This window comes from Hypanus sabinus, chromosome 14 (assembly GCF_030144855.1).
Source record: "Hypanus sabinus isolate sHypSab1 chromosome 14, sHypSab1.hap1, whole genome shotgun sequence".
NCBI lineage: Eukaryota > Metazoa > Chordata > Chondrichthyes > Myliobatiformes > Dasyatidae > Hypanus > Hypanus sabinus.
In genome coordinates this window covers 308333-380421 of record NC_082719.1, presented here as the reverse complement: position 1 = coordinate 380421, position 72089 = coordinate 308333, and the positions used below count along the sequence as shown (strand labels likewise).

Here is a 72089-nt window from a genome sequence, read left to right as displayed (position 1 = left end):
CTGCCACTTCTCAGCCCGGTTTTGTATCCTATTAATGTCCCATTGTAATCTCTGACAGCCCTCCACACTATCTACAACACCTCCAACCTTTGTGTCATCAGCAAATTTACCAACCCATCCCTCCACTTCCTCATCCAGGTCATTTATAAAAATCACAAAGAGTAAGGGTTCCAGAACAGATCCCTGAGGCACACCACTGGTCACCGGCCTCCATGCAGAATATGACCCATCTACAACCACTCTTTGCTTCTTTGAGCAAGCCAAAATGCCAAAGCAGTGTCCCCTTTGGATCCCATGCCTCCTTACTTTCTCAATCAGCCTTGCATGGGGTAACTTGCCAAAAGAAGTAGATTTTAGGAATTGTTACTTACATGTGCAAGACATTATTAAATTGTATAGAATACTTAAACATCTGAGGTCTCAATGAGTAAATTCACTATGTGAGTTACCCAATCTTGTGACTCAAATTTCCCACTGCAGTCCCTAAACTGCACTAAATTAACTGATAGTGTTTCAGGTCAATTTGAGCCTTGGTGTTGGAGAACATTGTAAACTATCAAAAGGTAACAGACTGGTGAGAGGAAGTTGTGTTTGTTGGAGTTTCTCAAGGGTTACTGAGTTCCATGAGAGTACCATAAGATAAAGGAACAGTATTGGGTCTTCTGGCTCATCGATCTTCTCTGCAAACAAACAAAAACAATAAGTATAATTATGTATGATATAACCTACATGTATATGAATGCATAATAATATGCTTCCTCTTGGAGTGGCTTCTCTGACAAAAAGTAGTATTGGCATCCTCTGCTGTTGTCTCACATTCCCAACAGCTCTGTCCAGTCGACCATACCACAGTCTTTACTTCAGAAGTTTGAAATAGCCCTGAGGGACTTATTGAGAAACACAACTGTGTTTCTTTTTAAAACCCCTGGAGATAACTTTTTCCATTGTAAACATGTCCAGAGTTAATACATTTACTAAAGGTTCTACTTTTGATATGGAGTTCTGATGCAAGATTTAACTTCCCTTCCACATGACCTACTCTCTCCTTTCCGTTCCCTGTAACAGATGAGGATTTAAGTTTCCCCATATTCAAATTTACTGATTTAAAACACACTGGCATAAGTCCCATTCCCAGCGCAGTTCACAGATTTAAATGTTGCTGTGCTCTTCACAGTCAGATAATGTGTGCGATCAAAGGATTAAGGATAGGCTACTGTCAAGTCATGAAGTTTATTGTCATTTAACTACATACATATATAACGTATATAACCATATAATGCATATGGAAACAAGGAAATGTTTCTTCAAACCAGGATGTAAAGCACATAACACATGAAAGCCCCTTTTACTGGGTGTCTCTGGGTATGCAGCTTGTTAGCCTTGCGCTAATAGCCACTGGATTCCATGGCAAGAACCCACCTTTCTCCAGCTTCATATGTCTAGGGAATATATGACTTTGGTCCTGCCAAATCCATGGGCTTGGGATGTCTTACCCACCCAAACCTCAGTCTGTGTGAGTACTGTGTGATTTACTTCCTCTGTGATAGGCCGTCAGCATTAAGTAACAGATCGTACACTGCATACAATTATGAAGAAGTATACTTATGAACATGACCTTATCCAAAGAGTTAGTAAAGAAAAGAAAGAAAAAGTAACAAAAGGGCCCATTATAGTTAGACAGTTAAATGTGCACAGGTTGGAGCTCAAACCTTCCAAAAGCCACAATCACCCATCCTTGGTAGATCTCTGCACCTCGCCCCCATCAACTTGCATTTCCCCACTGGATCAAATCCTATGATTATTTCCATCTAGCATCTTCTCTCTTCCTTCCCCCCTGAACAAAGGCAGACCCACACCGTATCACCCACAAAGCTGCTCCATCAGCCTTCTCTAGAACCTTCTTCCTGTTCCACTCTCCTGATTGGATGGCCCACACTCCTTAGCATCCCTTATCTCTAACAGTAACCCAAACACTGCTTGTACAGAAAGGCCATTCCATGAGACACCCTACAACATTAATGGCAAAACCTTTACCAGGGCATTACACATGTAACATATGATAATTTATGAAGCTTAAGGATAAAACCTACAAATGAATCACACATAAGTGACAAACCAGAGTACATTAATATTAAATATTGGAAGGTACGGAACAGATTAACCAGTGACACTTCGAATACAATGTGGCAGGGAGTTCAGAAGCTTAATGGCCTGGGAGAAGAAACTGTTTCTCTTCCTGACCGTTCCTGTTTTTATACAACATAGTCTCCTGCATGATGGTAGAACGTCAAAGCTTAAATTTTGAATGTATTTTACTGCTCATAATGGAGTCAGTTTTACGTTAATGTCCAGTAAAACATGGTTCTCATTTTCAGAAGATTGAACCATTTCCTATTTAAATTATAAGCTGACTAAAAGTAATTCAACTTCTTTTAGGGATCAAATAGTGTTGGTCTAGTTTATATGTTCTTCAATTTGTGAATAACTGCCCTCAAATTATTAATTTATATTCTTGGATTTACCTAACATTTTTCACACAAATTGGATTGGTGTTAGCAGTTGAATAGGAAAGTAGTTACATAGTTAATGTACAGGGTATATTTAATTCCTTTTCTCTTGCAGCAAGCCATTTTGTGTGATTTTCACAGTTAAGAAAAAAGGCAAGAATTCTTGGGCAACCAATTTGTGTGCAATCTGTTTAGACATGCAACTCTACTGTTAATTGGTAGATAAATGAGTATTAATGCATTTCCATTCAATCACTTACTCCAGCTGTAACCTGACCCAAACAGCAAGAACACCCATGGGAAGTAAGCTACCTGTCACAATGAGATTTAATGTCACTAGCATATGTTTTGACATTTGTTGTTTTGCAGCACATTTCAATACATAATAATAAAAACTATAAACATTAAACTACATTAGTGCAAAAAGGGAGGGTGATTAAAAGTACTGAGGTAGTGTCCATGGGCTCATTGCCCATTCAGTAATCTGATTTTGGAGGGGAAGAAGATGTTCCTGAATCATTGAGTCTGTGTCTCATCAAGCTCTTGTACCTCCTCCCTGATGGTAGCAATGAGAAGAGGAGATGTCCTGGATGATAGGGGTCCTTAATGATGCCTTTTTGAAGTATTGAAACATTGCTTTTTGAAGGCGTCCTGGATGCTGGCTAGTTTCCAAGGTAGAGCTAGCTGAGTTTCCAACTTTCTGCAGCTTTTTCTGATCCAGACCAGTGGCCCCTCTATACCAGATAGACATCCACTGATACCTACAAATATTAGTCTACACCCAGATATATCAATGTCTATTGAGGAAAAGCACTAGATGATGAAACATCAGCACATTGAACATTGATACTATGTCAACATGAGACATTTGGACTAAACAATGTGAAGCTGGTTATTACCTGTGGGCTGCAGAATCAATATTAAGGGTTGTATGGACATAATAGTATGCTAACAGATTGTTTATCAAATAATTTTATGCTTTCAGAAAGTAATGGATATCACATAGAATCATTTAACAAGATTTATTGCCTCGATCACAACAGAGATCAGGGAGGGATGAGCCCGTGTGCGGGTGTTGTAGAGAGTTGTCTGTCATCACCCTGCACATTTAGATTTGTGATTTCGATTTGATCCATCGGTAGTGTGTTTACAATCCTGTTTGTGGTTGCTAATTGAGCCACTGGAGTAGAAGGATGTGGCGGTGTTGGACAATCCACACTAGGGGTGTGTGAAAAGAGCTGTCTTTTTAATCAGGGCAGTGACTGAGATTTTGAAGGCAGAGTTTTGCGACAGTTTTTCTAATTGAGGAGCGACTAATCAGCAAGCAGAAGTGCATGAATAATTCTATCTTTCAGTCAGGTGCGCATTCAAGATTAAAAAAGCAAAGCTTTGAGCCAGTTTTTTTGAGATAGACGATCCACACCAGGGGAGCATGAAAAGAACGACTTTAATCAGGGTGGCGAATGAAATTTTGAACGCAGAGTTTTGCAGCAGCTTTTCTGATTTGAAGAGTAACCAGTCAGCAACAGGGATTCAATAGAAATTCAAGTGCAAACGAAGTAGCCAGTCTTGTGGGTTTGACAGTCTTTAGAGTGGCTTTGGCTCATCAGGCTTGGGTGCGGTAGATTCCCTTGTAAGTTCTTATTTGTTCACTCCTCATGTATTGGTGCATAGTATAGTGAGAATGGTTCTACGGGCAGTGTTTTGTACCGTGTATGGGATGTGGGAAGTCAGCAGAAGCTCCAGTCATCCATATAAACACATCTGCACCAATGCACCGAGATGCAGCTCCTGAGAGAACGTATTAAGGAACTGGAGCTGTAACTCAATAACCTTTAACTCATACTAGAGAATGTGGATGTAATAGACTGGAGCTACAGGAAGGTAGTTACCCCTAGCTAGCAAGAGACAGGTAACAGGATGACGGTCAGGAGAAGGAGGTGAAACGTACAGCCAGTGCAGATGGTATGTTGCCTCCTTGGTGCCAGGATCAGGGATGCCTCAGATAGTGCCTGAAGAGAGATTTTAGGGAGCTAGGTAGAAAGCTGAGAAACAGGACCTCCAGCGTAGAAACCTCTGGATTGCTGCCTGTGCCACATGCCAGTGAGGGTGAGAATAAGATGATTTGGCAGGTGAATGCGTGGCTGAGGAATTGGTATATTGTATCCACATACAGGCAATTATGGCTGATAACAACCCACAAAGTTACATAAATACTATTGATAACCTAAGGGTGAAATGGACTCTTAAAATATGGAAAACCATTATAAAAGAATATAAACTAGAGGGAGATATTGCAATTCTTAAATGGTGTGCATATAATTTGGATTTTAAGCCAAATAAACTGGTTGCTAGATTTAAGGACAGGACAACTAAAGGAATAACAGTTCCTTGCAATATAATGAAAGAAGGAACACTGTTCAGTTTTGAAATGCTTAAAGAGAAACACTTATTAGAAAAACAAGACTTGTATTTGTATTTGCAGATGTGACAGTATGTTAATAGGAGGGTTAAAAACGTAACTAAGGCAAGTACATGCTTGATAGAGCTATTTAGAAAAGCATATAATTCAGATAATGGTAGTAGAATCATTTCAAGTGTGTATAAGGGTTTGTCAAATCTTAAAACACATTCGACTTCATACATTTAAAAAAAATGGGGAAGGAAGGAGGGATAATTATATCTGAGGAACAATGGACAATAATACAGAGATATCAATGGAAGTGTACCAATTCACAGAAATGGAGGGAGTTTGGATGGAAAAACTTGATAAGATATTTTATTACACCCTCTCAGAAATCCCATTATGATAGTAATCTCTCTGTTTGCTGGAGAAATTGTGGAAATCAAAATGCAAACCATTACCATATTTTCTGGGATTGCCCCATTATCAAAGACTATTGGAGTGGGATGCACAATGCCCTACAAGACATTTTTAAATGTGAAATACCCTTGGAGAGTAAGACCATATATTTTGGGTATATACCTCAAGAATGGTTGAAAAGAGATAAATATTTAATGAATATACTGCCGGTGGCTGACAAAAAGACTATTCCCATGATCTATGGACTCATTTCAAGGACTCTTCATCTCATCTTCTCAAGATTTATTACTTATTTTGCTTTTTTCTTATTGTATTTTCACATGTTGTTGTCTTTTGCATGTTGGTTGTTTGTCCATCTTGTGCAGGGTCTTTCATTGATTCTATTGTGTTTCTATGTATTTACTGTGAATGCCCCAAGGAACTGAATCTCGGGCTGGTCTGTGATGACATGTGTATTTTGATAATAAATTTACTTTGAACTTTGAACTGACTCCCACCGACAGAGGGGCTCAAGAAGATGCAGGTTGAAGACCACTAACAAAAACACAAGAGCAGGGCGAAGAGGAGATCAGAAATGCAATATGTTGTATGTGAAGTGTGTGTTGAATTCGGCTTTTCAAATTCACGGTCTGCTTTTTGGAATGAAGCTCCTGAGTGGGTAAAGGGGAAGGGAACCAGCATGTAGTAATGGCAGTTTGGTTTATTATTGTCAAATGTATTGAGGTGGGGTGAAAAAGTTTATTTTGCATATCATCTGGTAGAATTTAGGTGGCACGGTAGCATTGCAGTTAGCGCAATCGGTGTTCGATTCCTACTGCAGTCTGTAAGAGCTTTACATACTCCTTATGACTGTGTGGGTTTCCTCTAGGTGCCCTAGTTTCCTTCCACATTCCCAAAGATGTATGGTTAGGAGTAGGGAATTGTGGGCATGTGATGCTGGCCCTAGAATCGCGGCAGCACTTGCGAGTTTCCCCCAGCACAATCCCCGGTCTATGTTTGTTGTGGATGCATTTCACTCTTTGCTACAATATATTGATATACATACTATAAATAAAGCTAATCTTTAATCCAGGTGTGGCGGCTGCAATTACCAGCCGCGCTACCAACTGGGCATATTAAAGTGTCCTGTAACGGACCATCCTCCTGATAATCTGGCAAAGGATTGAAATGTTGCATTACACCAGCCTAAGAAGGTGGGGCTGGATAATTGGATAATTGCCATTCTGCTACAGACAGAGGGGTGTTCCCTGGAGCTGCTTCATTTATGCCATACAAAAAAGCTGGATGAACTCAGCAGGTCGGGCAGCATCCGTTGAAAGGAGCAGTCAATGTTTCGGGCTGAGACCCTTCGTCAGGATTAAAGAAGGAGGGGGCAGGGGCCCTATAAAGAAGGTGGGGTGAGGGTGGAAAACCAATCAGAGGAAAGATCAAGGGGTGGGGAAGGGGAAGCAGGGAGGGGATAGGCAGGAGAGGTGAAGAAGGAATCTAAGGGGAAAGCACTATGGGTAGTAGAAGAAGGCAGAGTCATGAGAGAGGTGATAGGCAGCTAGAAGAGGAGACAGAGTGAAGGTGGGATGGGGGAAGGGAGAGAGAGGGAATTGCCAGAAGTTGGAGAATTCGATGTTCATACCAAGGGGCTGGAGACGACCCAGACGGTATATGAGATGTTGTTCCTCCAACCGAAGTTTGGCCTCATCATGGCAGTAGAGGAGGCCATGTATGGACATAGCCGAATGGGAATGTGAAGGAAAGTTGAAGTGAGTGGTCCCCCACCCCTTGATCTTTCCTCTGATTGGTTTTCCACCCCCCCACCTTCTTTATAGGGCCCTGCCTCCTCCTTCTTTAATCCTGATGAAGGGTCTCAACCCGAAACGTTGACTGCTCCTTTCAACGGATGCTGCCCGACCTGCTGAGTTCATCCAGCTTTTTTGTACGTCTTGATTTGACCATAGCACCTGCAGTGCACTTTGTGTTTATCATTTATGCCGTTATCTTTTTAAGGAGAGGAATGTTTTCTCTCCTCTGCAATTTACTATGGACTGACCAGCATCGAATATAAACCCATAGTCAGGAGATGAGTGGTGAATCTTGGTTTGAGGAGTATTTACTATGTTGTTGTAGTAACCCAGTTCTGTTCAGCTGATTCAAGTTTGGACTCTAGAACAGTTCTGTTGAGTTTGTAAACATTTTGGGTAAATAAAACCCCTATTTTTTTCACCTTTACCTGCTCTCTCCCAGTTTTATGCTTACCCTGGTCCTTCACACCAGGTGTTCTCAACCCTTTTATATGCCATGGACCGATACCATTAACCAAGGGGTCTGTAGATCACAGGTTGGGAACACCTGATTTAACCTTTAATCCATACAGATAATTTCATCACATCCTATATTGAACAAGGAAAACTAATAACAATGCAGAATAAAGTGTTCCAGTTACGGAGAAAGTGCAGGCAGACAACTAGGTGCAAGAGCATAACAAGGTAAATTGTGAGGTCAAAAGTCCATCTTATCATACTAGGGAACAATTTAATAGTCTCATGACAGTGTGCAGAAATTGGCCTCAGTCCTGTTTTCGGGCTTCTGTGTCTTCCTGATGGGAGGGAGGAGGACAGATAACCTGGGGTGTGTGGGGTCTTTGATTATGTTGTCTGCTTCACTGAGGCAGCAATTGTGGACAAAATCAGTGAAAGGGTGGTTGGTTTCCTAAATTTGCTAAGCTGTATTCACACTCTACAGTTTCTGGAGTTCATGGGTAGATCAGATGCCATACCAATTTGGGATACAACTTTATTCTTGTCATTAACTTTCATATCCTTTTAAGGAGAGAAGTCTTCTACATTTACAATGAATTTGTAATTTGATTACTGTTGTTCATGGACAAGTCCTGTAGTCGTAACAAACTAGAGTGCCTTATTCTATAATGAAATGACTTCATCTCATAATGAGAGATTATAGCAACCTTCATGTAAGAGCTGACACTAGGGTCCCTCTCTGACTCTACAGCATGGTGGCTCTTTCTATGATGTGCTAAACTGTGACCACAACTCTCTGCAGTTCCTTGCAGTCATGGGCAGGACAGTCACTTTATTAAACCACAAGGCATCCACAATGCTTTTTATGGTACATTGATAAAAATTAATAAGGGATAAATTTCTTTAGCTTCCTGGCGAAATAGGGTCGCTGGTGCACTTACTTGGCCAGACAGGAATAAAGGAATAAACATAAAGTAGCACCACATTAAATAGAAGCAGATTAAAAGGAATTACAAGCAACACAACAGCTTGTTTACACTACATGTCAGTAACCCATTAAGTGTAGTGATGGGGGTTGGTGAGCTGTAAGTATTAAAGATATTGTGGCATTAGAATTAGATAACTGAAGCACGCTTCAAAAGATGGCAGACTGCACACTGAATATTTCAGGGCACAATGTATTTAGAAAAGACAGAGGGGAAGAAACAGGTGACTGCTGTGGATGGAATCCAGAGCAAAAACAAACCGCTGGAAGAAAGCAGCAGGTCGAGCTGTGGAGAAAAAGGAGTGGCTGATGTTGTGGGTCCAGATCCTTCATCATGTCAACCATGCTTTTGCTTCCACTGAGACTGCTTGACATGCTGAGCTCTTCCAGCAGTTTTGTTTTCCACTCCAGAAAATAAGCAATATGGTGTGATGACTGAAAGGTTCACAAATAGCTACTTTTATTCAACCATTCAGTTCTTGAACCCACCAGTAAAACCTTAACCTCACACACAAAGTGCCGGAGAAACTCAGTGGGTCAGACAGCATCTGTGAATAGCAATCAATGGCTAACGTTTCGAGTCAAGACAGACACAAGCGAATTGCAGTCAGGAATGAAAGTGAGCATGAAAAGAATTGCAATGTCTAAAACAGAAACCTGCCTGGCCGAAAAAATTGTGTTACTGTTGTGGCAGGAGCTCACATACAACAGACCAATGCAGGTTTAAAGGCAAAACTGACAGAAAATGCAACAAAGTAGGTCACATACAAACAGCATGTTGGGAGACAAAAATAAAGGACTGCACAAGGAGGAGAAAAAATGAAAAGTTCGGTTGTAGTTTCATAAGGAACTCTAATAAGCATGCTGCAGATGAAAAATCTGATAATGATGAAAGTGACACGGATTGAGTAGCCTTAAGGCTTATAATGCAAAAACTTAAATGATACCAGCAATATGGCTTAACCAGAAGTGAACAGCAAATTAATTAAAATGGAATTCGATACTGGCTCGGCTGTTTCAGTTATTCAACAAAATGAGTTTGAGAGGCATTTCAACGATACTGCACTGAAGCCTGCAGATATCCAAATAAGAATTTATACTGGAGAAAAGATTACTCTTGTGGGAATGATATTTGCAGTAGTGAAATAGACCAACCAACAAGCCACATTGGGCTTGTATATGGTAAAAGCAAAAGGGCCAACATTGTGAACCCATGATTGGCTGAGACAACTATATTTTGGTTGGAGATCCATCCACTATTTGCATGCCATATCCCCTGCAATAGAGTCAACTGAAAGCAAATTAGGAAAGGTAGTGGATGACGCCGCAACAGTGTTCAAGGATGGCATTGGAAAACTCAAACATATCAAGGGTAATATAGTGTTAAATGCAATTGACACACCAAAGTTTTACAAAGCCCATCTGGTTCCTTATCGAATCTGTGATAAACTAGGCAGTGAGCTAGACTGCATGGAGGCTGAGAGAATTCTTTCCAAGGTTGAGGGGAGCCCATGGGCAACACCAGTTGCCCAAGACGAATAAGTCTGTCAGAATCTGTGGTAATTTTAAGGTCTCCATCAACCCAGTACTGAAAATAAATCAGTACTCTCTGCCCAGGATAGAGAAGGGAAACAGTTCAGCAAAGTGGAATTAGCTGAGGCTTACCTACAGATGTAGATACAAGAAGAGACAAAGGCGTTGCTCCCCAAAAACATTCACAAAGGGATTTTTGACTATAATAGGCTCTTTTTGGAGTAATATCTTCATCTTCACCCAGTCAGAAGTTATGCGCCAAATGCTGCAAGGCTGCCCTGGCACTCAGTGTTACCTGGGTGACATTCATTGTTACTGGTGAGAATGACAAGGACTATCTCCAAAATCTCAAAAAGTGCTAAAAGGGTTATAAGATTATGGACTCAGAGCACAATACAAGTGTGAACATCTTAAATTAAACATAAACATCACTTACTGTGTTTACACCATCAACGCATCAGAATTACTTAAGTGCGCAGAGAAAATTCAAGCAGTAGTGGAAGCCCCAAGATCAAAGAACGTGTCAGAGCCTTGGTCCTTTTAAGAATTCAATTTTTATAATAGGTTCTTCTCAAACAGACAGACATACTTTATTGATCCTGAGGGAAATTGGGTTTTGTTACAGCCTCACCGACCAAGAATAGTGAAGAAATACAGCAATATAAAACCATAAATAATTAAATAACAATAAGTTAATCTTGCCTAGTGGAAATAAGTCCAGAACCAGCCTATTGACTCAGGGTGTCTGACACTCCGAGGGAGGAGTTGTAAAGTTTGATGGCCATAGGTAGGAATGACTTCCTGTAACGCTCAGTGTTACATCTCGGTGGAATGAGTCTCTGGCTGAATGTACTCCTGTGTTTAACCAATACATTATGGAGTGGATGGGAGTCATTGTCCAAGATGGCATGCAACTTGGACAGCATCCTCTTTTCAGACACCACCATCAGAGAGTCCAGTTCCACCCCCACAACATCACTGGCCTTACGAATGAGTTTGTTGATTCTGTTGGTGTCTGCTACCCTCAGCCTGCTGCCCCATCACACAACAGCAAACATGATAGCACTGGCCACCACAGCCTCGTAGAACATCTTCAGCATCATCCGGCAGATGTTAAAGGACCTCAGTCTCCTCAGGAAATAGAGACGGCTCTGACCCTTCTTGTAGACAGCCTCAGTGTTCTTTGACCAGTCCAGTTTATTGTCCATTCGTATCCCCAGGTATTTGTAATCCTCCACCATGTCCACACTCACCCCTTGGATGGAAACAGGGGTCACCGGTGCCTTAGCCCTCCTCAGGTCCACCACCAACTCCTTAGTCTTTTTCTGCTCGCACCATGTGACAAAGTTTCCCACCGTAGCCCTGTACTCAGCCTCATCTCCCTTGCTGATGCATCCAACTATGACAGAGTCATCAGAAAACCTACTACTGTGTTCCACCCTTTGAACTCATTACTGCAGATCAGGAAGAAATGGCAACGATTAAAGCAATGTGAGGAGGCTTTCCAAAAGGGAAATGAACTGGTGACTTCAGACATTGTACTCACACATTATGATTCACATCGTCCAGTGAAACTTGCCTTACAGTAAGGTGCAGTCACATCACATGCTATGAGTGATGGAAGTGAACGCCCCACACGTTGCATCATGTCCCCATATCATTGCAGAGAAATATTTTGTTCAGATTGACAGAGGCCTTGGATCTGGTTTGGGGTGTAAAACATATAAACCATTACCTGTTTGGGAGAGAGTTTACTGTCATTATTGATCATCAGCCACTGGGGTCCATCTTCAATTCATGGAAGCGTGTTCCATTAACAAACAGCAGCATGAATGCAGAGATGGGGTCTGCTCCACTATAGTTTCACACACTGTTGATGTTTTGGGAAGCCTCTTCTCAAAGACACTTAGTGACAGTGGTTCATGGTTTGTTGCGGAAACAGTTCCAGCAATTCCCAAAGATGAGTGGAATGAGATATATTACACCTGCACTGTACCACTCAGCTACAAATGGGCTGGCAGGAAGTTAGTCTAAAGAAGGCACTGCGAGCAATGTCAGCAGAATACACCATACTCACACTGAATCAGAAAGTCATCAGTTTCCTCCTTGCATATCACAATGCACAACCAAAAATTCACCAGCTATATTGTTCATGTGTTGTCCCTTGCTCTCACACTTGGATCTCAAGCCCAATCTCAGAAGGAGTGCTTAGGACAAGCAGCTGAGACAAATATAGGTCTCCTCAAACAAGGAGGTTTAATGTTTCACACCTGGACTAGCAGTCCTGGTGAGGGACTAAATAATCAAAATTAGGTACTGGGAAAGATTAAGGGTAGAACTGGACCACTCTCCCACACAGTGGACATTACGTCCAGTGTCATCTGGAGATGACACATCGATCAATGTAAACAACCAGTGTATAACAGACAACAAAATGTGCAAGTACAAAAAAAGAAGTAATAATTAAAAGAAAGAAATAAACAATAAATAATAAGAACATGAGATGAAGAGCCCTTGAAAGTGAGTGCATAGGTTGCGGGACCATTTCTGTGATGGGGTAAGTGGAGTTGAGTGAAGTTGAGTGAAGTTACCCCTTTGTTTCAAGAGCCTGATGTCTGAGGGGTAATTACTGTTTCTGAACCTGGTGGTGTGAGTCCTCAGGCTCCTTTACCTTCCTCCTGATGGCAGCAGTGAGAAGAAAGCGTGACCTGGTTCTGGGATTCTGTGATGATGGATGTTACTTTCCTGGTACAGTGCTCCATGTAGATGTGCTCAGTGGCGGGGAGAGCTTTACCAGTGATGGACTGGGTTCTATCCATCACTTTTTACAGGTGTTTCTGTTCAAGGGCATTGGTGTTTTCATAGCAGGCTGTGATGTAGCCTGTAATATACTCTACATCATACGTCTTTCAAAGTTTGTCAAAGTTTTATATATCAGTCTGAAGCTTCTCTAAAGGAAGTAGAGGAGATGCCATGTTTTCTTCATAATGGCCCTTACATGCTGAGTTCAGGTCAAGTCCTCTGAAATATAATGGCGAGGAATTTAAAGTTGCTGACCTGCGCTACTTGTGATCCCGATGTGGACTGGCTCATGAACCTCTGGTTTTCTCCTCCTGAAATCAAGAATCAGTTCCTTGGTCTTGCTGACATTGGGTAAGCGGTTGATGTTGTGGCACCACTCAGCCAGATTTTCAATCTCCCTCCTATATGTTGACTCATCACCACATTTGATTTGGCCAACATCTGTGGAGTCTCAGCAAACTTGAAGATGGCTTTGGAGCTATACTTTACCACACAGTGATAAGTGTAAAGCAAGTAGAACAGGGGGCTAAGTACACAGCCCTGTGGTGCACCTGTGCCGATGGAGATTGTGGAGGAGATGCTGTTGCCAATCTGAACTGACTGGGGTCTGCAAGTGAGGAAATCAAGGATCCAATTGCACAAGGAGGCATTGAGGCAAACCAAAGTCTTGAAGCTTATTGATAAGTTTTGATGGGATCATAATGCCAAGCCATAGTTGATAAAAAAAAAAGCATCCTGATGTATGCATCTTTGCTGTGCAGATGCTCCAAGATTGAGTGAAGAGCCCATGAGATAATGGCATTTGCTGTGGACCTGTGTGCCGGGAGGCAAGTTGGAGTGGATCCAAGTCGCTACTCAGGCGGGTGTTGATATGTTTCATTACCAACTTCTCAAAACACTTCGTCACCTTTGAAGTGAATTGGAAACTGAAGCATGCTGAGGAGATCCACACAGCCACAGAGAGAACATTCGCTCTCCACTGAGATAGAAGCTGAGGTCAGGAGCAAACTCACATTGCTGCAGTGTGCAGCTGTTGCACCTTTGTTGGTAAAATATGTGCTTTTTAATGAAGAGCCATTTACCTGTAGTAGACAGGAGAGATAGGTAAAACTATTTCTAGAAGTTGCTCCACTCGTTAGAGAATACAGCACCTACACAGTATAGTTAAATGGTTTTGCTCAGTCTGTACAATATTCAATTAGATCCTCTGAACTTCGTGAGCATGATTGTAATTATTAAGCTTTTCAGAATGTCAGCAACTTGTGAAATGCATGGCAACACTGTAGCCTGTCCCTGTGTATCCTTGAATTGTAAACAAGCACGATGCATTTCACTGAATGTTAAGATGTACATGAATCTGAATTTGAACTTGTGGCAATAAAGTCAGAGGCTCTGGGTTGGGAATCATCAGCTGTGGAATGACTTGTGTCTGTGCACTGCCATTCTCCCCATTGACCCATGGTGAACATGAAGAAATTGCCTGCTGCATCTCCCTGAATGTTCACTCTACATTCAGTTATGCTAGACAGAGGAAGGCCATTCAATTCATGTGGTGTTTGTAAGTGCTTCGACCACCTCCTGGCATCACTCACACAAACTTTCTCACTGAACAGCCAGAAACAAGGTGGTAGAGATAAACATGAGGAATTCTGCAGATGGTGGAAATCTTGAGCAACAATCACAAAATACTGGAGGAACTCGGCAGACCAGGCAGTATCCATGGATGGGAAGAAACAATCGATGTTTTAGGCAGAGACCCTTCATCAGAACTTGTGAAGATAGTGCCACTGGAAATCCTCAGGGTACACTGCAGTGATGAGTTAGCCTACCAACCTGCATGTCTCTGTGATGTAGCATCAAATCAGAACACCTGGAACAGACCCACACAGCCACGTAGAGGTACTGAAATCACAACACAGAGAACACCAAAGGTCAGGATCAAACACTAGTCACTGAAGCTGTGCAGCAACAGTGCTAGCAGCTGCACAAGTGGGCCACCTTGGATAGTAAATAATGCTCATTTTTGCACCATTAATCCATGGTAGACAGGGAAGCAAGAAGGCAGAAGTACTTAGTGAGCCCCATCCTCTGTGCATATGTTTACAACCAATTGATATTGGAATGAAATCTTACTGATGTACAGAGAGTAAAACAGAAATTAATACCTTTTCAATGTATGTGTGTAATGTCTTCTCCCAGAGGATCATAAATCTTTGGAATTCTCTCTCCCAGAGATCTGTGCTGCAGGATCTCTGACTATATTTGAACTATAAGGGAGTCAAAGAGACTGGGGAGAGGAGTATTGTGTTTCTGAGGTTGAGACTGTACCAGCTGTGAATTTACAGAATAACAGAACTGGTTTCGTGAGCTCCATGGCTTTCAGTTCCTGTTTCTTATGTAATTTTGGAGTCATCAAATAAACTGAACACATACACTCCCAGCTCTGGTCTAGTTGTAAAACATCTCATTCCCCTACCTTCCAGGGTGTTTGTATACCGTGCAGATCTAAATGGGCCAAGGAAGCCTGTCGAGGGGAATTTACCAGAGAGGGAGCTCGTTAGCAGAGTGCACTCTGGCGATGATCTGCTGGGGTAACACATGAAAAAGTTGCAAAGTTCTTGCTCCGGGGTGATGGTTCAGTTATTTCTGAGTTTATCAGGAGGAGGCTGGACTTCCTGTTGTGGGCACTGAGTAGCTGTTCCCTATTTAAGTTTCCACCGCTCTTCTTCGCTCCAACGACTGCATGCGAGATGCATGTGTCCGTGCAGTTGCTGTTACTACTGTTGGGCTTGTTGGCTGCAGCGAGGGGCAATTCGCCAGCCCCGCGTTTTAACGTGAGCCTGGACGTGACGCCCAGCCAGCGCTGGGAACCGGTGCTCCGGAAATACGACGCTGCCCAGCTGAGGAATTACACGCAACAAATCGTCAGGTGGGTAAGCCTAGCACGACCACTGGCAAAGGCAGGGCCCGTTTTCTTTCCCTCCCCCTTGCCCCTCTTTGCAACGGCTGGTAAAATATGTTGAGAAATGATGAGGTGATGCACTTTGGAGGGAAATTAGGGCAGTGGCAATGAATGACAGCAACTTAAATGTTAAGTAGTAAGGGACGAAGTCCAAGGATCTCTGGAAGGCAGCAGCATCGGTGGTTAGAAAGATAATCCCGATACCTCGTTTCTGGAGCAGAGAGGGTATGTTTAACATTGTTAAAACTCCATTAACCCAGCATTCTGTGGGCTAATGTGCATGTTCTTGTTAAACACCCCAACATAATTTTAACGCTGCACTTTAAGATATTACAGAGCAGAATTTAAATTTTCCTCAAGTTTAAAGGGAGTGTGGGAAATAGTTTCACTGGAGCCTGAGGACTGGGTCCCTGGAGTTTACCAGAAGTATGAGGGTGGATTCCAGCACATTTAACAGGTGCAATCTTAGCATTCATTTCAGGAGGGCTAGAATATAAGACCATAAGACATAGGAGCAAAAGTAGGCCATTCAGCCCATCGAGTCTGCTCCACCATTCAATTAAGGGCTGATCCAATTCTTCCAGTCGTCCCCACTCCCCTGCCTTCTCCTCATACCCTTTGATGCCCTGGCTAATCAAGAACCTATCTATCTCTGCCTTAAATACACCTAGTGACTTGGCCTCCACAGCCACTCATGACAACAAATTCCACAGATTTACCACCCTCTGACTAAAGTAATTTCTCTGCATCTCAGTTCTAAATGGACGTCCTTCAATCCTGAAGTCATCCCCTCTTGTCCTAGAATTCCCTAACACATTTCAATAAGTAAATGGGAAATAACTTTGCCATATCTAATCTGTTCAGGCCTTTATAAAAGCAAGGATGTGATGCTGAGGCTTTTTAAAACAATAGTCAGACCATAGTGAGTATTGTGAGCAGTTTTTACCCTCTTATCTAAGAAGAGATGTGCCTGCATTGGAGACAGTCCAAAGGAGATTCAGCAGAATGATTCTCGGAATGAAACATGGGAGTCTTTGGTGGCTCAGGGCCTGTACTCGCTAGAGTTTAGAAAAATGATGGAGGAGTCTGTGGAATTCATTGCTACAGACAACTGTGGAGGCTGTCATTGAATATATTTGAAGTGGAGTTTGATAGGTCCTTTAGTTAGGGCATCAAAGGCTACAGAGAGAAGGCAGAAGAATGGTGTTGAGAGGGATAATAATTCAACCATGATCGAATGCTGAAGAGGACTGGATGGGCTGAATGGCTTAATTTGCTTCCATGCCTTATGGTCTTACACAGTGGATGGTCAGAAAGTGTTCCCCATAGCAGAGGTGTATAAAACAAGAGGGCTCGAGTTTAAGATGAGGGGTTATAGATTTAGAGAAGATTGGAAAAAGAATTTTTTTCACGCAGAAGGTGCTTGGAATCTGGTACACTCTGCTCAAGGGGACAATGAAGGCAGAGTACATGGCAGTGCTCTTTTAAGCCTCAAGAATTCAGGTGACCTCCTCGATCCCAGATGACTATTGAATTGTCAAGGCTCATATGGCTACAGGTGAGGTGCTGGAAAATTGGACTAGTATAAATGGTTGGCATGAAAACATCTGTTTCTGTGCTGTATGAAGTAATAAGGGAAACAGAACAAAAAGAAGGGACCAGCCTGTACCAGCAAGTACAGGGGCAGAACAGGAACACAGGGTGCTTGTGTGGGGAGCTACCTTTCTGCTGAATGTGCTACAGGTCACAGCCCGATAGTATTGGCCAGTGGAGCATTGTGAGAGTTTATCAGAAGCATGCACCTTTCTTTTGCTGAAACAGGCGACTGCAGAGATGCTGGAATCTAGAGCGTATCAAATTGCTGCAGAAGGTGATGAAGGATCTCATCCACAAATGCTTACTATCCATTTCCTCCACAAACGTTGCCTGACCCTGCCTCCAGTAGATTTTTGCAGTCTAATGATTGCTGAAGCAATGATAATTGTAATTAAAATTATGAAAAAGTGAGAAGGTAAACAGTGAACTCTTATTTGCATTAATTAGTGAATTGATTGTATGGGAGCATAAGTTTAGGATTAGAAATGGAATAATTTATCTACATTGAATTGAATTCTTCTGTAAGATAGTTGATTCAAGGTCAGCCTCAGTTTTACTCGTTTGATTTTATGTTGGAAAGAAGATATAAAGGTACAATATTGCTGTTTCAGTTAACCTGTTCTTATTTAAATTTGGTGTTATTTTGCCTTGAAAAATGCTAATTTGTCTTAATTAGCTCTAATCATCACTTGTGACTGCACTAGAGGAACTCAGTGGGTCAGATAGCATCAACATTGGGAAATGGACAGTTGAAATTTCAAGTGAGTTCCTTCCAAATTCCAGCACCATCACCCCCTTGTGTCTCATGCTGAATTATCAATTTGCCAGCCAGGAGAAATAACCATTCACTATTTGCACTCAGTTATTTTAGTCACATTGAACACACCCAGGGCTTACTAAAGAATCTAGCTATTCTTGTGATTATAGCGACAGTTTTCAAGTCTCTCACTATAATACTTTTGAATTTTTGGATATGATTAGTAAATCTATAAAACTGGATTTCATTGTCTTTGCCATTATATAATGTCTAAAATTGCACAATGTCTCAAGAGTGTCTTCAACCTTTACACAGATTCATTATCATCCACTTGCTTTTATATTCAGTGCCCGTATTTAAATTTCATAATTGCATTTTCACTTTTTATTGGCTGTCACCACTAATCTACTTTTGAAGACCAGTTTATTCATACTTTTTTAAAATCTCTTGCTTCACTCTAGGACACTTATGCTAACATGTACTTTACATTTGTCTTTATTAGACAATTAGCACATAGATATTACTTTAGTCCATATTTTATGTTGTTTTGAGGAGAATTTGGGAGAACATAGACAAATTAAATATGTTAAACACTTAACACCGCAAGTAGAATCATCACCATTAATGCTGTGAATCTTTCCTAATGTTAGACCAGAGCAAAGAGAAAACTTTACTATGAACATGGGCAACATTTCATTGTGATTACTATTGGCAGCCTAGAGAACGCTGAAACATGAGAAAGCTGTTCTGTTTCATTCATGTGATTATTCATTTGTTACACTTATTTCTTAGCTGTTTTAGTAAAAATAATGAAAATATGCTCAAATCAAATGTACTTTTAACTTACAGCTCTGTTGTTCCAAAATGGGTAATTAATGTTATTAACCGGCTAGCACCCATACTGAAGTATTTATTGCCACAGCCCTATCGAGGAGAAATCGAAGGAATCTGTAAATTCCTTGGTGTAAAACTTGGAGAAGGACTTCTTATCAATCTTGCCTATGAAGCTTCTGGGTATGTGCTCCTTGAGGTATTAGCTGCTTAATTTTATTTTATGAGGATGGTCATATAGTTAAATACTGCAATCCAAGCAGATCACCATTTGTACCAATATTCATTGAGACACAAGTTATTTCAGGTCACTGTTTGTTTTTGTTGACATCATATAAAAAGGTAAACTATAACATGTAAGGTAAAAATAATGGCCTGTGAGAATATACACAACAATGTAATATTTAAGAACGGTGTATTATGAGTTCTAGGCTGACATAATCTCCAAATGGTATTATGTTAACACCAGCATTAACCTATTTCATATACAGTAAATGGATTAATAGCAGTGATACTGAATCAAATAATAAGCAACTATTACTTACTTTCCTCATCCTTTTATTGGCAAGCTTACAGAAATGTAGTTCTGAGCTCCCAAAGCAAAATGGGATCTGAGACAGTGAGTAAAATAGACACTCTATTGGACTCCTGGTGTGCAATATTCTCTCCAACCCCAGCATTAGTTGCATATTCTACCCAGACATTTCAGCGTCCTCACCTCCTTTAAGATCTTTTTATTAAACCGGCCTCTTTGGACTGGCTTCTGACTAGTCATCCTAATATCTCCTTCAGTTCATGCCTCCCAGTGGAGGGGTTAAGGTATAACCTTGGTGACTGAGGCGAATCTTGCTGGCTCTGACCAGAGTTCCAAAATGAACCACCAGACTACGGCCATTCACAGTGAAGTAAATCCTGAAACTACCCTGGGCTTACTGAGCAACAGATATTGCCACATCAGTCACTAAGCTCCGTCAATTGCTTCCACCTGGAGTCCAGTGGTGAACCCTAATTTTAGTTGGATTCCCTGGAGATACATCCTTCTCCAAGCTTATACCTGGCTTTGTGTCTCTGGCTTGGAGTCTCATCTACTGAGTAACAGTATACTGCCCTCACCTCCTAGCCTGTCTTGAGCTTGGCCTGCAAAGTAAGGAAGTTCTGTTTGCAATGACTTGTGGATTTCTTTTGTGTTTTTAGTGCACTGTTTTGCTGTTATTAATTAATAGTTTGGTAGATTTTGAATGTCTCTGACTATCAGAAACAAAAGCAACTTAAATTCTTCAATAGCTCTGACAGGTTACGAGGTAATTCTCATCCTTGTCTTCTGTCAAAGCATGTCAAAGTTCAGAGTTCTGGGGGAGCAGCTTCAATTGCATGTCAGCCGTGACCTGATGTGATGAACTGATGTCTTGTAATCACTCTCCAGGATTCCACCAATATACAGGGGGGGATCCAGACAATAAGTGAAGCTGCAAACCCAATTTTTGGACAATACCAGCAGATGTGTCTTTGAACTGATGTGTAACTCATGTCATTGATCACAGATATTGCACCAGTATTGTCGCACAAGACTCAAGAGGAAAGATTTACCATGGTAGAAATATGGACTACACATTTACTGATATTTTAAGGTCTGTCACAGTTGACGTGCAATTTGTAAGCAATGGTCAGGTAGGTGTATACATTAATTACAACAATAAATAGAAAAGAAATGTAACCTTTTAAATTGCTGGAATATCCAGATTTGACATAGTGGGATAAAATCTGTTTCCAATTTTCTAATATTTTGAATATTTCTGTGCTTATCTGTAGAAAAGCTAGTTCTGTTTCCAGTGATAAGACATTGAAAAAATAAGAATTTATTTTGTGATGTTAAACCAAGTAATAAAATATAAACAAGAGAAAATCTGCAGATGCTAGAAATCCAAACACAAAATGCTGGAGGAACTCAGCAGGCCAGGCAGCATCTAGGAAAAGAGTAGGGTTGACGTTTCGGCCCGAAATGTCGACTGTACTCTTTTGTAGTCCCACCCTCAGTGCACTTGCCCTATCTATACCCCTCATTATTTTGTATACCTCCATCAAATTTCCTCTGTCTTCTACACTCCAAAGGAATAAAGTCCTAACCTAGTCAATCGTTCCTTATAACTCGGGTCCTCCAGACCCAGCAAGATCTTTGTAAGTTTTCCCTGTACTCTTTCAAATTTATTTACATCGTTCCTGTAGGTAAGTGACCAAAACTACACACAATACTCTAAGTTAGGCCTCACCAGTGTCTTATACAACTTCAACACAACATCCCATCTCCTGTACTCAGTACTTTGATTTATGAAGGCCAATGTGTCAAAAACTTTCTTTATGAACGTATTTACTGTGCCATCATTTTCAATGAATTTTTGACCTGTATTTCTAGATCTCCTTGTGTTACCACATTCCTCAGTGCCCTACTATTCACTGTGTAAGATCTACCCTAACCGGTCCTACCGAAGAGCAAAACCTCGCACTTGTCTGCATTAAATTCCATCTACCATTTTTCCAGCTGGTTCAGATCTCACTGCAAGCTCTGGTAATCTTCCTCGGTGTCCACTACACCCCCAATACTGGTGTCATCTGCAAATTTCTGATCCTATTAGCCACATTATCATCCAGGTTGTTGATAACAACAACAGACCCAGCACCAATCCCTGCGGCACTCCACTAGTCACAGGCCTCCAGTCCGAGGCAACCATCTACGACCACTCTCTGGCTTCTGCCGAAAGCCAATTTACGACCTCATCCTGAATGCCAAGTGACTGAACCTTCCTGATCAACCTCCCATACAGAACCTTGTCAAATGCCTTGTTAAAGTCCATGTAAGCAACATCCACTGCCTTGCCTTCATCTACTTTCCAGGTAACTTCCTCGAAAAGCTCTAAAAGATTGTTTAGACAGGATCTACCATGCAAAGCCATGCAGACTATCCTTAGTCAGTCCGTCTATCCAAATACTCATATATCCAGTCCCTTAGGATACCTTCCAATAATTTTCCCATACTGATATAGGGCTTATTGGTCTATAACTTCCTGGTTAATTTTTAGAGCCTTTCTTAAACAGCGGAGTAACATTAACTATCCTTGAATCTTCCGGCACCGCGCCTGTCACTAAGGATGATTTAAATATCTCTGCTAGGGTCCCTGCAATTCCTGCACTTGCCTCCCACAGGGTCCGAGTGAATATCTTGTCAGGCCCTGGAGATCTCCTCCTCTGTAATCAGTATCGCACCCATCCTGAAGACTCTGTATCCATACCTCAAGCAAATACAGATGCAAAAAATCCACTTAAGATCTCCCCATCCCTTTTGCCTCCACATATAAGTTACCATTCTGACCATTTTTGTCCCTTGCAATCCTGGTCTTGACATATCTGTAGAATACTTCCTTGCAAATCTCAATTTAATCTCAGGTTTATTTGTTTAGTATGGTTTACACCATCATATATAGAATTAAGATAATCTTTTTGTTGTTAAAATGCTTTTTAACAAATCTTTGATTTGCTCTTAAAGTACAGATGTTGGCTAATAACGTATTTCACTGTATGATAAGGGTTTTTTTTCCTTTTTTCTTTCTTTACCAAACAGCTTTGGTCGTGCTAGTGGGAGTAGATTTTTTTTGTATAATAAAATTACCGCATTTCAATATTACGATTTAATTTAACTTACATGAATACAGGCTAATGCGATTCCAAATGTGATCCAAATATAATGTGTTTGATAATATTTAATCATTTTTGTTTACTTATGTTATTGTACTCTGTATTCTTCTATGTAGAAAATTAATTAATTAGAAAATAAAAATATTGAAAGAGAAAATGTTTATATGCATGAATTTGTTTAGCTGGAAATTGTTGCATTTACAGCTTCATAGTTGCAGAGATGGAAATAGATATATACCAACATATTACAAAACTTAACGTTAATATGATATTGTAGAGGCTCCTTAATTTCATCAGGCAGAATTTACCCAGACTCTTAAGAGTTAAGTTTGCTGTGTATGTTACATGTTATGTTGTACATTATTATGTTTTTTGGGGGTGGGTTTTTCTTATCACATTGGTGACCCCGATGCTCCTCCGGATGATTCCGGAGTGATTTTACTCATTTTACAATCACGATCGCAAATGCTGTTGCTCTCAAGGTTCCTGAATTCTGGCAGGAACATGCTGTCATCGGGTTCGCTCAGGCAAAGACCCAGTTTACAGTGCAGGGAGTCTCTCAAGACGACACAAAACATTACGACGACGTTGCAGCGTTAGGTAACTCTCCGATGACCAGAGTGATGAGTGTCCTGCAGCATTCACCAGACGTCAGCAGGTACGAGACTCTTAAGCAACTCCTTCTGGAGACCTTTAAACTTCCTGAGTCTGAGTGCGCCTGTCGGCTCCTCTCACTGCCCGGCTTAGGTGATTCCAAGCTGTTGAAGTTTATGGACCACATGTTGTCCCTCCTTGGACATCGGCTGTGTTTCATCTTCAGAGAGCTTTTCCTGCAACAACTAACAGGCGAGGTCCAACGGGCTCTGGGTGGCTCTCCCCTCAAAAACCTCTGGGCTCTCGTGAGAGAGACTAACGAGGTGTTTTCTGACACCAAGAGGGCCTGTGCGACTATGGAGCCAGACGTATTCACGGTCTTGCTACCACCTGAACATGAGACATTCGCAATGGCTCAACAATAGTCTCCTATCCTGTTTCTAAAACATGTGGTTTCGGACAAGAGCTAAGGAATGCCACGCACCCTGCAAGTTCAGGGAGTTGGGAAACAGAACAGCCAGTGCCCATTAACTGCTATGGGTGTCGGCAGATAGACTCTGTTTCTGAGCTCCATTTCCTCAGCGACACAGACGCTCAGGTAAGCATCCTGCTCACGTCGAAATTGGACATATGAACTGGGGAATATGGACCGTCTCTCGAGGCTATTTGCAGCCTGTTGGTAAGTGTGAGATGGCATTGTGCTTTAGAGGGTAGAAGTCACAAGATCACAAGACAAAGGATCAGAAGTAGGCCATTCAGCCCATCGAGTCTGCTCCACCACTTCACCATGAAATAAATTATTCTCCCATCTAGTTCCAATTTCTGGCTTTTTCCCCCATATCCCTTCATACCCTGACTAATTAGATACCTGTCAATCTCCTCCTTAAAAATCCTCAGTGATTGGGCCACAGTTGTTTGTGGCAATGAATTCCATAAATCTATGACCCTCTGGCTAAAAAAATTTCTCCTCATCTCTGTTTTAAATGGATACCCTCTAATTCTAAGACTGTGACCTCTTGTCCTGGACTCATCCACCAAGGGCAACAGCCTTTCCAAGTCTACTCTGTCCAACCCTTTCAACATTTGAAATGTTTCTATGAGATCCCCTCTCATTCTTCTATACTCTAATGTAGTGGTCGCCAACCCATCGATCGCAATCGACTGGTTGATCTTTGAGACTTTCCCAGTAGATCCTGAAAAAAAAACGAAAAAAAACACAAATACTGTTGAGGGATTGTTTCCGGGTTGTGGGGTTTTAGTTCCGTTCTTTCTGCCCAGTGCGCATGCGTGTAGCTCTCCCACACTACACAGTGTAATTCAGTGGTCCCCATCCACCGGGCTGCGAGGAAACAATATGAGTCAGCTGCACTTTTCCATACTCCCTGTCATGCCCACTGTTGAACTTGAACCCATGCGAAGTCATCAGTCGCCTAAACGCAGTGATACCCTCGCGCCAGTACTCGGCCGGCCGGTGGGCAGTGTCTTTGCTACGGGCCCAGAGCACGGACAGATGGGCACCACCTCTAAACCTGTTTAGCACACCGAATGTTCGTGGGGAACCCGGTGCTAAAATATTCGCAGACGACCTAATTCAGTCTCAAGGTTTCGTAAGTAGCAGAGCAGCTACCGCGCTGCGATCTACTGAAACAAACTTTTGTCGGCCGATAGATCCTACGGGGTGGGGGGGTGGCGGGTCTGTCACACAGCTCAGTCACTCGGTCGCTCTGTCCGGACTGCGACCGCCGCAGCCCTGGCCCGGGGACCCCTCCGGCCCTGACCTTGTCCTCTCTCCCCAGCCACACCTGGCCAAGGCGTCTGGCGGCAGGCGGGCGGAGGCTGCAGTTCGGGCCGGGAGGTTGTCCGAGGCAATGAAGCCCTCAAAATGGCTTCGGTACCCTGAGTCCAAGCACCTCGCACTTAAAGACAAACTTGTTGAGATTTTTCAGCAGAAAATACATGAGCAAGCGGGACAGAAACTAAGTGCCAAGAGCCACAATAAAATTGTGGAATAGACTGGACATAAGGAACCTGTATCGGTGTATTCCGGTCGTGTTTAACACCCCCCCCCCCCCCCCCCACCCGTCAGCCGGTCCGCAAGAATATAGTCAATATTAAACAGGTCTGTGGTGCAAAAAAAGGACGGGTATCCCTGGTGTTTATACATTATTTCTACTTCCGGGTTGTGGGGTTTTACTTCTGGTCTTTTCTGTCCCGGTGCGCATGCATGTAACTAGTCGATCTCACCTTTCACTAAGACCAAGATAGGGAATTTTGGGCTTAAAAAGATTGGTGACCACTACTCTGATGAACACAATCCAAGTGCCGACAAACACTCCTCATGTGTTAGTCCCTGGATTCCAGGAATCATCCTTGTGAATCTTCTCTGAACTCTCTCCAACATCCTTTCTAAGATAGGGGGCCCAAAACTGCACACAGTATTCCAAATGGGGTCTCACCAGTGTCCCATGGAGCCTCATCAACACCTCCTTACTCTTATACACTATTCCTCTTGAAATGAATGCCAACATAGCATTTGCTTTCCTACTGCCGAATTTTGTGTTATGCTGGAATTTTGTGTTAGCAGCGATGTCTACACCCCAGCTGGGTGCCAACTTCCTCTGTGCCAACAACCTCCTCATTTTCATCCAGAACCAGTGCCTCATCAATGCAGAGACTTTCTACTCCCTCTCCAACACACTCAGCCCCACCGACACTTCGAAGTTGCCCAGCATCCTTTTCACCTCTGATGATTTCCTCCACCTCCTTGCTGAGTTCCCGGACCTGACTGAGTACACGTTCTCCTCCTCCACTGCTAAATACAGGGTAGTGCACCACATCCTCACCACTGGCACCTAGGCACCACAATCCAGAGAGGGTAGCTGTCGCCAAAGCTGAGTTTGACGGCATGGAGCACCTGGGCATCGTCATGCGGTCCAGCAGTCCATGGGCTTCCCCTCTCCATGTCATGTGAAAGCCATGTCCATGTGGCAATTACTGCCACCTCAACAACGTCACAACCCCTGACCAATACCCAATCCCGCACATCCAGGACTGGATTGGACTGCCCGACTGGAAGGGAAAGTTTTCTTCTCAAAGGTGGACCTCGTTCATGGTTATAACCAGGTCCACCTGAGTGACATTCCTGCAACCAGCATTATTACACCATTTGATTTGTTTGAGTACCTTTGAATGCCATTTGGGCTGAAGAGTGCGGCCCAGACCTTTCAGCATCTCATGGACAATGTTCTCAGGGATTTGCCATTCCTATTTGTTAACCGAGATGGCATTTTGGTAGCCAGCTCTTCTGGGGGTGAACATCTCTAACACTTGAGAACTCTTTTTGAACGCCTTAGTCAGCATGGTCTTATCGTCAACCCGGCAAAGTACCAGTTTGGACTGTCCGTGGTCAATTTCCTCAGACACCATATCAATGCAGCAGGGGCAGTACTCCTGTCTGCTAAAGTTGAGGCCATAAAGCAAGTGCTTCCCTTGGCCAGACACCATTAAGGCCCTGAAGGAGTTTTTGGGTATGGTGAACTTTAATCCCCGAAGCGGCTCAGCTCTTGCGAGGCTCTTAAGGGCAGAGCGGCCGAGCGTTTCATGGACTGGACATTGGAAAGGTCCAAGGTGCTCTCAGATCCTAAGCAGACATTGTGCAATGCAACACTGCTGGCGTAACCCCTCCCAGACACGCCGGTCGCTCTCACCGTGGATGTGTCGGATTGCATGGTGCATGAGCAGTTGGCCAACGCTGTTTGGGAGCCTATTTTAGCCGTCAGCTTTGTCCCTACGAGCACAAGTACAGCACTGAAGCTTTTTAATTAGTGCTGAGGGGATTATGGTGTTGAATGCTGAGCTGTAATCAATAGTTCAAAGCTGGTTGAGAAGCCTTAACAAAAGAACTGTTCACTGTGGACTTTTAATGATTTCCAATTAATTTGCTTGTTTATAGTAACAGAGCAATACAATGCTTTGTTAAAAATAGACATACATACACACACACATATATAAAGGTACGCTTTTCCCTTCAATGTTTTTGCAACCAGTGTATTGCATGACCCTGCTTCTTTGGTTGGTGAGGAAGAAAACGTGTTTATTTCTCAGTATGTTGACAGCTACCCACATACTTTCTGAAGCTTTTTAGGGCAGGGACTTGCTCCAGTCTGACATCAGATCTGATGCATCACTCTGTGAGAAATATGGCATTTGTGAGCTGAAAATGAATAGTGAGCACTTTCGACCGTGAGCTTCTCGACCTGTACTTGGCAGAGCAGCATTTTTGTTTTCTCCTAGAGGGCTGTCCATTTACGACTTTTGTGGATCAAAAGCCCCTAACATTTGCCATGACTAAGGTCTCTGACCCTTGGTCTGGTCGATAGCAGCGCCATCTTTCTTTTATTTCAGAGTTCACCATGGTGATCCAGTAGGTCGCGGGGAAGTGCAGCCTCGTGGCTGACTGTCTGCCTTTCCCGGCCCTTCACTGGTGCTGTCCATTTGGGCGAGGACTACGCTCCGATGGCGACAGATCAGATTCCAGACCCGAGCGTGCGGGTTCCACAGACGCAGGCTTGAAAATGGTGGGGCTTGCTTTCGGTAACAGCAGCGTTTGACTACGGTGTGGTGTGTCAACAGGGCGACCCAGGCGGTGCGTTTTCAATGTGATCCACGGGCTTTCTCACCCGGGCCGCAGGGCATCGCAGAAACTGGTGACAGAAAAGTTTGTGTGGTGCAGGCTAAAGAAGGGTGGCAGGGACTGTTTGGCCGTGTCAGCGCGCCGAGGCTCCTTTCGCAGTCCCTGCGCGGCGTTTCGACCAGGTGAATGTGGGTTTGGTTGGACAGACTGCCGTGGGTCAAGTTGGGCGGCCCTTCAGCCCTCTTATGCGGAGCTCGATCTCAAGCAACCCCTGCGGTTCTCCCAACATCCACGGTACGCTTCGCAGCGGCGGGCGGCTTCTCTGGACAGCGCCAGAACTTTCGCTCCGGTGCCCACGACGCCACATGGCCGGCCGCGGTCGCGCCTCTTGCCGGGTCTGTAGGAGGCGAAATATGTGTTTGTGAGTTATGGGTTCTCTGCGGCCCGCTCCACGTGTGGAAACGGGGGTTAAGTTTTTTTACGCTGGACTCTGGAGGTATCCCGGATAGTTTTTCTGTGGATCGTCTCAAGCCTGCCCATTTTACCTGGCCTCCCACGACCAGACTTTCTGACATGGTTGTTCTTCCTTGGCATTTGTCCGGGAGGTTATATATAAGAGCAGGGATATAGTGCTGAGGCTTTATTAGGCACTAGTGAGGTCTCACTTTGAGTATTGTGTACAGTTTTGGACTCATCCTAGAAGAGATGTACTGGCTTTGGAGAGGGTCCAGAGGAGATTCACAACAATGATTCCAGGAATGAGAGGGTTATCAGACAAGGATAGCTCTGGGTTTGTACTCACTGGAAATTAGAAGTATGAGGGAGGATCTCAATGAAACCTTTTGAATGTTGAAAGGTCTAGACAGAGTAGATGTGGAAAGGATATTTCCCATGGTGGGAGAGTCCAATGACAAGAGGGCATAGTCTCAGGATAGAGGGGCGTTCATTCAAAATAGAGATGCAGAGAAATTGCTTTAGCAAGAGGGTGGTGAATTTGTTGCCATGTGCCACCGTAGTGGCCAGGTTGTTGGGTGTATTTAAGGCAGAGATTGACAGGTTCTTGATTGGACACGGCATCAACGGTTACGGGGAGAAGGCAGGGAAATGGGGTTGAGGAGGAGAAAAAAAGGATCAGTTGTATTGAATAGCAGAGCGGACTCAATGGGCCAAATGGCCTAATTCTGCTCTTATGTCTTAATGGTCTTATAAACAATGTCACCATTTGTTTGCTAGAGGAATAAAGTGTACTTAGATGTAATTCAACTCGTGTCCATTTTTGCCAACCCTCCTTTTAACTGAGACCATCTCTTGTGTTAATTATTTTAATCTACAGGTGGTCCCCTCCCCACCTTTACAGAGGCAGAGCTCTCCTATGAAACCTTTCTTAAGCCAAAATGGTGTAAAGCAAAGAACCATTAATTTATATCGGAACATTTTTCGTAAAAGCGAAAATCCTCTTTGTAATACGAAAGCAGGTTACTAATTGTAGGTCTTTTGTAAAAGCGAAGTGGCGTAAAGCGAACGTTGGTAAAGCAGGGGACACCTGTATACTGGAACATTTTCCGACATGCTGATGAGCTGGTTTTGAGTATATTTTCTGATTGTTTGTATCCTACAATTTAATGCTGTTTTCCTTGCTGCCAAAGTCTTAACTCTGTGTCCCTTTTTAAAATTCAGATTGTTTACTCAGGGACAACATTCCTTGGTTTTGTTGGTTTATGGACTGGGCAAAAACCAAATAAGTTTTCCATTACTGCAAATGAAAGAGGTTTGTTGAACTTTGTTACTCTTGTCTAACATAGAACATAGACTATTACAGCACATTACAGACCCTTCGGCCCACAATGTTGTGCCGACCCTCAAACCCTGCCTCCCATATAACCCTCCACCTTAAATTCCTCCATATACCTGTCTAGTAGTCTCTTAAACTTCACTGGTGTATCTGCCTCCACCACTGACTCAGGCAGTGCATTCCACACACCAACCACTCTCTGAGTAAAAAACCTTCCTCTAATATCCCCCTTGAACTTCCCTCCCCTTACCTTAAAGCCATGTCCTCTTGTACTGAGCAGTGGTGCCCTGGGGAAGAGGCGCTGGCTGTCCACTCTGTCTATTCCTCTTAATGTCTTGTACACCTCTATCATGTCTCCTCTCATCCTCCTTCTCTCCAAAGAGTAAAGCCCTAGCTCCCTTAATCTCTGTTCATAATCCATACTCTCTAAACCAGGCAGCATCCTGGTAAATCTCCTCTGTACCCTTTCCAATGCTTCCACATCCTTCCTATAGTGAGGCGACCGGAACTGGACACAGTACTCCAAGTGTGGCCTAACCAGAGTTTTATAGAGCTGCATCATTACATCGCGTCTCTTAAACTCTATCCCATGACTTATGAAAGCTAACACCCCATAAGCTTTCTTAACTACCCTACCTACCTGTGAGGCAACTTTCAGGGATCTGTGGACATGTACCCCCAGATCCCTCTACTCCTCCATATTAACAAGTATCCTGCCATTTACTTTGTACTCTGCTTTGGAATTTGTCCTTCCAAAGTGTACCACCTCACACTTCTCCGGGTTGAACTTCATTTGCCTCTTCTCAGCCCACTTCTGCATCCTATCAATGTCTCTCTGCAATCTTTAACAATTCTCTACACTATCTACAACACCACCAACCTTTGTGTCGTCTGCAAACTTGCCAACCCACCCTTCTACCCCCACATCCAGGTCATTAATAAAAGTCACGAAAAGTAGAGGTCCAAGAACAGATCCTTGTGGGACACCACTAGTCACAACCCTCCAATCTGAATGTATTCCCTCCACCACAACCCTCTGCCTTCTGCAGGCAAGCCAATTCTGAATCCACCTGGCCAAACTTCCCTGGATCCCATGCCTTCTGACCTTCTGAATAAGCCTACCGTGTGGATCCTTGTCAAATACCTTACTAAAATCTATGTAGATCACATCCACTGCACTACCCTCATCTATATGCCTGGTCACCTCCTCAAAGTACTCTATCAGGCTTGTTAGGCACGATCTGCCCTTCTCAAAGCCATGCTGACTGTCCCTGATCAGACCATGATTCTCTAAGAATCTTTTCCAACAGCTTTTCCACCACAGACATAGGGCTCACTGGTCTATAATTACCTGGGCTATCCCTGGTCTTTTACCAGGTCTATAATTACCTGGTCTTGATAAACCTACTCATTAGAATTAGTGTTATGTAAACCCAATACCATAAGCTTAAAGTTGTTTAGAGTTATATGAATTAGCCTCAATTGCCAAGTAGATTTCATTCCATTATGCTCTAAAAGGATTTCCACTCCTCTCAGTGTGGGAGGATTTTCATTAGTTGTAACTAATAGAATTGGTCAAAATATAAAGATGGCATTATTTCCAGTTGCTACTAACAGTGCTAGGTCTGCACATTTCAACTCGGGTCACAGTTGTCTTTTAAATGTAGTCATCCCAAAAACATCAAAACAATTAAATGTGTATAGTAGATATTCTTCCAACCAACTACACTTATTTGTAGCAGGCAACTGCCCAATTCTCTCTTGGTGGATATGTCCTGATTTACCACAGTTCCAATAGATTTTGTTAGATGTTAAGTGAATTCTGCTTTGTGTGTCTTGAGAACTTTGAGATCAAAATAGACCAGCAAGTAGTATTGTGCAGGAACAAGCTTGTTGGCCTACAATGCCAATCATAATCCTAGCTAATCAAGTCCCATTGCCTTCACTGTCTTATAGCCCTCTTTTCCCAGTCTATTTATGTGTTTAAATGCCTCTTAAACATTACCATCATATCAGTTTCTGCCATATCCCCACCATTCTCTGTATAAAATAAAAAGCCTTGCACATCTCTTTGAAACTTTCCCCCTTCACCTATAAACTATGATCTCCAATATTGAACATTTCTCCCTGGAAAAATGACTATCTATTTCATCTATGCTTACCTTAAATTTATTTGCTTCTATTAGGTCACCCCTCAGTTTCTAATGCTCCATCAAAAACAACACAAGTTTGTCCCATCTCTCCTTATAGCCAACACACTCCAATCCAGGCAATATCCTATGTACATCTTCAATACCTAATCCTTCACATCCTTCCTATAATGTGTTGATTAGAACTATATATGATACTTCAAAGCAACACACGGAAACTCCAGAAGGAACTCAGTAGATCAGGCAGCATCTTTGGAAACAAATTTACAGTCCACATTTTGGTCTGACACCCTTCTTCAGGACTGAAAGGAAGGGGGCCGACGCCAGAATGAAACGGTGGGGGGAAGGGAAGGAGAACCAGCTAGAAATTGATAGGTGAAGCCGGGGTGGGTGGGAAAGATAAAGGGCTGGACTGGAAGGAATCTGGTAGGAGAAGAGAGTGGACCATTGGAGAAATGAAAGGAGGAAATGATCCAGGGGAAATGATAGGCAGGTGAGAAGAGATAAGAGGCCAGAGTGGAAAACAGAAGAAGAGGGGAGGGGGAGGGAATTTTTTTTTAACTGGATGCAAAAATCAATATTTATACCATTAAGTTGGAGGCTACACAGATGGAATATAAGGTGTTGCTACTCCACCCTGAGGGTGGCCTCATCTTGGCACAAGAGAGGCCATGGAATGACGTGTCAGAACAAGAATGGGAATCAAATTAAAATGTTTGCCCACCAGGTAGTTCTGCTTTAGATAGATGGAGAGGGTGTGCTCGAAGAAGCGGTCCCCCAATTTATAATGTAGGAGAGGCAGCTTGCAGGGATAAGTGACAGGAGGGAGATTAGCATGGAAGGATGAGTGGACAAGGGAATCGTGGGAGCGATCGATCCCTGTGGAAAGCAGGGTGGGTGAGGAGACAGAGATAAGTTTAGTAATAGAATCCCTTTAGAGATAGCAGAAGTTGCGAGGATGATGTGTTGGATGTGGATGCTCATGTTTATGATACCTCAAATGTGGCCTGACTGAACTTTTGCACAGATGCAACAACTTTCAGATTTTTACACTTAGTGTCTTTATTAACGAAGGCAAACATGCTGAATGCCTTCTTCACTAACCTATCAAATATGTTGCCACTTCTATGGTGTTATGGACTTGCACTCCAAGATCCCTCTGTACATCAGTGCTTCCATAGGTCCTGCCATTTATTGTATGATATCTGCTTTTGCCATCTATTTGAAGTATATTTCAGTTCTTGGCTATGAGTAAGTACAATATTTTACAGAAGCAAGGAACAGTAATGTAGTACTTCAGTGGTTCTGCTGTTATGTTTTTGCTGTTTGTATTTTAATATGTAATGTCAGGTTGAATAGTCAAACAAACCTCCTTTATATGACATTGGAGTCAGTTCTATGGAATTATTATTTCAGCTAAAGGTGCGCGGTGGAAAACTGCAATTGCCGCTTTTCTGAAGAGAAATCGTTCTCCCAGCTGGGTGATTAGAGATGTAAGTAATTTTCATTGACCTTATTAACAAAAAAGCCCTCATGAACAACATCATATATTTACAATAAGGCAAGTTCTTTCCTGATGTTGGTTGACAGATACTCTTCTGTGAATAACACTGACATATTGTTTGAAACTAATTTGAGGGTCTTGGCTTACCATTTCATTAGAACGATGGTACCATTGACAGTTCAGCAGTCCCTAGGTGATACACTCCCTTAGTAATACTCTGAAGCTTTAGCCAGGATTACACACTCAAGGCACTTGAACCTACAGCCTGCTAAGAACATCGATACTGAAGATCTGATAGCTGATCTGAGAAGATTAAAATTTATTGAATTGTATCATTAAATGGCAGTAAAATACAATGAGTAAGATAAATAGGGGAAATAGCTTGTATTTTATTATTCCAGCATTTTACTGTCCTTTTTTTAAAGATTTTTCTTATTCTTTACTGAGAATCTGGCCATGATACCAAGAGTATTTGTAACCATTGGACGTGTTCTTAATGAAGTCACCCACAGTCAGCAAGGTGGAGTGAAGGGAGGGAATTGACCTGACAATGAGTGAAAATGACAAACTCTAAACTAATAATAAAAGATGTCTGTGTTTCTTGTTTCTTCAGGCTCTTAGAGAAGCTGTGGACTTTCAAGTTGCATTAAAGAAGTTGTCCTATTCTCCCATCACTGCAAATGTGTACTTCATATTAGGTGGAGTCAAGCCAAATGAAGGTGTCATTATAACAAGGGAACCTGAAAGGCCTATTGACGTCTGGCCTTTGAAGTCTACTAAAGGGCAGTAAGTGGATAAAAAAGCAAAAATGCTAAGGTTCAGGCAATGTGTGGGGAGATTCTCCTTTAAGATGGTTTATTCAGCTGAACCGCCAGCAAGGTGCAATATTTACTAGAAGTAGCTATTGGTGATTCTTCCCTAGAAATTCTTTCACAGAAGTTCAAAAGAAATAGGGCCTGTGCAATTGAAAACTGGCAAAGCTTAGAGGAATTTTACACATTTCCAGATAAAATCTAATTCCTGACCCTTTGGCGAGAATTTTATTTACCTTAACACCTTCTATCCACTGTAAAACTCTCCACAGCAACCACTAGTATAAGATACAAAATTAGCATGCAGTTAGATTTTGCAAGTTCACTGGTCAGAAAAAAAGTATTATTTCTCACAGATCTACCAAATATATTTGTCCTCATCTCCCCTGACAGCTTGCTATTTAAAATATCACCAACCAAACTGCATTCTTTGTCCTCCTTGAGACCTCTGACCTCATACTTAAGATAGAGTCCCACGTGTGCATTTTCACTGTTCTAACATTATGCTGATGATGGGATTTCAGCTTGGGCTCACACCAATCTGCTGTTGATCTTTGCCATATCTCCTAGAATGCTGCTCAGGCTACAGTTAGGAGTCTATCAAGGCAGTACACACAATTATTCCATAAGCATTGTGTTAATGGTTCATGTTTAGAGAATTTAATACTCAGGTTCTGTTTCCCAGCAGATTAGAGAATAAGTTGTTTTTATTTAGATTCATCTAACTCTGAAAGCATCTCATGAAGTTATGTTTTTCTCTCATTTACATAGATGGTACAGGGTAGAGACGAATTATGATCATTGGAGACCTCCACCTGCATGGGATGACAGAAGGTGAACATTCCCAAGCTTTCAAACCTTTGAATCATTGCACACCCGTCTTATACAGCTTTTGCATTTACATATTTGTTTTGTTTTCTCAAGGACACCAGCCATTCGTGCTCTAAATGCTACCACGCAAAAGAACATCAATCTAAATACAATGTTCAAGGTGAGTCCCAGTGATTCCAACTCTATTTATTATTGGAGTCCAAGATGAGGTATGAATGTTAATTGTGAAAGTACATGTCAATCAAAGGTGAAAGAAAATTAAAGCATAGGCTGGGGTGGTAACTACCAAAAGGAGGACTTGTATAAATTGTACTATTTAGATCATTTTCTTTCTGTGAACTTTTTATTACTTTTACCTTTTGGTTTTTGACCCCCAGGTACAGAATGTTCTCTGATTCCTTCCTCTGGCATTATTATTTATGATGCTGTTCAAGACAGGGACCAATGTTACTTGTATTTGATATGTGGATGCCACTGTCAAGGCCAGCAATTATTGTCCATTTTTGGTTGCTCTGAGAAAGCGTTGTTAAGTTTCCCCCTTGAGGCAATATTTGTTGTCTTTTTTTTGGCCATTTTTGAAGGCAGTGATGGAGTTGGCCAGAGCAGATAAGGACAGTGGATTAGCTGCCCTAACCTGATTTGGTGAACCAGTTTGGGTTTGAAAGTTCCATTGTCATTTTTGCTGCTTCCTGCTTTTTACTTTCTTAATTTCTTTTAAACTGAACTCAAATTCTCAAACTGCCACACCTCTGGATCATTGTCTCATATTCTTCGATGGACTAGGATTCATCATCATCATTATGTGGCCTGTTGTATGATGTAGGCAATCATGGTGACCGTGATTGTTCTTGGCAAATGTTTCTACAGAAGTGGCATGCCATTGCCTTCTTCTGGGCAGTGTCTCTACAAGACAGGTGACCCAGCCATGATCGATAGATTCGGAGATCATCTGCCTGGTGTTAGTGATCACATAACCAGCACCTGTGATATGAACCAGCTGCTCATACAGCCATCAACCACTGCTCCCATGAAATCTTGTGACCCTGATCAAGCAACTAATCAGGTGCTTCACTTTGCCCAAGGGTGACCTGTAAGTTAGTGGAGGGTAGGAGCACCTTACTACTTTGGTAGAGACTTATATCCACCCCACTACCCATGTCCAGGATTGGGAGTATCTTATTCCTATTTGTACACGTGGCCTTTTAGTAAAGGAAGTGCAATAAATATGATGGATTGGATTGTCTCAGTATCGTAAATCACATAAATAGGCCTTGCAGCACATGGAATCTGTGCTAACCATCAGGGATCTATTTATATCAATCCTACATTAATCCAATTTTATTCCCCTCAAATTCCTATCAGATCCCTCCCAGGTTTTGACACTTACCTATATACGAGGGACAATCTAAAGTGGCAATTGAAAACAGTGTTTTTGATGTGGAAGGAAAGCCGAGCATCTGGAGGAAACCCATAGAATGATGGGAACAGAACTGTGTTGGGTTTCTCCAGTGTGGAGCAGACCATGTAGTGAGCACCAGATGCAGTGCGTTGGATTGGAAGAAATGTAATTCAAACACTGCTTCACTTTCAAGGACTGTTGGGTCCCAGGATGGTAGGAAGCAGGTGCTGTATCTTCTAAGGTTGCATGGGAAGAACCATGAGTGGCAGTTCAAGATAGAGGAATGGAGTAGGGAGCCAGAAAGTGAGCAATCCCTTCAGAGATCTGAAAGGAGCAGAGAGGGAAGGCATGTCTGGTGGTGGAATTTTGATGAAAGTTTTTACTATTTCTTGGTTGTTGAATAGGAAGTCAAGGGGGTGGAATTGTTACAGTATGTATTAGCTTGAGGTTAAGTTTTTCTTCTCCTTCCCTTCTTTATATCTGCGCAATTAGGAAAGAAGAGATACCAGGCAGGATAGAGGACTGCTCTTCTCGTGGACAGGGAGACATCCAGAATCCCTGACGACTATCCAGCTGCAGCTTCTAACAATCTGCATTCACGAGTTGCATCTGGAACTGGATGAACTCTAGATCATTCAAGATGCTGAAGGGGTGATATATAAGACATATAAGAGAGGTAGTTATACCCACTGTGTAAAAGACAGAAGACTGTGTGACAGTCAGAAAAAGGGGAAGAATGGTTAAGGAGCCAGTACAAAGTAACACTGACAATCCCCATCAACAACAGGTTTATCGCTTTGGAGGGGGGTGTTGTTGGCCTAGCAGAGGAAAATCACAATGTTTGGGTCTCAGGCACTGAGTCTGCCTCTGTGTCTCAGAAGGGAAGGGGTGGGGGAGAAGAGGTATGCTGTGGTGATAGGGGATTCATTGGGGGAACAGACAGGAGGTTCTGTGGTGAGAAGAGGATTCCTGGATGGTATGTTGCCTCCCGGGTTTGAGGGTCTGAGATATCTCAGATCGAGTCCTCAGGATTCTTAAGTGGGAAAGTGTACAGCCAGATGTCATGGTCCATGTAGGTACCAATGACATAGGTAGGATGAGTAACGAGGTGCTGTATAGGGAGTTCAGGGAGCTACAGAGCCCTCAAACTGTATTCACCCTTTCCTTGGAAGTTTTTATGTTTTATTATTTTACAACATTAAATCACAATGGATTTAATTTGTTCTTTGTTGACACTGATCAACAGATAAAGACTCTTCTTTGACAAAATGAAAACAGATCTCTACAAAGTGATCTAAATTAATTTAAAAATATAAAATGCAAAGTAATTGATTGCAGAAGTATTTGCCCCCCCCCCCTTAATATGACACACCAATCGTCACTGCTACAGCCAATTTGGTTTTAGAATTCATGTAATTAGTTAAATGGAGATCTGTTTTTTGAGACCTGTGGGCAGTCAAGATGTTTCAATTGATTGTAGTAAACATACACCTGTATCTGGAAGATCCAACTGCTAGTGAGTTAGTATCCTGGCAAAGACTACACCATGAAGACAAAAAAACATACCAGGCAACTCTGGGGAAAAGTTTATTGAAAAGCACCAGTCAGGAAATGGATACAAGAACATTTCCAGGTCACTGAATATGCCTTGGAGTACTGTTAAGTCAGTCATCAAAAAAATGGAAAGAATATGGCACAGCTGTAAGTCTGTCCAGAGCAGGCTGTCCTGGAAAACTGAGCGACCATGCAAGGAGGGGACTAGTGAGAGAGGCCACCAAGAGACCTGTGACAACTCTGGAGGAGTTACAGGCTTCAGTGGCTGAGATGGGAGAGACTGCGCATACAACAACTGGTGCTTCACCAGTCACGGCTTTATGGGAGAGTGGCAAAGAAAAAGCCATTGTTGGAAAAAAGAAAACAAAAACAGAGGTACAAAAGGATTTGAGAGTCTTATTGGTGAGGCCTCATGGAGTGTTGTGAGCAGGCCTGGGCCCTTTATCTTAGAAAGGATGTGCTGAATCTGGAGAGGGTTCAAATGATTCCAGGATTGAACGACTTGGCATATGAAGAGCATTTGATGCTCTGGGCCTATATTCACTAGAATTCTGAAGAATGAGGGGTGACCTAATTGAAACCTATCGAATGGTGAAAGGCCTTGAAAGAATGGATGTGGAAAGGATGTTTCCCAAGACCAGGCGCCACAAGCTCAAAATAGAGTGGTGTCATTTTAGAATGGAGATGAAGAGGAATTTTTTTTTAACTCAGCGAGTAGTGAATCTGTGGAATTCTTTACCATAGGCAGCTATGGAGGCCAAGTCTTTATTGTATTTAAGGTGGAGGGTGACAGATTCTTGATTGGTCAGAAGATGAAGGGATACGGGGAAGTAGAAGGCAGGTGATTGGGGCTGAGAGGAAAATTGGATCAGCCATGATGAAATGGTGGAACAGACTCAGTGGGCCAAATGGCCTAATTCTGTTCTTATATCTTTTGATCTTATATACTTATGGTAGTTCATGTTTTTTGTTTGTTATGTATTGCATTGTACTGCTACCGCAGAGATAACAAATTTCACGACGTATGCCACTGATATTAAACCTGATTCTGATTCTGAAAAGGTGTGGAAAGTTTCATGTTCAGAGAAGATCCAATGGAGACTGAGGAACTGTGAGAATTAAGTGGATCTTCACAAGAGGCAGGCAGGGAGGAACCTTGTTTGAGATAACTGAGGGAGTCTGTCAGATATTAGTCACTTGCTTATTGTTTGAGAAGGAGTCATAGATATCTAGAGAGTGAGGGGAAAAGCCAGAAGTGGTCATGTAAAAGTGAGAGCGGTGTGTGGAAACTGCGAGGAAAATTTATGACATTTTTGATTTCAGGAGTAGTGCAGGAAACAACACCTACAGTAAGTATGTGATCAAGGTTGAACAGAAAAAGTAAGTCGACATTCATTGAATGTTTTACAAGCCTGAGCTTCCAGTGGTTTTTCCTGGAATCAAGAACAACCAAACCATTGGCAAGCAATTTCACTACTAATTTCCACATCCTTTGTTTCTTTGCTGTCATGATTCAGTCAATTGCTGGACTCAGATAATTTGATATGCAATCTCTTTCATTGTTTTTCTGTCTGAAATAAAAAAAAACTAGGAAGACTTAACAGATCAGAAAGGATCTGTGAAATGAGAAACAGAGTTAACATTTCAGATATATGACCTTTCTTCAGGGAAGCCATTCATGATGGCTCTTTGACCTGAAATGCAAAATGCTTTTTTCTCTGTGGATGCTGCCTGAACTGCTGAGTATTTCCCCCATTTTGGTTCATTTATAGATGAAATATACCACCAGCTTTATACTTTATATCAAGCTTACAGCATCTGTAACATTAATTTCATAAGCATCAGAAATTCTGCAGCTAATGTAAATCCGAACTTTAGTGGGGAGAAACGAATGGACAAGGGAATCACAGACAGAGCGATCCCTGTGGAAAGCAGAGAGAGAGGCGCAGGTAAAGGTATGTTTGGTGGTAGGATCCATTTGAAGTTGCGGTGGAAGGTGTGTTTGTTGTGGAGGCTCATGGGGTGGTAGGTAAGGACAAGAGGAACTCTATCACTTAAGTCAGTTGGAAGATGGGGTGAGCGTGGATGTTCGGGAATTGGAGGAGATGCGCATGAGGGCAGTATCAATGGTGGAGGAAGGGAAACCCTGTCCTTTGAAGAGGGAGGACATCTCTGAAGTCCTGGAATGGAAAGCCACATCCTGGGAACATGTGGCAGAGAAACGGGAATAGCATTTTTACAGGAGATAGGGTTGGAAGAGGTATAGTCAAAATAAGTGTGGGAATCGGTAGATTTATAGAAGATGCGGGTTGATGTGTCAGTCCAAACCTCCTCTTGTGGCACAATGAGGTCTTCAGGGTGGAGAAGCAACACCTTATATTCCGTTTGGTAGCAGCCAACCTGATGGCATGAATATCGATTTTTTTCAATCCAGCTAAAAGAAATTCCTTCTTTCCCTCTTCTTGCATTCTCCATTCTGGCCTCTCATTCCTTTTAACCTACCTATCACCACCCCTTGGGTTCCCTCCTCCTTCCCTTTCTACCATGGTCCACTCTCCTCTCCTATCAGATTTCTTATCCAGCCCTTTACCTTCCCTATCCACCTGGCTTCACCTGTCACCTTCTAGCTATCCTCCTCCTCCTTCCCCCTTCCTTCCCAGTCCTCCAGAAGGGTCTCAGCCCGGAACCTTGACTGTTTGTTCATTCCTATAGATGCTACCTGACCTGTTGAGTTCCTCCAGCATTTTGTATGTATTATGTTTATTTCATGTTCTATAGTAGTGTATATTTTTATTGCAGGTTCTCTCAAGCCATCCAGTTTTAAATAAGTGAGTTTTGTTCTTTGACTACACTTGAATTGGAAAATGTTGAAAGAGATGTTGCTGAATGACATTTACAACTTTGTGACAGACTTGTGCTATCCACATTGCTGAAAAATGTCACAGAAAATGTAATAAGCTCTCAAAATTGGTCACGGTGAGTCCTCTCAAGTTATTTATTTATTGGTATACTGCATGGAATAGACCCTTCCAGCCCTTCGAGCTGTGCCACCCAGCAATCCTCTGATTTAGTCCTAGCCTAATCATGGGACAACTTACAGTGACCAATTAACCTACCAACTGGTACGTCTTCGGACTGTGGGAGGAAACCAGAGTGTCTTGAGGAAGCCCAAGTGATCACAGGAAGAACGTAGAAACCCCTTACAGGCAACAGTGGGAATTGAATCTGGATCACCCATACTGTAGAGCGTTGTGCTAACCACTACGCTACTGTACCACCCTGCCTCTCCCTCTCTCTCTCTGCCAGAATCTGTTCTTACAACACATTCATTTTCTCAGTTACACCGCTTCTGCTTCTCATTCCATCTTCTTTCCTTCTACTCCTGTCCCTGGCCACCTGCTGCTGCTCCTTTCTCCTTTATCCCCTGCCGCTCCTGCTGTCACTGCTGTTGTCCTTCCCCCAAGCTCTCTGCCTTTGTGCTGTGCATTGGGAGGCACGATAGCGTAGTGGTTAGCACACTGCTTTACAGTATGAGGAACCCGGGTTCTATTCCTGTTACCGCTTGCTGGTGCGGTCACATTCACCCCGTGGCCGTGGGTGCTCCGGTTTCCTCCCACAGTCCAAAGACATTCCGGTTGGTAGGTTAATAGGTCATTGTAAATTGTCCCGCGCGTGGTAGGCTAGGATTAAATCTGGGGACTGCTTGCCGGTGTGGTTCAAATGGCAGGAATGGCCATCTCTGTGCTGTATCTCAATAAGTAACAACGTGTTGTGATGAGTTACTGCCTGACTGCTTAATAGCGCATAGGCAACAATATCCCATTCTGACCATCTGTCCACCAAGCTGCCTGCAGTGAGCTGACAGTGATTTCAAGGTTGCCTGTCTTGAGTACTTGGATTTACTGCCAGAGCAACCCATCAGGAGAAAGGTCTTGTCCTCGAACAAGGAACATACTGTAAGATATTCAGTTGGAGTAAAGATAAAGTAGAGGTACTTAAGTCTGCATCTAACCTGGGACCCAACGGAAGAGGTCGTAAGTTGCATTTATTGTCATACATACAAGTGCATGTGTACACAGGTGCAATGTAAAACAGACACACAGCATCGGATACACAATATTCAGAAAAATTAAACAAAATTATACAAAAAAAGTATGCAAATAAAACAAAAACATTCAATCTTAGTGTTAAGTTTGTCATAGCCAGTTTGTCAACACTATGATCACTTTACATTACAATAGGATATTTTTGTTTTATTTGTATACTTCTTTGTATAATTCTAATTCATCCTACTTACACAATATCCACATCCCCTCTTCTACCTCATATTCATGTACCTATAGAAACACAGAAAACCAACAGCACAATACAGGCCCTTCGGCCCACAAAGCTAAGCCTAACGTTTCCTTACCTTAGAATTACCTAGGCTTACCCATAGCCCCCTATTGTTCTAAGCTCCATAATGTTTATCTATCTAAACGTTTCTCAGAAGCCCCTAATGTGTTTGCCTCTACAGCCATACCAGACATCCACCAATTTGAGTAAAAAACTTAACCCCTCACATCCTTTCAAAGGTTCAAAATCAAGTTTAATGTCAGAGAAATGTGTACAATATACATCCTGAAATGCTTTTTCTTTGCAAAACATCCACGAAAACAGTGCTGCCCCAAAGAATAAACATGAGAACCCCATAAGTCCCCCCCCCAGCTCCTCCCCTGTGTGTAAGTGGCAGCGAGCAACAATGCCCCCTCCCCCCACCAGCAAAAATAAATGTGCATTGGTACAATCACCGAACCCAACTTTGTGCTAAGCAATAGCAAGGGCACAGACCAAAGTTACCCCAAAAGCTTTGCATTTCATCTGAAATTCGATAACCCACAGGTTCTCTCTCTCTCCCTGGCAAGGGAGAGGGAGGTGCCCCCCATTTTCAGAGCGAGTGGGAGACAACAACAACCTACTGGTTTACTAAGTTAAAAGTCTGTTTCATCGCTTTTTTCGAGCTCTTTGTCCAAAGATCACAAAGACCTCGGGTCTTCAGGCCCACAGTGAAAGATTTTCTGGCCTCCCCGACAACACACGAATCTCCAGCCATGACACCAACCCTCTATCCCCCTGTCTCTAGAGCCCTGAGATCTTAGGCTTCTGAACACGATCGAGACTCTCAGGCCAAGTGCTTGGCATGTCGAATAATGGCCAGTCGTGGAACCCCGAGAGCAGGTCCCATTCAGGCAAAGGACTGAAGCCCGCATGTAACTCCAGATCAGGGTCTTCAAAAGAACCCTGAAAGGAAAGAATAAAAGATATCGAAGGTAGAAATAGAGCTGTTTCCGAAGATACAAGCAAAGGAGTCGCCGTTAGGTACCATCATCCCTCCTAAGCTCCACATCTACCCTCTCTCACCTCCAATGCATGCCCTCTGGTCTTAGATACTTTTACCCTGGGAAAATCAATTACTTCCTTGCATTGTGGTACAGCGTCTTCAAACCTCCAAAAAAAAAAGTATTTCAATTATGTACAAACTTGCTGTCATGCAATCATTAGAATAATTTCTTAGATGAAGAGTAACACACAAAATGCTGGAGGAACTCAGCAGGCCAGGGAGCATCTTTGGACAAAAAGTACAGTTGACTTTTCGGGCCAAGACCCTTCGGCAGGACAGGAGGGAAAACAGACAAATAGATTTAAAGGGAGGTTGGGGGGGGGGGGGGGGAGGACTGAGGGGAGAGAGGAACACATAGGTGAAACCGGGTGGGGAAGGGCTGAAGTAAAGAGTTGGGAGGTTGATGAGGAAGGGGGGGGGGGGGAGTCTGATAGGTGAGGACAGAGGTCATGGTAGTAAGAAAAGGGGGGAGAAACACTAGGGGCAGGTGATGGGCAATCCAGAGATAAGGCAAGAGAGGGAACTGGAGGAAGGGAGGCATTACTGAAAGTTTGAGAAATTGATGTTTATGCCATCAGGTTGGAGGCTACTCAGATGGAATATAAGGCGTTGTTCCTCCAACCTGAGTGTGGCCTCATCACGGCAGTAGGGGAGACATGGATTGACATGGAATTAAAATGGATAGCCACTGGGAGATCCCGCTGCTTCTGGCAGATGGATTGTAGGTGCTCGGCGAAGTTGTCTCCCAATCTATGTCACCGATCTACAGGAGGCCACAGCGGCAGCACCAGACGCAGTATATGATTCTATTAGACTCACAGATGCCTCACCTGGAAGGACTGTTTGGGGTCCTGAATGGTAGTGAGGAAAGAAGAACAGGGCCAGGTGTAGCACTTGTTCTGCTTGCAAGTATAAGTGCCAGGAGGGAGATCAGTGGGGAGGGACAAATGGACAAGTTGCGTAGGGAGTGATCCCTGTGGGAAGCAGCATGTGGGGGAAGGGAAAGATGTGCTTGATGGTGGGATCCTGTTGGAGATGGCACAAAATGTGGATTGTACTTTTTTCCCCCGTAGATGCTGTCTGACTGCTGAGTTGCTCCAGCATTTTGTGTGTGATGCTTTGATAACCAGCATCTGCAGCTTTTCTCTTGGTTGTTCTTAGATGAAGTATTCAACTAGTGTTTTAAAATAAACTGATTATTGTATCTATGAAATCTAGGTTGTAATTACTTAGTGAGTTCAAATAATGATGATATTACTGGTAATCTTTTTAAAAATGACACAAATTCCAGGCGTACAATCTATACAACTTTAATATGTGCTGCACAGCCCAAGGCCTACAAGACAGTGATTTGGAAACAACCCAAGCAGAATAATTGGAATTTTGTAAGTAAAATTGAGGTGTAATTGTAATTTGCATATTCTTTTGTATATGTTTTTCATATTAATATTCATATTGTGATTGATAGGCTGCAATCAATGAACTAAAAGAAGATTACATTGCTGTCCCGAATTAGAACAAAAGATAGCCGAGGAATATCAAGATGCTCTTTGTCAAAAAGTCTGCTTAATGTGATTTTCCTTGAATAATGTTGCTTTTGCATTCCATATCCGTGCCTTTGGGATTACCCTGCTCAGTACCAAATGTTTAACCAGGCTTATCAGTTGGAAATCAGCTCATCTGCTTATTAATTTTAAGAGATTTCTGCTCACTTTAATTATGTAAGCAAAGTATTCTAAAATGTCATTTTTTCTCTGATTAACAGATGTTTACAGGCAGATTTGGAATTAAAATATTAATACTGCCAGATTACAGGTATTGACAGTAATTCACAGAATTACCAAAGCCAGGTCAGCTGGAAGATAGGTTGTTTCTATGAACAATTTTATTAAATATGAGCATCTAAAGAGTGTTTAGTAAACTATGGAAAGAATTCAGTTTCTGCAACGTCCACAGTAATATTTAGGTGATAACTTTCAGCTCATTAAAAGCAAGCCGTAGAACTGCAAAGTTTGACAGAGAAGTGGCAGACACATAATAGCAAACAAAATGTCGCTTTTTCTAAAATATCTATCTTTCTTCTAGAAAAGTTTGATTATCCATCATGTGGTAACCTGGACAGGTACCAAGTGATCAAGGCTTGTTCCAGCCACTCCCTTGCCAATATCCTGCCATTCCTTAAGCTCCATGGATTTGGACACACATTTGGAGGTGTCCTGTCTTCAACGCCTCAGTGTCATTCCTTCACTGGCTTAGTTGCTTCCTTGACACTGCTCAGTGTTGGCTCAGGTAATCCCTCTAATCTGGCCAACAGCCCAAAGCTGGCTGAACAGCTGAATAGTTACTGAAGTTTGACTGCATGAAAGAACAAACGTTCCATAGCACTACTGGGATATGTACATGCTGAATATGATCTGCTGGCAGGCATAGGCTTATCACACAAACCAGTCAGAATTCTTTCAGCCTAGCTGATCCATATGATTTGTGATCCAAAGACCACTTTTAAGTGGTAGTGCATTTGTAACTATTGATGACCAAGAATGTGGTCAACTAGACAAAAGGATCATGAACTTACCCATGCACAACAATGGCACGTGAGAGACATGTAAGGTGAGCAGCTTTAATCTGCTGTTGCCTAAACAAATCACAATTGTGGTTTCCAGTCTCTGGTCAATTTGATTCAGATGCCGTTGAATGCAGTGAACACTGCACAACCTTTCCTCGATGACAGCTTCATAGTTGTAAAGGCAAAGGACTGGAACATCAGAATGATCTATTTCTTAGCCATCCTGTTCAAGGACCATGATATTTGCTTAAAAATATGAATATCCAGGATTGTGACATTCTCAAACCAGCTAGTAACTATTCCCAATTTCCTACATGGGAGCTAAATGACAGAACAAAGGCAAAACCACCTGCTCACTGCATCAGGAACCATTTGACCAATTGTGGTACTGAAGAAAGCTAGGATCAATAGGGGTTAAAGAACAAATGGGAGGTATTGGGTACAATGGAAGATGAATATTCACACAGTATTTTACTCTATAATGAAGTAACCTGTAGCACAACTAGACGCACAGTTGAATGTTGGCTGACAAAACAATAATTTGGGCAATCTATGAAAAAGACACAAGTGCTCTCAGGGAATTCATCTCTCAGTTGTAAAAGGAAGATTTAACCACTCCTTGCTAAGGGAGGATCTGAGTCTCTTCTGCTTCTCTGTTGACAGTAACATTTTGTTGGTAAATAGAAGTTGTCAGGTCTCACCCAGTTTTCCAGGTTCATGTTTTCTCTGGAGCATCAGAGGTTGAGGGGACATCTGATAGAGGTTTACAAGATTATGTGAGGCATAGATAGAGTGAACAGAGAGTATCCATTTCCCCAGATTGAAATGTGTAATTGTAGAGGGTATGCATTGAAGGCGAGGGGCAAGTTATTTTACTCATAAAGTTGTGGATGCCTGGAATGCACTGCCTGTTATGGTGGTAGGGTTAAACACTTTAGAGATTTTGAAGAATGGTTTGGATAGGCACATGGGTGTAAAGAGGATGGAGGGATATAGTCATGGTGTAGTTAGGAGGGATTAGTGTTTGGGTAACAACACACACAAAAATGCTGGTGGAACACAGCAGGCCAGGCAGCATCTATAAGAAGAAGCACTGTCAACATTTCGGGCTGAGACCCTTCATCAGGACTAACTGAAAGGAGAGATACTAAGAGATTTGAAAGTAGTTGGGGGAGGGGGAAATGCGAAATGATAGGAGAAGACCGGAGGAGGTGGGATGAAGCTAAGAGCTGGAAAGGTGATTGGCGAAAGTGATACAGAGCTGGAGAAGGGAAAAGATCATGGGATGGGAGGCCTCGGGAGAAAGAAAGGGGGAGGGGGGAGCACCTGAGGGAGATGGAGAACAGGCAGAGTGATGGGCAGAGAGAGAAAAAAACAAACAACTAAATATGTCAGGGATGGGGTAAGAAGGGGAGGAGGGGCATTAACGGAAGTTAGAGAAGTCAATGTTCATGCCATCAGGTTGGAGGCTTCCCTCCCCCCCCCCCCCTTCCGCTTTCCGCAGGAATCGCTCCCTATATGACTCCCTTATCCACTCGTCCCCCCCATCCCTTCCCACCGATTTTGGTTCAGCATAACATTGTCTGCATGGCCCATTCCTGTGTACTATGTTCGTAGAGTAATTATCATTATATCTGAATATGTTGTAATTAGCATGTTCCAGTACAAGTAACCCTTTTGTCAGCAGTGTCCATGTCTAATTATAGATTTTTATATAAAATTCGTATACAGTTCTTTGCAAGTTTTGCAATTGTACGTTGATTCATGTAAAATAGCAAAGGTAGGGTTAAAAGAACATCTTAAAAGGCAGAGATATAGCAAGGTGAATGAAATTTTGAATACAATTTCGGGACTTCTTGAAGAATTTAAAAGGGACGATAAAGGCACTAAATAAAGAGACAAGGATTTCAGCAGAAGCTGAGCTGAAAAAGGGCTCTTACAGCTGCAGAAATCAATTCCAATATGAAATACTAATTATCTGAATAATTCTTTAAAATTTTTTTTTTCAAAAGAAGAGTCTAAAAAGATTAAACACAAAAAACAATCTACAGTGTTGTAATAGCCAGTCATTAGACCCAGACTTTTTCTTGGCAAGGAGGAATTATACTACTGATGTTATCATGTTTCATTTTCTTTTCTGTCATAATCATATGTCTGCTTTTATTGTTGATACATAAATAAATTGCACTTTTCTGCAACATATGACTGAAGGTGGAAGAGTGACTTATTTACTTTACAAAACCTTTTGGAAATTTTCATTGCAGATGTTTCATCCTTAGTAAAATTAGACAATTTGAAAGCTGATTTGGAAGCGTGAAGTTGTAGAACCAGAAGCTAGGGTCCTAAATATGAACAAGGGAGGATAAATTGGGTAACTAAATTAAATATATTGTTAGTGTATAGGCAATGGGTAACATTTAAAGTATGTATATTATAAATTACAATAATTATCTTCTGCCACACAATTATTTTGGAATAGAAATTTCAACTACAGCTTTGAAAGGAGATGAAGAAAATGTAGGTACAAAGAGAAGAAATATTAAACTACCAGGGAAAGCAGTAGGCCTCATGACTGAGAATAGTTTAGAATTCAGAAAGGAGGACAAAAAAGACTGAGAAAGAAAGAAGAGCGATGAGAGTAAGTTGCAGATTGTAGCGGTTATGTGAACAAACCCAGGGGTGGGTGGCTTTATCCTGCAAGGTGTGCTATCCAATTCAATAACAAAGTTTCAAAGTCAAGGAAAACATTCGATCTTTTATTAAGAAACTAGCAAAACAACCTTGAAACAATAAAAAAAATTCTAATGAAATTAAAACTAGCAAGATAACAAAATAAAGAATCTTTAGCATATTAAATGTACTTAAGCCAAGCATTCTTAAATGTATTCAAGAATAGTTAAATGTAGTTAAAGTGAATTTAAGAATAGGCAATTTTAAGCAGTCAACAAAAAAAATATCACCCCTGGCCCACTCTTTCAGTCTGCCCACAATAAAGACAAAGCATAAATATGTAACTAAGCGCTTCCCTGCTATCTTGCCCCCAAACCATGTGACTACCATAATAAACATAATAAATGTGCAACACCAAATATAATATAGGTAGAAAGTAGGTACATGGCTCTTACTGATCACTAAAGCTTCTATAAATATCTGAAAAAGTTAGTGAAAACAAATATACACTCAGTACCACTTTATTAGGTACCTCCTGTACTTAATTATAAGTAGCCACTGATTATATGTTTATGGTCTTTTGCTGTTGTGGCCCATCCACTTCAAGGTTGGATTTGTATGTTCAGAGATGCTCTTCTGCACACCATTGTTGTCAAGCGTGGTTACTTGATTTACTGTCACCTTCCTGCCAGCTTGAACCAGTCTGGCCATTCTCCTCTGACCTCTGTCATTAACAAAGCATTTTCACTCACTAGGTTTTTGTTTCTGCTTTTTGCACCATTCTCCACAAATTCTAGAGATTGTTGTGCATGAAAATTCCAGAAGATCAGCTGTTTGAGATACTCAATCCACCCCATCTGACACCAACAATTATTCCACAGTCAAAGTCACTTAGATCATACTTCTTCCCTATTCTGATGTTTGGTCTGACAACAACTGAATTTACTAACCATGACTGCATTGAGTTGCTGCCACATGATTGGCTGAATAGATAATTGCATTAACAAGCAGGTGTACCGAATAAAGAGGAGACTGAGTGTCGGTCCAACACAGTCAGGAATAGGGGAAATTATAGTGGGCAGACCAATTATGTGCTTACTTTGGTTCTGTCTTCTGAAAGGAAGATAACAATAGCCTCCCAGGAATATTCAGAAACTGAGAGTCCAGAAAGAGGAAGGAAATGAAGAGAACTAGATTGGAAATAGTGTTTGAGAAATTAATTTGATCTTTGTCCCTGATAATCTACACCCCACAATTCTATGGAAAATAGCCCTGGAAATAGTAGGTGCTCTGCTGGCCATCTTCCAAGACCCTGAAGCATTTCCTTCAGATTGCAAGGTGGCAAATGTAACCCCCTATTTAAAAAGCAGGGAGAGAATAAAGTAACAGGGATTTAGGCTTTTAGGCTCTCAACATTGAACTTGCAACGGCTCAGCTTGTTTTGGACTCTACTCTTCCACGTGATTTTGATGGTCATTTGTGAGCAAATAAACTGATGGTCTGTCCAACCATCATCAGCACTGATCATGGCTCTTGTATTCTTTACATCTCTGCGAGTCCTCCAAACAATGACAGAATCTATAAGATGCAAGTCTTAAAACAGGGATGCACCCACAAAGTTTTCACCATATTCCTCTGGCGGAACAGGGTGTTAGTGATGGTCAGGTCATGTTCAGCACACATGGAAAGTAAGAGCATTTCACTGGAGTTGATGTTGCCTACACCTTCCTTCCCACTTGGGCCTTTCCAGGAGTTGCTGACCATCCCAATTCTAGCATTGAAGTCTCCAAGAAGAATGACTTTATCTTTCTTGGGAATATCTGATAGCATGCGGTCTAGGTTGGTATAGAAGGTCTCCTTAACATCGTCTGGTGAGTCTAGGGTTAGAGTGTAGGCACTCAAGCTGTAGTTATTTGGTTGTTAGGGAGTTTAAGGTGCATGGTCATGAAGTGTTCATTGATGCCAATTGGGAGTTCGGAGAGGCAAATCCAATTCGGTGGATTCTGGATTCATCTGCTGATTTGCTCTTCCAGAAAAAATGTATCTACCCTTCTCCTTCAATTGTCCTTCCTTGGCCAATCCTGTTTCAGAGAGGGTGGCAAGGTCAATTTGGAATCTTCTCAGTTCTCTTGAGATGATGGCAGTATGTCTTTCAGGACAAACACTTGTCTCGCTATCCATAAGCGACAACACATTCCAAATTCCTAAATTCATATGCTTTGTGTCAGACCAGTTTGGTGATCCCACTGGATGTAGTAATCCAGTCAGGAGTGAGGAGGCAGACTATTTTTAGGGCACCTTTTCTAGCCCCTTCCCCATGTGGGGTGAACACAGCGGGTCCTGAATAGGGCTACTCAGTCTTGGGTGCAGCTGCCAAAAAGCTCTATCTGCCTCAGTCCAAGAGCAAAACGACTGTGTCTAACACTACCGTCTGTGTGCCAGCGTGAGTGCCAGACTTCGCTGTCCTGCTCCTGTTCCTACTTCCTGATCACCACAGGGCTTTGTCCAGGTTGATTGATTGGATTACCAAACCAGGGGGAACGTCTGCGCATGAGGTCTTTTAATGTAGGGAGACTGATGCACAAGCGGCCACCATGCTATCCTTGACACAGAAAGGGCCAAAATCACCATAGATGACCCTACTAGGAGCTAAACTCCAGGTGGCATCACTCTCAAGTTCTCAGGATCACGGGAGCCTCTCCATTATGACAAGGTGGCAGTACCCCTGAGAGGATGGAAAATTAAGTCTTAACATCAGTAGTAGGGAATTAAAAGAGGTAAATACAGAGCAATTGGAAAATGTTAATGTAACTGGACAAAGTCATCATAAGTTCATGGAAAGAAAGTTGGGGCTAACAAATTTACTGTAAGTTTATTGAGGATGTAACTTGTAGGCACATAAGGACAAGACAATGAAGTTTCTGGAGGTTTTTGATAAGGTTCCACATAAGAAATGGGTATGTAAAATGAAGCATGTAAGGGTATTGCCATTGATGAACAATTGGGTTATTTATTGAAATACAGTATGGAATAGGCCCTTCCAACCCATTCGAGCCACGCCACCCAACAACCTCGATTTAACCCTAGCCTAATCATGGGACAATTTACAATGACCAATTAACTTCCCAATTGGTACATGTGGGAGGAAACTGGAGGACCCGGAGAAAACCCACGTGTTCAGGGGGAGAACGTACAAACTTCTTACAGACAGCGGCAGGAATTGAACCCCGGTCGCTGGTATTGTAAAGCATTGTGCTAACCATTATGCTATCATGCTGACCCAGAGAACAGCAGGATCATTCTCTGGGTAGCAGGCAGTGGCTGGTGGGTGCCCCACGGGGCAGTGTTTTGATTCCAGCCACTCACAATATTGATTACAAGGGTATTTGAGTACAGGAGCAGCAAGTCTTCCTGTATTGTAAAGGGTCTTGAGAAGTGGGTTTAGAATCCAGAAAGGATTATATTCTGAGAGCACAAAATGATGGAGGTAGGGACCATAGTGTAACTCATGAGGCAGGTAATACTGAAAAATTTGCAAGACTGTACAGAATTGGCTGGTGAGCAGAGGGGAATTCTGGCCTAGAGCCATCATCAACATGATGGGCTGAATGGCTTACTTCTCTGCAACCATTCTAGAATGACATGAATAGGAATATGCCTCATCTGTCACTGGCTGCATCTGTAAGTGTAATCTGTAACTCAAGAATGGTCAAATCACAGCCCAACCAGAGGTGCGCTCCCTAGTGAAAGCTGGTATGCTGCTTTCAAGTCTGGAGACAGAAGAGCTCTCAGAGCAATTGGGGAAAGCCCATCTTAGGCACAAAAATTCAGGGACACCTGTCCAACAATGATCCCAGGCGAATGTGGCTGGACATCAAGGGCGTTGCAGACTTCACAGCATCGACTGTAGCAGTGATGCCTCCCTCCTTGATGTTCTAAACAAATTCTCTGCAACACAACATCAGCCAGGAAAGCAAGCCCCCTCCTAAGTGAGTAGCCACCATCTGTAACAGCAGCAGACATGAGAGTTAACCCCTGTAAGCCGGCTGGGGCAGACAACATCCCAGGCCAAGTACTCGGGGTGTGTGCACACCAGCTCACTGATATCTTCACTAATCTGGGCTGCTGGCCCACAAGCTTCAAATCAGCTGTCATCATCCCTGTACCAAAGAACTCTACAGCTTCAGAACGAAACATCTACTGCCTGGTGGCACTGACACCAATCATCATGAAGTGCTTTGAACAGCTGGCAATGGCAAATGTCAAAACCTCCATTCCTGCCATACAGGACACTCACCAGTATATGCTTACCGACAGAAACAATCTACGGCAGATGCCATAAACATCTGTCATGCACCTGGCCCTGACACACCTCAGAAACAAGGAGACTTATGTCAGAATGCTGCTTCTGGATTATATTTTGGCATTCAACACTATTGTCCCACAGACCGTGGTGAACAAACTCCTGCTCTTCGGTCTAAGTACACCACTGTGCAACTGGGTGTGGGACTTCCTAATGAACAGACCTCGGATAATCAGGATGCACAATGGCTCCTCCCTCTCCATCACGGGTGCCCCTCAGGACTGGGCTGAGCCCATTGCTGCACGCTCTGCTCACACATGACTGCACTGCGCCAGTGACACGATGGTGGTGAGGCTCATCACCAACAATGATGAGACGGTCTACAGAGAGGAGATGGAAGAGCTCAGCTGGACTCTCTGACGGTGGTGTCTGAAAAGAGGATGCTGTCCAAGTTGCATGCCATCTTGGACAATGTCTCCCATCCACTCCATAATGTACTGGTTAGGCACAGGAGTACATTCAGCCAGAGACTCATTCCACTGAGATGCAACACTGAGCGTCATAGGAAATCATTCCTGCCTGTGGCCATCAAACTTTACAACTCCTCCCTCGGAGTGTCAGACACCCTGAGCCAATAGGCTGGTCCTGGACTAATTTCCGCTTGGCATAATTTACTTATTATTATTTAATTATTTATGGTTTTATATTGCTATATTTCTACACTATTCTTGGTTGGTGTGACTGTAACAAAACCCAATTTCCCTGGGGATCAATAAAGTATGTCTGTCTGTCTGTCTGTCAAATAACCTCTTCCTCAAAGTTAAGACAATGGAGATGGTTATCAACTTCAGGAGAACTCATACCACTCACATCCCTCTTCTGAGGTTCTGATATTGAATGGCAGATCAGTATAGAAAAAGTGAATGACAGATAGTTGTTCCCATTGCTTCTGTTAGAAATACATGTTGCAAAGAAATTGCATTGGTCTTGAATACAACTATTGAAAAAAGGGGTTGCAAAAAATTTTCAGCCTGTTGCATTTGTGGTTCAGTGGTAGAATGCGGAAGGCACAGGAACAATTCCAGACCAATGCAAAATGGTACTTTTCACTCCTGCCTGTATCCATCCCATGTTCTTCCTTGTCCTTGTATTGAAACCCTTCTCCATTCCTACTCTTATACCAGCTGGTTAACTTATTTTTCTCTTACAAATTCTTTCTCCCACTAGCCATTTTGCTGCACAAACCAGGAATATGAAAGATTACATAATGTTGATCTTCCAAGGGGCCCAGCTTTGTACAAGTCCTCCCAGGGTTACGAACATCTGACTTATGATGATTGGGTACACATGAATGAGCTCCCATAAATAATTGGATAAAAAATTGGCTTAAAGGAAGAAAGCAGAGGGTAGTTGTGGAAGTAAAGTATTCTGCCTGGAGGTTGGTGACTAGTGGAGTGCCGCAGGGATCTGTCCTGGGACCCCTGCTATTTGTGATTTTTATAAATGACCTGGATGTAGAAACAGAAGGATGGGTGAGTAAGTTTGCGGATGACACAAAGATTGGAGGAGTTGTGGATGGAGCTGTAGGTGGTCGAAGGTTACAAGAGGATATAGACAGGCTGCAGAGTTGGGCAGAAAAATGGCAGATGGAGTTCAATCTGGACAAGTGTGAGGTGATGCATTTTGGAAGGACAAACCAGAAGACTGAGTACAGGATTAATGGTCAGTTACTTAAGAGTGTGGATGAACAAAGGGACATTGGGGTTCAAATCTATACATCCCTCAAGGTCGCTGCGCAGGTTGATAGGGTAGTTAAGAAGGCCTATGGGATGCTAGGCTTCATTAACAGGGAGATTGAGTTCAAGAGTAGAGAGGTCACGTTGCAACTCTACAAATCTCTGGTGAGACCGCGCTTAGAGTATTGTGTTCAATTCTGGTCACCTCATTATAGGAAGGATGTGGAAGCTATGGAGAGGGTGCAGAGGAGATTTACCAGGATGTTGCCTGGTTTGGAGAACAAGTCATATGAAGCAAGGTTAGCAGAACTGGGACTTTTCTCTTTGGAGTGTAGAAGAATGAGAGGGGACTTGATAGAGGTCTACAAGATTATGAGAGGCATAGATAGGGTGGATAGTCAGTACCTGTTTCCCAGGGCACCAATAGCAAACACCAGAGGGCATATGTACAAAATTAAGAGAGGGAGGTTTAGGGGAGACATCAGGGGTAAGTTTTTTACACAGAGGGTTGTGAGTGCCTGGAATGACTTGCCAGGGATGGTGGTGGAGGCTAAAACATTAGGGGTATTTAAGAGCCTCTTGGACAGGCACATGGATGAAAGAAAAATGGAGGGTTCTGGGGTAGTGTGGGTTTAGTACATTTTTTTGAGGATTATATGGGTTGGCACAACACAGAGGGCTGAAGGGCCTGTACTGTGCTGTAGTGTTCTATGGTTCTATAAATATTATTATATTCAATCAAAAATCAGCCTTGAAAAAAATCAGTCGTCATTAATTTGAGATTTGATAACAATGTATATTTTACCTACAGTAATCCGATACTATAGTCCGTAAGAACACAGGCCTCCAGCTTTGCTGTGGGATGCCACTTAAGAGAGTTCCTTTGGAAATTGACAAGCAATCACTCCTGACACTCTATTAAACAAAATAAGAGCCACAGATACATCAAACCAACCGTTGAGTGTGGGACATCCTGATTTTCTACTATTGTAACTAAGCAGGGGAAGGCAATAAATAAACTTGTCAATTAATTGGCACTCATTAACCCAACTCTTTATATTAGTATGGATGTATAGTAATCTTGATTTTGTGAATTTTCTGACTTACGAACAAAATTGACTTCTGTAGTAAAAGAACCTGCTCGTAACCCAGAGATGGTCTGTGCACTAGTCTTAGAAATCAAACAGGCAGGCATTGCAAGTTGGAAAGCAGGCAAATAGTTTGTTGACCTTTGTTAGAAAGGGATTTGCATTCAAGTGGTAGTATCATTGAGCCCCATACTGCATACCCTTGAGTCCCGTACCCTTTGGCCCACATGTCCATGCCCATCATGAAGTCTTACCTATACCCATTTGATTTACCTGCACTTGAACTTTTGGTCCTTATTTACTAATGATTCAAGTACTAGTCCAAATACTTCTTAAAATGTTATGGGAGTATTCACCTCCACAACTTTATCAGGCACCACATTCAAGATTGCAACTGTTAATGTTCAGTAACTCCAGAAATTAATCAAAAGAAATATTACGTCTACTTCATTTTTACTTCAGTGCAGCTCTCTATTATGGATCGAGAGTGGGATGGGGTTACAGAGAGGGGAATCATGGTTGGGTAAAGGGGAGGAAGCACCAGAGAGACATTCTGTAATGATAAGTAAACCAATTATTGAGAATCAAATGACCTTGCCTGGTGTCTCAGAGCTCAGTGTGTCTACACCTGCACCACCTACCCCCCATCCTGGCACTCCTTCCCTTCCACTTAACCCACATGCCTCTCATGGCACTCCACCCACACCTATCCCAACATCCTTTACTCCTGCCAGATTTACAGACTTGATCTCCATGCCACATTGACAAATGCAATTATACTGCATCAAAGTATTAGGCACCTGGGCTAGCTAGGTTGGACACTCTTAAGACTTTTGCACATATAGACATGCGCAGCATAGTAAATGTCAAATTGTCCCATTCAGGCCTAAAGAATTAATCTCTCTGGAGGATGTCTTATTCTTTAGGGGATGTCTTATTCTTTAGGTCAATGTCTTTCCTGACAAGGGGGTGTCACTGCTTGGCAGGTGAGACTTGTGGCTGTGAAACAATCGCAGGTTCTGGGGCCTCCTCCGTGGTGGGTGTCGGAGTTGACTCTGGGAATGCAGGAAGTGGTTCTGGATAACTTCTTTCTCTAACTATTGTCTTTTCTTTCTGCAACTGATCGATGTATCATCTCCAGATGATTTCATACTCAATCTCCACTGTGTAGGAGAATGGTCCAGTTCTGTCCTTAATCTTTCCAAGTACCCTCTTTTGAGCACCTTTGCAGTCCCTCGCCAGGACTGCTTGCCCAGAAGTGAAACATCGACCACCTTGTTTCAGGAGCATTTGTCCTGCATACTCCTTCTGAGATTGGGTTTCAGGAGGTCCAAGTGTGAGTGCAAAGGACAACCCAGGAACAGCAGAGCTGGTGAGTTGTTGTTTGTGGAGTGTGCTGCATTGTGAAATCGATGAACTTCTGATTCAGTGGCAGGATATTTTGTTTTGCTGACATCGCTTGCAGTGTGATCTTGGGACTGGACAAATCTTTCTCTCAAGACATTTGTAGCTGGTGGTGTGGTGCAGATACAATATGTCTTATTACATTCAATTCAGGAATGACTGAAACTGTTCTGCTATAAACTGTGGTCCACTGTCGCTGACTAAGTGTTCTGGAACACCAGTCCTTGAGAAGAGGCTTCTCAACCATCCACTATTATCAAGAAATTTGTGGCCATGAATGGTCCAGCAAAGTCTATATGAATCCTCTGCCAGGGCAATGCAGGCCATTCCCAGAGATGGAGAGGTGCTGCTCTTGGCATCTTCTAGACAAGTTGGCATCCTGAACAGTGCATGGCAAGCTGCTCAATCTGCTGAGCTATCCCAGGCCACCAGACAAAGCTTCAAGCCAGCGCCTTCATTTTGACCACACTTAGATGACTGTCATGTAGCTCCTCCACACTTTCACTCTCAGCTCGGATGGTACAGCAGCTTTCAATTTGCACATAAGGAAACACCCCTGTCAAGGGCAAGTTCATCCCAGTGCTGATGAAAGGGGAAACCAGAATCTCTGCCAAACATTATAGACATCTCAGTTTGGCATGTAGACTTGTGACACTGTGGGGACTTTTTTGGTTTCCCTTTGGATCATCTCTGATGAAATAGGGAGACTTTTGTAAGCATTAGGGAGAATGCATAAGGCAGAATGTCCTCTTTACAGGCATTTCCTTTTCCAGGATAAATGGGACAATTTATCAGCATTTCCATGATTAGTTGCCCTCTTGAATTCAATCTTGTAATTGTGTCCTTCAAGATGAAGAGCCCATCTCTGCACTTGTGCTTCTGCTGTTAATGAAACACTCTTCTGTGGATTGAACATGGGCACTAGTGGTTGATAAACACCAATAACGGTAAACTTTTTTCCACACATGTTACACCCCAAACCAGAGTCAAGGGCTCTCTGTCAATCCATGCGTAATTTTTCTCTGCAGTGGAAGATGATGCAAAGGCTATGGGGCATTCGCTTCCATCACTCATAACACATGACATGACTGCTCCTATCCCATAAGGCCGAGCATCACAGTAAAGCTCCACTAGACGACATGGGTCATAATGTGTGAGTACAGTTCCTGATTTAATTTCCTTTGCCTTTTGAAAAGTCACCTCACACTGCTTTGCCCATTGCCATTTCTTCTTGATCTGTAGTAATGAGTTCAAGGGGTCAATCACAGTAGCTAGGTTTGGCAGGAGGCTGTTGACAAATTCTTAAAAGGACTACAATAGTGACACATCCTTTGGACTTGGGGCATCCACCATTGCTTGAATATTCTGAGCATGCTTTGATAATGCTTGTGTATTAATGGTGTGTCCACAGTAAGCTTAAAGAAATCACACGTGTGTTACACTCTGAGCCCATAATATTCTAATCTTTTTAACTCTGTTTTGAGATTTTAGAGATAATCCTTGTCATTGTCACTGGTAACAATGATGTCATCCAGATAACACTGAGTACCTGGGCAGCTTTGCAGCACCTGGCCCGTAGCTTTCTGTTGGTGTACAGGTGCAGATGCTACTCAAAACATAAACTTATTATAGAAATAAAGCCCTTTGTGAGTGTTTATGGTGAGAAATACTTTGGGCTCTTCTCCCAACTCCATCTGTAAGTAGGCCTCAGCTAAGTTCACTTTGCTGGAGCATTTTCCTCCAGAATAGTTTGCAAAGATATCCTCTATTCTGGGCAATGTGTATTGATCTGCTTTCAGTACTGGGTTGATGATGACCTTAAAATCACCACGGATTCTGACAGATCCGTCCTTCTTGGCTGCTGGGGCCACTAGCATTGCCCATGGGCTTCACTCAAACTTGGAAAGTCTTCCTTCAGTGTTCATTTGACCTATCTCACTGACTACTTCATCATGGATGGTATAAGGCAACCCGCGACTCTTTCATCTCTGTGCTGCGGCTCCCTGTGGCTTTGGAAAATAATTGATGAGTATTTAATTAAAATGTATTTTATGTTAGTTTGTTAGTTTTTCAAATGTAATTCTAAATTTGAAGATTATGGTGATCTTGTACAATCTAAATAAAACTTGTTTTTTGTCGCTATTAATATACGTCACCACTGCCAATGCCTGACACCCGCCTGTGCGCGATTTCTTCAATTTTTCGATCCAAGGTCGGCTAACTATGGAGAATTCTAAAAAAAGAAAAGTGACTGAAGAAAACAGAACGTTTAATGATACATGGGCAGATTCATTTACTTTCACTGCTGACGAGACTGGTTTACCGGTATGCTTAATATGCAATGAGAAACTAGCAAACAACAAAAAGTCAAAAGTCACAAGACATTTCCAGAATAAACACGCAGCCTTTGCTCAAAAATATCCGGATGGAGATGACAGAAAAAAAGCCGTTTCGGAACTGATGCGGAAGGTTGATCTGAGCAAAAATCATTTCAAGAAGTGGATGAAGTCTGGAAAATCAACTACGTATGCTAGTTTTGTTGCCGCTCAGGAAATAGTCAGGCACGGGAAGCAGTTTACAGATGGTGAATATATAAAATAATCTTTCATTAAGATTTCAGAACATCTATTCACGGACTTTAAAAACAAGAGTGCAATTGTGCAGAAAATCAGGGATATGCCCCTCTCTGCAAAGACTGTCAAAGACAGTCAAAGACAGAACCATAAAAATGGCAGAAGACATCACAAGACAGTAAATTAAAGACATCAGTTCAGCTGTGGCCTACTCGATTGCCTGTGATGAGTCTAAAGACAAAGGTGATATTGAACAAATAGCGTTGTTCTGCCGGTATGTAAACGCTGCCGGGCCACAGGAAGAAATGATTGAGTTGATACCTCTAAAAGGCCAAACACAGGGGGAGGACATCTGTGAGGCTGTCTTGAATTGTTTAAGAGCCAAAGGAATAAAGACCACCCACCTGGTGTCAGTAGCTACTGATGGGGCACCAAGTATGACAGGAGTGCACAAGGGATTTGTGGCTTTACTGCAGAAGTCGCTGGACAGAAAGCTGCTGACTTTTCTTTCTTTCTAAATCTTTTTATTAGTATTAGTAATATGGACAGAATACAAATGATATATTGATAAAGAAATTACCAACATACTCATTCCATTACATATGAAAAAAAACATACATAATAGTTACAATATATATGGGTTTACCAAGACCTAAGCCATAAGATATATGTATGGACATAGTAACTCTATATATTTCATAATGTATAATATAAAGAAAACAGAAAAAGGAAAGAAAAAAAAACAAAAAAAAATTTTATAATGCAAAACTAGCTAATCTAATAACTATAACTAATAAGTAATAAAAAAAAGAAACAAAAAAAAGAGAAGGAAAAAAAAAGGGGGGCTGTTTATAATATCTCACAAAAATAAGTATTCATCAATGCCGTCACTTCCGGTCCTCTCAAAATACATAAGCTAAAAGCTGGGAAATCAAATGAACTTGGCACAGGGTCATATTACATCATATGAAAATGTTGAATAAATGGTCTCCATAACTTTTCAAATTTAATAGAAGTCTCAAAAGTACCACTTCTAATTTTTTCTAAATTTAAACATAACATAGTTTGAGAGAACCAATTAAATACAGTGGGAGGATCAATTTCTTTCCAATTCAACAATATAGATCTTCTAGCCATCAGAGTTAGAAATGCAATCATTCGACGGGCAGAAGAAGATAAATGCAGTGAGTCTAACATTGGTAAACCAAAAATTGCGGTAATAGGATGAGGTTGTAAATCGATATTCAAAACCGCAGAAATAATATCAAAAATATCTTTCCAATATTTCTCCAAAAATGAACACGACCAAAACATGAGTTAAAGATGCAATTTCAGAATGACATCTATCACAAATAGGACTAATATGAGAGTAAAAACGAGCTAATTTATCCTCGGACATATGGGCCCTATGTACGACCTTAAATTGTATTAGTGAATGTTTGGCACATAACAATGATGTATTAACTAATTGAAGAATTCTATCCCAATTCTCACTAGAAATACTAAAACTAAGCTCTCTTTCCCAATCCTTTTTAGTCTTATAAAGAGGCTCTGAACGTACCTTCATAATTATATTATAAAGTTTTGAAATAAGCCCTTTTTGAAAAGGGTCTAATTCAAATAAACTCTCCAAAGTATCTGAAGGCAGAAAATTTGGAAACGTAGAGAGTACAGAACTTAAAAAATGTCTAGTTTGTAAATATCTAAAAAAATGAAATCTCGGCAAGTTATATTTGTTGGATAATTGCTCAAAAGACATGAAACAATTATCTAAAAATAAATCAGAAAATCTTAGTAATCCCTTAGTTTTCCAAGCCGAATAAGCTTGATCTATAATGGAAGGGTGAAAAAAACAATTAGATACAATAGGACTATTTAAAACGAATTGAGTCAACCCAAAAAATCTCCGAAATTGAAACCATATACGCAAAGTATGTTTAACTATCGGGTTGTCAATTCGTTTCGGCAATTTAGAAAGAACAAAAGGGAGAGAAGTCCCTAAAATAGAACCCAGAGCATAAGCTGATACTGATTTAGTTTCTAAACTCACCCAACAAGGGCCAAAAGATCCACCCCCATCTTTCAACCAACATAACAAATATCTAATATTAACTGCCCAATAGTAAAATCTGAAATTAGGTAATGCTAACCCGCCTTCCTTTTTTGTCTTCTGTAAATATGTTTTACCTAACCTGGGATTTTTATTCTGCCATATATATGAAGAAATTTTAGAGTCAACATTAGTAAAAAAAGATTTCGGGATAAAAATTGGTATCGCTTGAAAAATATATAAAATCTTAGGTAAAATAACCATCTTAATAGCATTAATCCTACCTATTAGGGATAAAGACAGAGGTGACCACCTAGTAAACAAACCTTTAATCTGATCAATTAAGGGTAAAAAATTAAATCTAAATAAATCTTTATGGTTTTTTGTGATTTTGATCCCTAAATAAGTAAAAAAGTCATTAACTAATTTAAAAGGTAAATTTCCATAAATTGGGACCCGTTTATTCAATGGAAACAATTCACTTTTATTAAGATTTAACTTATACCCAGAAAACTCACTAAATTGAGCCAATAATGATAAAACTGCTGGAATGGATTTCTCCGGGTTAGAAATGAATAGTAATAAATCATCTGCATACAAAGATAACTTATGAATATCTGTCCCATGATTAATACCCAAAATATCCTGTGATTGTCTGATGGCAATTGCCAAAGGTTCTAAGGCAATGTTAAATAGTAATGGACTAAGAGGACATCCCTGTCTAGTGCCCCGAAATAGGCGAAAAAAGGGAGATCTTTGATTATTGGTAAACACTGAGGCTACTGGAGTATGATAAATCAATTTAATTCATGATATAAATATCGGACTAAAATTAAACTTCTCCAACACATTAAATAAGTAAGGCCATTCAACTCTGTCAAATGCTTTCTCCGCATCTAATGAAATCACGCATTCTGAAGTATCATGTGAGGGAGTATAAACAATATTCAACAATCTCCTAATGTTAAAAAAAGAATAACGATTTTTAATAAAGCCAGTTTGATCATCTGAAATAATTTTGGGTAATACCTTCTCCAATCTAGATGCCAGTAACTTGGAAAAAATCTTGGAGTCTACATTCAATAAAGATATAGGTCTATAAGAAGCACAGTTAGTAAGGTCTTTATCTTTCTTCAATATTAGAGAAATGGAAGCTCTATAAAAAGATTGTGGCAAATTCCCTAATCTAATGGCCTCCTCAAAAACCTTACCTAACCAAGGGGAAAGAGTAGCGGAAAAAAATTTAAAAAATTCAACTGTATAACCATCTGGACCCGGTGCTTTCCCAGAATTCATTGAGGAAGTAGCCCCTTTAATTTCTACATCCGTAATAGGAGTATCCAATATCAAAAGATCATCAGATGATAACCTTGGAAAATTTAATTTTCCAAGAAAATCAGACATGGTATTATAATCTTGAGGAAATTCAGATTGATACAGGGAGGTATAGAAATCTTGAAATGCCTTATTTATCTCATCATGATTAACTGTCAAATTCCCATTCTGCTGACTAATCTTAGTGATTTGACGTTTAACCAAAGCATTCTTCAATTGACTAGCTAACAGTTTACCAGATTTATCACTATGTATATAAAAATCAGATTTAGTTTTCATTAATTGATTTTCAATCGAGGATGTAAGTAATAAACTATGTTCCATTTGAAGTTCAACCCTTTGTTTGTAAAGCTCCTTACTAGGAGCAATCGAATATTTCTTATCAATCTCTTTAATTTTATCAACCAATAAAAGAGTTTCCATCTTGATACGTTTCCTCAAACCAACAGAATAAGAAATAATCTGTCCACGTATATAAGCTTTAAAAGTGTCCCAAAGTGTTCCGCAGGAAATATCATCTGTAGAATTAGTTGAGAAGAAGAAGTCGATCTGCTGCTCCATAAATTTTATAAACTCAGAGTCTTGCAACAAGGTAGAGTCGAATCGCCATTGTCTAGCATTAGAAGCTGTATCCGTAAATTTCATAGAAAGTAATAATGGAGCATGATCAGAGATAGCTATAATATCATAGTTACAACCGATTACCAATGGAATAAAACAAGAGTCTACAAAAAAATAATCAATTCTTGAATAAGAGTGTGAGAAAACATGTGAGAAAAAAGAAAACTCTTTGTCATTGACTTTTCAATGCATCTTGCACCAAGAGGCACTGTGCGCTCAAACATTTCCTCCGTAATGCACAGAAGTAATGGATATTGTCATTCAGATTGTCAAAAAAATAATGGCAAAAAGTTTAAATCACCGTCAATTCCGTTTGTTACTGGACGAGCTGGAAAGCGCATATTCTGATCTCCTGCTGCACAACAAAGTCCGGTGGCTGTCCAGAGGGGAGGTGCTGAAACGCTTTGTCGCATGTCTGGAAGAAGTGAAAACTTTCCTGGGCAGCAAAGGTCTCACCTTTCCTGAGCTGGAACAGCCAGAGTGCCTGTAAAAGCTACACTTCATGGTAGACATGACAGCACACCTGAACACGCTGAACACAGCTCTTCAGGGGACAGGACGCACAGCCCTGCACATGTTGGAGGATGTTTTGGCATTCGAGCGCAAGTTGACAGTGCTTGCCAGAGATTTACAGAAAAGCACAATGTCTCACTTCCCCAATTTGAGAGAGTTCAAACAAGCTCACGACATGATAAATTTGGAGTATTTACATTCTGCAATCATTGCAATGCAAACATCGTTTGGGAAACGCTTCTGTGAGTTCAGAGAGGTAAAAAACACATTATCCTTCCCAGTCACTCCCCTAAGTACCGATCCATCCCTACTGAATACGATTGCATTGGCAGGTGTGAGTCAACCTGATCTTGAGATGGAACTGGCCGACATAGCCGACAAAGACATATGGGTGTCCAAGTTTAGACGCTTGACAGCAGACCTTGAAGATGTTGCCCGTCAGAAGGCCGTTCTTGCTCAGAATCACAAATGGAGTGATATTGAAAACCTCCCCAAACCGGACAAATTTGTGTTTGAAACATGGAATGCTATCCCTGACATTTATGTAAACATTAAAAAGTATGCGCTTGGAGTCCTGTCGATCTTTGGATCCACATATGTATGTGAGCAGGTGTTCTCCAACATGAACTTTATTAAAAACAAACATCGCGCACGCCTCACAGATGACAGCTTGCGATCCTGTGTAAAGATGAAGGTGACGTCATACAGCCCTGATGTGCAGACGCTGTGCGCTGAGGTCCAGGAGCAGAAATCCCATTAACCAAGTACGATAAATATTTTAATTGCCTATTATTTTACGTATATTCATATTTTTCATTGTTCAGTGAAACAGTCCTTTTATTTTTCAGGTTGACAGCTGGCTGACATTATTTTTGGTTTGCTGCTGGCGGCAAATTTAAGTTCGGCGTTTTTCATAAGTACAAGAAGGACTCAAATAGACATTGAGTATTTTACTTAAAAGTAACCTTCAACCCAACGTCTTTTTTTCGGAGTTCAAAATGTTTTTGTTGCATGCAGAAATGTAATTTCGTTTTCTCTGCAGGAGTTCATCAATTTCATAAATGCAACACATTATAGTTTGTTTATACATAGCATAAAGGCAAAAAAAAAACGTTGTATGCAGTGTTATTTCATTTTAAATGTCAAACGGGTTTTGTGGCTCCCAGTGTTTTCTTTTCTGTGGGAAACGGGTCCAAATGGCTCTTTCAGTGGTAAAGGTTGCCAACCCCTGGTATAAGGAATCATTATTTTACCCTTGAAGTGTTTGAGTTTTCCATGCCATGCTTGAGCACTGCTGTGGCATCATTCAATACCTGTCTTAATTCACTTTCAGTTGGCTCTATTGCAGGGGATGTGGCATGCAAATAGTGAATGAATCTCCAATTAAGTTGCAGTTGTCACAGCCAATCACAACATCACAATGTTGGCCCTCCTGTTTTCACCACAAGCAAGTCCAATGTTGCTTGTTGGTTGTTGTATTTCACTGTTACAAGTATCATTCCCACGGGAGTCATCTTTTATTTAGTATCGGTTCTTAGTTGGATATCTTCATGCTTCACATCAGTATCTTTGAAATGCTGTTCAAACTCATTTTGTGGAATAAATGAAACAGGCAAGCCAGTGTCTAATTCCATTTTAATTAATTTTCTATTCACATCTGGTGTAAGCCATATTGTTTGTCTCTCATTAGTTTTCACATTGTAAATCTTAAGGCTACTCAGTCCTGTGTCACTCTTACTAATCAGATTTTCATCAACAGCATGCAGATTAGTACTCTTCTTGAAACTACAACATAACTTTTTAGCTTTTCCTCTTCCCTGTGCAGTCCATTTATTTTTGCCTGCATGACATGCTGTTTGCACGTGCCCTACTTTGTGGCATTTTCTGCAAGTTTCACCTTTAAATCTGCATTAGTCTGGTGTATGTGAGTCCCTGCCACAATGATAACACAATTTGTTTGACCAGGCAAGTTTCTGCTTAGATGTTATAATTTTGTTCACGCTCACTTTTATTCCTGACTGCAACTCAATTGTGTCACTGTCTGCTGTTTCTATTGACAGTGATTTCAACTGCTCTTTCAAATGTCAGTTGTGTTTCAGTTAGGAGCTGTTTGCAAATGCTTTCTTGTAAGATTCCACAAACTGAATGAGCTCTTAGTGCAACATTAAGCCCGTCACTGACTGACAATTCTCAGACATCTTCTTCAATTCAGCAACGTATGCTGGAATAGACTCTCCTTCCTTTTGATTCCACTTATGAAATCGAAAGCACTCTGCAATCAACAATGGCTTTGGTTTTAAATGATCCTACATTATTTCCACAGTATCAGCAAACTGGTTTTGGCTGGTTTGGTTGGAGAAGTCAAACTTCTAAGCAAACTGTATGCCTTTCCATCCAATGCTCTCAGCAAAACTGGCACTCACTTTTCGTTGGTGATTCCATTTGCTTCAGAATACTGCTCAATTCACTCAGTAGACAATAACCCTTCAATGGGTGTGTGTTCTCCCATCTTCCCCTTCTTGAAATCTACAATCAGTTCCCTGGAGCTGCTGTTGTTGAATGTGCATTGTGGTTGTGATATCACTCACCCAGCCAACCTATCTCACTTTTGTACATCTCCACATCACTATCTAAATTCTGCCAATGACAGTGTTGTCATCTGAGAATATATGGATGGCGTTTGAGCTGTGGTTTTCCATATTCATTAATATAAAGAGAGTACAGCAGTACACACACATCCTTGAGGTGTGCCTGTGTTGATTGTCAATGAGGGGATGTTGTTACTGATCTGCAGTCGACTGTGATCTCCTGATAAGGAAGTCAAGGGCCCAGTTTCAGAGGAAGGTACAGAGAGAGGTCCAAGTTTGTTGATTAGTACTGAGGAGATGATGATGTTGAACACCAAGCTGCCATCAATAAAAACAGCTTGACATATGTTTTCCTGTCGTCCAATGCTCCCAAGCCAAGGGGAGAGCCAATGATATAATGCCCATTGTACCTCTGTTGCAGCAGAAGGCAAACTGCAGTGAATAGGAGTTAATTCTAGCAATAACCAACCTCTAGAGGCACTTCATCATGATGGATCAGAGGGCTACTGGATGATAGTCATTAAGGCACCTCACCCTTCTCTTCCTGGGCACAGGTATGATTAAAGCCTTTTTGAAGTAGGTAGGAACCTCTGCAGCAGTGAGCGGTTGAACATCTCGAGCCATTTGGTCAGCACAGATTTTCTGTGCCCTGCCAGGTACACCACTGAGCTTGATGCCTTGTGAGTCCTCAATCTCTTGATCTGATGTTGACCTCCAAGACAGAAGTCACAGGGTTGCTGGATGCTGGGGGGATGTGCACAGGTATAGTTTTCTTCTCTCTTTCAAAGCATGCAAAAAAGGCATTCAGCTCACTGAGGAATAGATTGTCACTACCATTTATTCTGTAAGGTTTCAAGTTGTAGAGCATGCAAACTCTGCCATAGCTGTCATGCATCCATTTGTGTCTCTAACAAATGGAATTTCCATTTTACTCTCACAATGGCCTTCCATATCTGGACTTCTTCTAGGATTCTGGTTTATTGGTATTGAATGCAAGAAATTTAGCCACAGCAGACATTAAACCTCCTTGTTCATCCAGTTCTTCCAGTTTGGGAAGTCTTGATGTGATGGTCATGGCATATTCAGATCCAAAGGTGTAACTCTACAATCAATCTACACACTGATTCAAAGCAATCCTGTAAACATTCTTCCACCTCACTTGACTATACCAGACTATGTGGAACAGTCTATGTTCTAAGCCTACACCAGCATCGCTCTGCAACTTTTCATATACTACATCAATGTCTGCATTGGTGCTGCTTCCTGCACCCATGCAGAGATCATTGACTTCATCAATTTTGCCTCCAACTTCCACCGTGTCTTCAAATTTATGTGTCCATTTCCGATACATCCCTTCCCTTTCTCAACCTCTCTGTCTCTCGCTCTCTCTCTCTCTCTCTGGGGAAAGTTTTTCTATTGATATCTTTTACAAACCCACTGAATCTTACATCTACCTAGACTCTCCCCACCCCGTCATGTAAAAATACCATCCCCTTCCCTCAGTTCCTCCAATTCCACCGCATCTGCTCTCAGGATGAGGCTTTTCATTCCAGAACTAATGAGGTGTCCTTCTTCTTCAAAGAAAGGGGCTTCTATCAATGCTACCCTCACCTGCATCTCTTCCATTTTGCACACATCTGCCCTTTTTCCATCCTTCCACCACCCCGCCAGGGATAGGATTCCTCTTATCCTCACGTACCACCCTACTGGCATCTGCGTCCAGCACTTTGTTCTCTGCAACTTCCTCCATCTCAAATGGGATCCACCACCAAGCATAGTTTTCCCTTCCCACCACTTCCTGCTTTCTGCAGGGATCGCTCCCTCCCTTGTCCATTCGCCCCTCCCCTCTGTTCTCCCTCCTGGATACTTATCCTTGTAAATGGAACAAGTGCTACACCTGCCCCTACACTTCCTCCCTCACTACCATTCAGGGCCCCAAATAGTCTTTCCTAGTAAAACAACACTTCACCTGTGAGTCTGTTGGGGTCACCTACTGTATCCGGTGCTCCCAGTGTGGTCTCCTTTATATCTATGAGAACTGACGTAGATTGGAAGATCACTTCACCCAACACCTACACTTAATCTGTCAGAAAAAGCTGGATTTCCCAATGGCCACCCATTTCAATTCTACTTCCCACTCCCATTTCCACATGTCAGACCATGGCCTCCTCTACTGACATGATGAAGGCACACTCAGATTGTAGGAGCAACATATTATATTCCATCCAGATAGCTTCAAACCTGATGGCATGAACATTGATTTGTCGAAATTCTGGTAATTGCCCCCCCCCATTCCTGTTTCCCCTTATCTGCCCATCATCTTTCTCTGGTGCTCCTCCCACTTCCCTTTCTTCCATGGTTTTCTACCCTCCCCTATCAGATTCCCCCTTCTCCAGCCCTTTATGTCTTTCACCAATCTACTTCCCAATTCTTTACTTCATCCCTCCTCCCAGTTTCACCTATCACCTACTACCTTGCAATTCCTCCTCTCCTCCCCCAACTTCTTATCCTGATTTCTTGCCCTTTTCCCCCCACTCCTGATGAAGGATTTCAGCCCCAAGTGTCAACTGGTTAGACTTCTTCATAGATGTTGCCAGGCCTGTTGAGTTCCTCCAGCATTTTGAGTGTGTTGCTTGGATTCCCAGAATGTTCAGATTTTCTTGTGTTTGACCATAATTTTACTGTCGTCACCATTAGTCCTGCAGTCCTCACTCAGTCTCTGCTCATATGCCAGGTGTGAAATTACAGCCAGGTAACTGGACATTCCAAAGAGTGGATTCAGGATGGTAGGAGAAGCATCCTTGATGGTGGTTTAATAGTGATGCATTGTGGTAAGTACAGTAGAGCTTTGATCAGCAGCCAAACCGGACACTGGAAGTTTGGAGAGGAGAGGACTTCAATCAGGTCCACTGCTCAAGGATAAAAGGCAGGAGCAGGTCACGGCAGCGTAACAGATCTTTGATCAGCAGCTAATCCTGATATTGGAAGTTTGAAGGGGAGTGGGCTTCAATCAGATCCATTGTCTGAGAATAAAAGGCCCCAAATAGTTCCATTTATCAGCAGGTCATGGCAGTGTATTAGAGCTTTGACCAGCAACCATTCAGCACTTGAGATTCATTAGAAAGAACAAACTAAAGGACGGGGCAAGTGCAGCAGCCATCGTATAAGTGGACATCGTCAGGGTGGTGATCTTAAGGATTTAGCTCTTTGAGGCGTCAGCGAAGAGAAACTTCACTCAGAAAGCTCAAGCCAGAACAGTTAGTGGAGAGGTTGTGGAGGCAGATGGTGTCTAGGTGTGTCATATAGTTCGGCACGGACTAGAAGGGTCGAGATGGCCTGTTTCCGTGCTGTAATTGTTATATGGTTATATATTTCAATGCAAGAGGTGGATGATAGTGCTGAAATAGAGGCAATGTGTGGTGAGGAGAAGCTGTTGATAGGGCAAAATTGCAGTCAACAGAATGAGTTGCAATGTAAAAGGTGAACAGAATCAAAAAGGGTGAATACAGGACTGAAGGTGTTGTATCTGAATGTGCAGACTATACGGAATAAGGTAGATGAACTTGTAACCAGTTGCAGATTGGCAGGTATGATTTTGTAAGTGTACAATGTCCTGTGTATGTTACTCAAAATGGGTTTTTTGGTTTGTTAAGAGTAGGAATGCTTCTTTGTCCGATAAGTGTTTCTCTCACAGTTGTTTTGCTTTATACTTGTTGATATGGTAATTGTATTCATTTGTTAACCAATGGGGAATGTTATTTTGTCTTGTGAGGCTGGGAACTTGGGGGAGGGGTTTCTCGCGGGCTTTTGGTAGAGAGTCGAGAGGAAGATGCCGAGGAAGGTGGGCGTGCGCTGCACTGCTCGGAAGACCACCGGGCGTGGTCCTAAGTGCGAAGATGTGGAGGTCAGAGGCAAGCGACGAGGGGTCGAATGGTTCGATGTTTGAGCTCCAAAGATGTGCACTAAACTGACTGAACTTTGATAAGTTGGCGCCTTTTTGTTTTTTTCCCTTGCATATATATTGTATTGCCTAATACTCTTTTAATTTTAGTAAACTCTTTAAAGTGTATTTCATAACGGTATTTGTTGTGGGTTTGATACTGTGGGCGGGTGCGAGGCATAAACTCGATTCTCACAGCACCTGCGTGTACAGGAGGTGGGATTGGTGTGTGGCTAGATCTCCTTTTCCCCTAGACATATACCAGCCTGTTGGGTAAGTGTTACATAAGCAACATGGAATCATAGCTGAAAGATTATAGCTGGGAGATTAATGTCCAAGGATGTTCATTGTAGCAAAAGACAGGCAGGAAGGTAGAGGGACTCTGTTGGTAAAAAAATGAAATCAAGTTATTAGAAAGAGGAGACAGAGAGATGGGAGGTGTTGAATCATTGTGGAAAGAGCTAAGGAACTGCAAGGGTAAAAAGACCCTGATGGGATTTGTATACACTCCTCCAAACAGTAGTAAGGATGTGGCCTACAAATTGCAACAGAAGATGGAAGATGATACAAAAAGGGGAATGCTACAATAGTAATGGGGGACTTCAATATGCAAGTAGATTAGGAAACTCAAGTTGGTGCTGGATTACAGGAGGGGAATTTCCTAGAGTGCCTATGAGATGGCGTTTTAGAGCAGTTCATGGTTGAGCTGGTGGCAAAGAGTGGGAATAAAGGGAGCCTTTTCTGGTTCGCTGCCAGTGGCTAGTGGTATTCTACAGAGGTCTGTTTTTGGACTGATACTTTTTACGTTATATGTCAATGATTTGGATGATGGAGTTGAGGCTTTGTTGCAAAGTTTGCAGAAGATAGGAAGATAGGTGGTGGGGCAGATTAGGAGAATGGGCAGGTGGAATACAGTTTCAGGAAGCGTATGATCATACACTGGTAGAAGAAGTGAAAGGTTTGACTATTTTCTAAATGGAAAGAAAGCACAAAAAAAAACTGTGGTGCAAAGGGGCTTGGGAGACCTTGTGTAGGATTCCTTAAAGGTTAATTTGCATTTTGAGTCTGTGGTAAGGAATGCAAATGCAATGTTAGCATTCATTTCAAGAGTATTAGAATATAAAGCATTGGTGAGGCCTCATTTGGAGTGTTGTGAGCAGGCCTGGGCCTCTTATCTTAGAAAGGATGTGCTGAATCTGGAGAGGGTTCAAAGGAGGTTCATGAAAATGATTCTGGGTTTGAATGCCTTGTCCAATGAAAAGCATCTGATGGCTCTGGGCCTGTATTCACTGGAATTCAGAAGAATGAGACGTGACC

At 42.0% G+C, this 72089-nt stretch overlaps 1 protein-coding gene across 5 annotated transcripts; it reads left to right on the top strand.

The window, feature by feature from the left end:
• Window positions 1–15375: 15375 nt before the first annotated feature.
• Window positions 15376–48156, top strand: LOC132404514 (N-acylethanolamine-hydrolyzing acid amidase-like). Of its 5 annotated transcripts, none has more exons than XM_059988666.1 (11): window positions 15382–15832; window positions 19068–19232; window positions 20591–20717; window positions 29641–29731; window positions 33322–33398; window positions 34023–34195; window positions 34993–35055; window positions 35146–35212; window positions 40805–40833; window positions 44677–44770; window positions 45471–48156. In XM_059988666.1, the coding sequence occupies exons 1-11, from the start codon at window positions 15654–15656 to the stop codon at window positions 45516–45518; spliced, it is 1113 nt and encodes a 370-aa protein (XP_059844649.1). In that variant the 5' UTR covers window positions 15382–15653; the 3' UTR covers window positions 45519–48156. The 5 variants fall into 5 exon arrangements, with proteins under 5 accessions (XP_059844650.1, XP_059844652.1, XP_059844651.1 ...); XM_059988665.1 differs by having other exon boundaries at window positions 15391–15832; window positions 44854–48156; XM_059988669.1 differs by lacking the exon at window positions 40805–40833 and having other exon boundaries at window positions 15378–15832.
• Window positions 48157–72089: the final 23933 nt, after the last annotated feature.

Excerpts from the sequence above, each read along its gene's own strand:
- LOC132404514 (XM_059988666.1), top strand. The coding sequence starts at position 15,654 with ATGCATGTGTCCGTGCAGTTGCTGTTACTACTGTTGGGCTTGTTGGCT. Across the intron at positions 19,233-20,590 it reads CTTGCCTATGAAGCTTCTGG|ATATTGCACCAGTATTGTCG; the intron begins GTATGTGCTCCT and ends CATTGATCACAG. Across the intron at positions 40,834-44,676 it reads AGCCATCCAGTTTTAAATAA|GCGTACAATCTATACAACTT; the intron begins GTGAGTTTTGTT and ends CACAAATTCCAG.